The following is a 72,089-nucleotide window of genomic DNA, read 5'->3' as shown; positions in this document are numbered from 1 at the left end:
ATGCTACAGACATAGTGCTGTGATGTCACAACAATACTTAGTGCACCAATCAGTAATATCTACTTAGACCTGATAAAATGTCAAGTTGTATGTATAGCGAAAAAACATTCGCATCATAAGTGACGATTTTCGCAATCGCTAATATTTTATATCACTCTATCTGCATATAAAGAGATTGTTCTGACATGCATGTGAAATGTAACCAAATACACTGCTGTAATGTCAAATTACTTACAGTGAGGCCTCATGCACACGACCGTTGTGTGCATCCGTGGCCGTTGTGCCGTTTTCCATTTTTTCTTCACGGACCAATTGACTTTCAATGGGTCAGTGGAAAAATCGGAAAATGTTTCCTGTCCGTTCAAAAAATAGGACCTGTCCTATTTTTTTGACGGACAACAGTTCACGGACCCATTCAAGTCAATGGGTCCGTGAAAAAACACGGATGCACACAAGATTGGCATCCGCGTCCGTGGTCCGTGGCCGTAGGCTACTTTCACACACTGCATAAAAGCTTTTTCAGAGCTGAGTTTTCACTTCGTGAAAACTCAGATCCGACAGTATATTCTAACACAGAGGCGTTCCCATAGTGATGGGAACGCTTCTAGTTAGAATATACTTTGAACTGTGTACATGACTGCCCCCTGCTGCCTGGCAGCACCCGATCGCTTACAGGGGGCTGTGATCCGCACAATTAACCCCTCAGATGCTGCACCTGAGGGGTTAATTATGCGTATCATAGCCCCCTGTAAGAGATCATGTGCTGCCAGGCAGGAGGGGGCACACCCCCCTCCCTCCCCAGTTTTAAATTCATTGGTGGCCAGTGGGCCCCCCTCCCTCCCCTGTAGTTAACACATTGGTGGCCAGTGCGGCCGGCCCCCCCTCCCTCCCCTGTAGTTAACACATTGGTGGCCAGTGCGGCCGGCCCCCCCTCCCTCCCCTGTAGTACTGTAGATTCATTGGTGGCCAGTGGGCCCCCCCTCCCTCCCCCTCCTAATTAAAATCTCCCCTGAAAGGTCTGTGTGGCGCATTGCTTATATCACAGACCTGTCACTTAGGTAGGAGGAGCGCCCGGCCGGTCACAGACATCGCAGCTCGCAGGTAAGTATAATGCTTCTAAAAATTGCAAAGTAACCATGGCAACCAGGACTGCAGTAGCATCCTGGTTGCCATGGTTATCGATCGGAGCCCCAGCAATTAAACTGGGACTCCTATCGGTACTCTCCGCTGCCACCAATGATAGGGGGGGGGATTTTAATTAGGAGGGGGAGGGAGCTGGGGGCCACTGGCCACCAATGAATCTACAGTACTACAGGGGAGGGAGGGGGGGCCGGCCGCACTGGCCACCAATGTGTTAACTACAGGGGAGGGAGGGGGGGCCGGCCTCACTGGCCACCAATGTGTTAACTACAGGGGAGGGAGGAGGGGCCGGCCGCACTGGCCACCAATGTGTTAACTACAGGGGAGGGAGGGGGGCCGGCCGCACTGGCCACCAATGTGTTAACTAGAGGGGAGGGAGGGGGGGCCGGCCGCACTGGCCACCAATGTGTTAAATACAGGGGGGGGGTCTGCCCCCTGCTGCCTGGCAGCACCTGCCAGGCAGCAGGGGGCAGTAATGTACACAGTTATTTTAGTATATTCTAACCTGAAGCGTCCCCATCACCATGGGAACGCCTCTGTGTTAGAATATACTGTCGGATCTGAGTTTCACGATCTAACTCAAATCCGATGGTATATTCTAACATAGAGGCGTTCCCATGGTGATGGGGACGCTTCAAGTTAAAATATACCATCGGATTGGAGAAAACTCTGATCCGATGGTATAAAAGGGACTTCTGACTTTACATTGAAAGTCAATGGGGGACGGATCCGTTTGCAATTGCACCATATTGTGTCAACGTCAAACGGATCCGTCCCCATTGACTTGCATTGTAATTCAGGATGGATCCGTTTGGCTCCGCACGGCCAGGCGGACACCAAAACAACTTTTTTTTCATGTCCGTGGATCCTCCAAAAATCAAGGTAGACCCACGGATCACGGACCTACGGACCCCGTTTTTGCGGACCTTAAAAAAAAACGGTCGTGTGCATGAGGCCTGATCAGGAGTTCCTCCTCACTGTTGCGAAAATTGGTGCCAACCATGTTTTCCAATCTCCTCAAACTTCGGGTAGTTTGAATACTGGGACATGTCCCTTTTTCGCATGCGCAGTAAGCAAATTTTACATTACGATTTTCGCATTAAAAAAAAATTATGAGCAAAGATAGCGAATTCACGAATTTGTGAATATATGACAAATATTCGCCAAAATATTTGTGAAATATCGCAAATTCGAATATAGCCCCTGCCACTAGTCTCCACTTGCACAGCTGCCTGGGGGAAGGGCGTGAAGGGATGGGTTCTGATTAGGGATGAGCGAACCCGAACTGTATAGTTCGGGTTCGTACCGAATTTTGGGGTGTCCGTGACACGAACCCGAACATTTTCGTAAAAGTCTGGGTTCGGGTTCGGTGTTCGGCACTTTCTTGGCGCTTTTTGAAAGGCTGCAAAGCAGCCAATCAACAAGCGTCATACTACTTGCCCCAAGAGGCCATCACAGCCTTGCCTACTATTGGCATGGCTGTGATTGGCCAGTGCAGCATGTGACCCAGCCTCTATATAAGCTTGGGTCACGTAGCGCTGCACGTCACTCTGCTGATTCAAGCATAGGGAGAGGTTGCAGCTGCGACGTTAGGGCGAGATTAGGCAGATTAACTCCTCCAAAAGACTTCATTCTGTGATCGATCTGCAGCTGTGGATCATTGAAGTGCTATTATTGACTTGCTCACTTTTTTGAGGCTGCCCAGAGCGTTTTTAGATCACTTTTTTTCTGGGGTGATCGGCGGCCATTTTGTGACTTGTGGTGCGCCAGCACGAGCTATCACCAAGTGTATTTAACCATCGATAGTGTGGTTATTTTGTGCTATATCCTACATCAGCTGCAGGCTGAGCCTGTGTCACCGAAGTGCATTTAACCATCAACAGTCTGGTTATTTTTTGGCCATATACTACATCAGCTGCAGGCTGAGCCTGTTTCACCCAAGTGCATTTAACCATCAACAGTCTGATTATTTTTTGGCCATATACTACATCAGCTGCAGGCTGAGCCTGTGTCACCCAAGTGCATTTAACCATCAACAGTGTGGTTATTTTTTGGCCATATATTACATCAGGGGCAAGTTGAGCCTGTCACCCAGCGCCTAAAAAATAGACCTGACATTTCTATTCAACCAAATCTGCACAGTTTTAGCTGGTCAAGTTATTTGTAGTGACCGTCAAAGCAGACTTTTTGTTCTGGGTTGAAAAAGCATTCCCAAATTTGCCATTCTGAAAATAACTAGTTTGTGGTATTTCAGGCCTACTTGAAATCTATCCCAAAAAGAAAATCTTACATTGAAGTTATTGATAGTGTCATTCAGAAAAACCTAAGACACACGCTAGCGTGCTGATAGAAGTGTCATTCTGTGATTAAACCTATAACTGTCACACAGCGCAAAAAAAAACAGTTCTCACATCTCTATTCAACCAAATCTGCACAGTTTTAGCTGGTCAAGTTATTTGTAGTGACCGTCAAAGCAGACTTTTTGTTCTGGGTTGAAAAAGCATTCCCAAATTTGCCATTCTGAAAATAACTAGTTTGTGGTATTTCAGGCCTACTTGAAATCTATCCCAAAAAGAAAATCTTACATTGAAGTTATTGATAGTGTCATTCAGAAAAACCTAAGACACACGCTAGCGTGCTGATAGAAGTGTCATTCTGTGATTAAACCTATAACTGTCACACAGCGCAAAAAAAAAACAGGTCTCACATCTCTATTCAACCAAATCTGCACAGTTTTAGCTGGTCAAGTTATTTGTAGTGACCGTCAAAGCAGACTTTTTGTTCTGGGTTGAAAAAGCATTCCAAAATTTGCCATTCTGAAAATAACTAGTTTGTGGTATTTCAGGCCTACTTGAAATCTATCCCAAAAAGAAAATCTTACATTGAAGTTATTGATAGTGTCATTCAGAAAAACCTAAGACACACGCTAGCGTGCTGATAGAAGTGTCATTCTGTGATTAAACCTATAACTGTCACACAGCGCAAAAAAAAACAGGTCTCACATCTCTATTCAACCAAATCTGCACAGTTTTAGCTGGTCAAGTTATTTGTAGTGACCGTCAAAGCAGACTTTTTGTTCTGGGTTGAAAAAGCATTCCCAAATTTGCCATTCTGAAAATAACTAGTTTGTGGTATTTCAGGCCTACTTGAAATCTATCCCAAAAAGAAAATCTTACATTGAAGTTATTGATAGTGTCATTCAGAAAAACCTAAGACACACGCTAGCGTGCTGATAGAAGTGTCATTCTGTGATTAAACCTATAACTGTCACACAGCGCAAAAAAAAACAGGTCTCACATCTCTATTAAACCAAATCTGCACAGTTTTAGCTGGTCAAGTTATTTGTAGTGACCGTCAAAGCAGACTTTTTGTTCTGGGTTGAAAAAGCATTCCCAAATTTGCCATTCTGAAAATAACTAGTTTGTGGTATTTCAGGCCTACTTGAAATCTATCCCAAAAAGAAAATCTTACATTGAAGTTATTGATAGTGTCATTCAGAAAAACCTAAGACACGCGCTAGCGTGCTGATAGAAGTGTCATTCTGTGATTAAACCTATAACTGTCACACAGCGCAAAAAAAAACAGGTCTCACATCTCTATTCAACCAAATCTGCACAGTTTTAGCTGGTCAAGTTATTTGTAGTGACCGTCAAAGCAGACTTTTTGTTCTGGGTTGAAAAAGCATTCCCAAATTTGCCATTCTGAAAATAACTAGTTTGTGGTATTTCAGGCCTACTTGAAATCTATCCCAAAAAGAAAATCTTACATTGAAGTTATTGATAGTGTCATTCAGAAAAACCTAAGACACACGCTAGCGTGCTGATAGAAGTGTTATTCTGTGATTAAACCTATAACTGTCACACAGCGCAAAAAAAAACAGGTTTTACATCTCTATTCAACCAAATCTGCACAGTTTTAGCTGGTCAAGTTATTTGTAGTGACCGTCAAAGCAGACTTTTTGTTCTGGGTTGAAAAAGCATTCCCAAATTTGCCATTCTGAAAATAACTAGTTTGTGGTATTTCAGGCCTACTTGAAATCTATCCCAAAAAGAAAATCTTACATTGAAGTTATTGATAGTGTCATTCAGAAAAACCTAAGACACACGCTAGCGTGCTGATAGAAGTGTCATTCTGTGATTAAACCTATAACTGTCACACAGCGCAAAAAAAAACAGGTCTCACATCTCTATTCAACCAAATCTGCACAGTTTTAGCTGGTCAAGTTATTTGTAGTGACCGTCAAAGCAGACTTTTTGTTCTGGGTTGAAAAAGCATTCCCAAATTTGCCATTCTGAAAATAACTAGTTTGTGGTATTTCAGGCCTACTTGAAATCTATCCCAAAAAGAAAATCTTACATTGAAGTTATTGATAGTGTCATTCAGAAAAACCTAAGACACACGCTAGCGTGCTGATAGAAGTGTCATTCTGTGATTAAACCTATAACTGTCACACAGCGCAAAAAAAAACAGGTCTCACATCTCTATTCAACCAAATCTGCACAGTTTTAGCTGGTCAAGTTATTTGTAGTGACCGTCAAAGCAGACTTTTTGTTCTGGGTTGAAAAAGCATTCCCAAATTTGACATTCTGAAAATAACTAGTTTGTGGTATTTCAGGCCTACTTGAAATCTATCCCAAAAAGAAAATCTTACATTGAAGTTATTGATAGTGTCATTCAGAAAAACCTAAGACACACGCTAGCGTGCTGATAGAAGTGTCATTCTGTGATTAAACCTATAACTGTCACACAGCGCAAAAAAAAAACAGGTCTCACATCTCTATTCAACCAAATCTGCACAGTTTTAGCTGGTCAAGTTATTTGTAGTGACCGTCAAAGCAGACTTTTTGTTCTGGGTTGAAAAAGCATTCCCAAATTTGCCATTCTGAAAATAACTAGTTTGTGGTATTTCAGGCCTACTTGAAATCTATCCCAAAAAGAAAATCTTACATTGAAGTTATTGATAGTGTCATTCAGAAAAACCTAAGACACACGCTAGCGTGCTGATAGAAGTGTCATTCTGTGATTAAACCTATAACTGTCACACAGCGCAAAAAAAAAACAGGTCTCACATCTCTATTCAACCAAATCTGCACAGTTTTAGCTGGTCAAGTTATTTGTAGTGACCGTCAAAGCAGACTTTTTGTTCTGGGTTGAAAAAGCATTCCCAAATTTGCCATTCTCAAAATTGTGGTGAACGGGAACAACGAGGAAAACATCTAATAAGGGACGCGGACGCGGACGTGGACATGGTCGTGGTGGTGTTAGTGGACCCTCTGGTGCTGGGAGAGGACGTGGCCGTTCTGCCACAGCCACACGTCCTAGTGAACCAACTACCTCAAGTCCCAGTAGCCAGCAGAATTTACAGCGATATTTGGTGGGGCCCAATGCCGTTCTAAGGATGGTAAGGCCTGAGCAGGTACAGGCATTAGTCAATTGGGTGGCCGACAGTGGATCCAGCACGTTCACATTATCTCCCACCCAGTCTTCTGCAGAAAGCGCACAGATGGCGCATGCAAACCAAGCCCATCGGTCTGTCACATCACCCCCATGCATATCAGGGAAACTGTCTGAGCCTTAAGTTATGCAGCAGTCTCTTATGCTGTTTGAAGACTCTGCTGCCAGGGTTTCCCAAGGGCATCCACCTAGCCCTTCCCCAGGGGTGGAAGAGATAGAATGCACTAACGCACAACCACTTATTTTTCCTGATGATGAGGACATGGGAATACCACCTCAGCACGTCCCTGATGATGACGAAACACAGGTGCCAACTGCTGCGTCTTTCTGCAGTGTGCAGACTGAACAGGAGGTCAGTGATCAAGACTGGGTGGAAGACGATGCAGGGGACGATGAGGTCCTAGACCCCACATGGAATGAAGGTCGTGCCACTGACTTTCACAGTTCGGAGGAAGAGGCAGTGGTGAGACCGAGCCAACAGCGTAGCAAAAGAGGGAGCAGTGGCCAAAATCAGAACACCCGCCGCCAAGAGACTCCGCCTGCTACTGACCGCCGCCATCTGGGACCGAGCACCCCAAAGGCAGCTTCAAGGAGTTCCCTGGCATGGCACTTCTTCAAACAATGTGCTGACGACAAGACCCGAGTGGTTTGCACGCTGTGCCATCAGAGCCTGAAGCGAGGCATTAACGTTCTGAACCTTAGCACAACCTGCATGACCAGGCACCTGCATGCAAAGAATGAACTGCAGTGGAGTAAAAACCTTAAAAACAAGGAAGTCACTCAGGCTCCCCCTGCTACCTCTTCTGCTGCTGCCGCCTCGGCCTCTTCTGCTGCTGCTGCCGCCGCCTTGGCCTCTTCCTCTGCCTCTGGAGGAACGTTGGCACCTGCCGCCCAGCAAACATGGGATGTACCACCAACACCACCACCTGCGTCACCAAGCATCTCAACCATGTCACACGGCAGCGTTCAGCTCTCCATCTCACAAACATTTGAGAGAAAGCATAAATTCCCACCTAGCCACCCTCGATCCCTGGCCCTGAATGCCAGCATTTCTAAACTACTGGCCTATGAAATGCTGTCATTTAGGCTGGTGGACACACACAGCTTCAAACAGCTCATGTCACTTGCTGTCCCACAGTATGTTGTTCCCAGCCGCCACTACTTCTCCAAGAGAGCCGTGCCTTCCCTGCACAAACAAGTGTCCGATAAAATCAAGTGTGCACTGCGCAACGCCATCTGTGGCAAGGTCCACCTAATCACAGATACGTGGACCAGTAAGCACGGCCAGGGACGCTATATCTCCCTAACTGCACACTGGGTAAATGTAGTGGCGCTGGGCCCCAGGCGGAGAGCTGTTTGGCGCACGTCCTTCCGCCGCCAAGGATCGCAGGGCAACATTCTTTGCCTCCTGTCTCCTCCTCCTCCTACTCAGCTTCCTCCTCCTCTTCTTCCACCTGCTCATCCAGTCAGCCACACACCTTCACCACCAACTTCAGCACAGCACGGGGTAAACGTCAGCAGGCCATTCTGAAACTCATATGTTTGGGGGACAGGCTCCACACCGCACAGGAGTTGTGGCGGGGTATAGAACAACAGACCGACGAGTGGTTGCTGCCGGTGAGCCTCAAGCCCGGCCTGGTGGTGTGCGATAATGGGCGAAATCTCGTTGCAGCTCTGGGACTAGCCGGTTTGACGCACATCCCTTGCCTGGCGCATGTGCTGAATTTGGTGGTGCAGAAGTTCATTCGCAACTACCCCGACATGTCAGAGCTTCTGCATAAAGTGCGGGCCGTCTGTTCGCGCTTCCGGCGTTCACACCCTGCCGCTGCTCGCCTGTCTGCGCTACAGCGTAACTTCGGCCTTCCCGCTCACCGCCTCATATGCGACGTGCCCACCAGGTGGAACTCCACCTTGCATATGCTGGACAGACTGTGCGAGCAGCAGCAGGCCATAGTGGAGTTTCAGCTGCTGCAGCACGCACGGGTCAGTCGCACTGCGGATCAGACCCACTTCACCACCAATGACTGGGCCTCCATGCGAGACCTGTGTGCCCTGTTGCGCTGTTTCGAGTACTCCACCAACATGGCCAGTTGCGATGACGCCGTTATCAGCGTTACAATACCACTTCTATGTCTCCTTGAGAAAACACTTAGGGCGATGATGGAAGAGGAGGTGGCCCAGGAGGAAGAGGAGGAAGAGGGGTCATTTTTAGCACTTTCAGGCCAGTCTCTTCAAAGTGACTCAGAGGGAGGTTTTTTGCAACACCAGAGGCCAGGTACAAATGTGGCCAGACAGGGCCCACTACTGGAGGACGAGGAGGACGAGGATGAGGAGGAGGTGGAGGAGGATGAGGATGAAGCATGTTCACAGCGGGGTGGCACCCAAAGCAGCTCGGGCCCATCACTGGTGCGTGGCTGGGGGGGAAACACAGGACGATGACGATACGCCTCCCACAGAGGACAGCTTTTCCTTACCTCTGGGCAGCCTGGCACACATGAGCGACTACATGCTGCAGTGCCTGCGCAACGACAGCAGAGTTGCCCACATTTTAACGTGTGCGGAATACTGGGTTGCCACCCTGCTAGATCCCCGGTACAAAGACAATGTGCCCACCTTACTTCCTACACTGGAGCGTGATAGGAAGATGCGCGAGTACAAGCGCACGTTGGTAGACGCGCTACTGAGAGCATTCCCAAATGTCACAGGGGAATCAGTGGAAGCCAAAGGCGAAGGCAGAGGAGGAGCAAGAGGTCGCCAACGCAGCTGTGTCACGGCCAGCTCCTCTGAGGGCAGGGTTAGCATGGCAGAGATGTGGAAAAGTTTTGTCACCACGCCACAGCTAACTGCATCACCACCTGATACAGAACGTGGTAGCAGGAGGCAATATTTCACTAACATGGTGGAACAGTACCTGTGCACACCCCTCCACGTACTGACTGATGGTTCGGCTCCATTCAACTTCTGGGTGTCCACGTGGCCAGAGCTAGCCTTTTATGCCTTGGAGGTGCTGGCCTGCCCGGCGGCCAGCGTTTTGTCTGAACGTGTATTCAGCACGGCAGGGGGCGTCATTACAGACAAACGCAGCCGCCTGTCTACAGCCAATGTGGACAAGCTGACGTTCATAAAAATGAACCAGGCATGGATCCCACAGGACCTGTCCATCCCTTGTGCAGATTAGATATTAACTACCTCCCCTTAACAATATATTATTCTACTCCAGGGCACTTCCTCATTCAATACTATTTTTAATTTCATTTTACCATTATATTGCGGGGCAACCCAAAGTTGAATGAACCTCTCCTCTGTCTGGGTGCCGGGGCCTAAATGTGTGACAGTGGCCTGTTCCAGTGGTGGGTGACGTGAAGCCTGATTCTCTGCTATGACATGAATACAGATTCTGCGCTGACATAAGGCCAGATTCTCTGTTACGGGACCTCTCTCCTCTGCCTGGGTGCCTGGGCCTAAATGTGTGACAGTGGCCTGTTCCAGTGGTGGGTGACGTGAAGCCTGATTCTCTGCTATGACATGAAGACAGATTCTGCGCTGACATAAGGCCAGATTCTCTGTTACGGGACCTCTCTCCTCTGCCTGGGTGCCTGGGCCTAAATGTGTGACAGTGGCCTGTTCCAGTGGTGAGTGACGTGAAGCCTGATTCTCTGCTATGACATGAATACAGATTCTGCGCTGACATAAGGCCAGATTCTCTGTTACGGGACCTCTCTCCTCTGCCTGGGTGCCTGGGCCTAAATGTGTGACAGTGGCCTGTTCCAGTGGTGGGTGACGTGAAGCCTGATTCTCTGCTATGACATAAATACAGATTCTGCACTGACATAAGGCCAGATTCTCTGTTACGGGACCTCTCTCCTCTGCCTGGGTGCCTGGGCCTAAATGTGTGACAGTGGCCTGTTCCAGTGGTGGGTGACGTGAAGCCTGATTCTCTGCTATGACATGAAGACAGATTCTGCGCTGACATAAGGCCAGATTCTCTGTTACGGGACCGCTTTACTCTGTCTGGGTGCCGGGGCCTAAATGTGTGACAGTGGCCTGTTCCAGTGGTGGGTGACGTGAAGCCTGATTCTCTGCTATGACATGAATACAGATTCTGCGCTGACATAAGGCCAGATTCTCTGTTACGGGACCTCTCTCCTCTGCCTGGGTGCCTGGGCCTAAATGTGTGACAGTGGCCTGTTCCAGTGGTGGGTGACGTGAAGCCTGATTCTCTGCTATGACATGAATACAGATTCTGCGCTGACATAAGGCCAGATTCTCTGTTACGGGACCTCTCTCCTCTGCCTGGGTGCCAGGGCCTAAATGTGTGACAGTGGCCTGTTCCAGTGGTGGGTGACGTGAAGCCTGATTCTCTGCTATGACATAAAGACAGATTCTGCGCTGACATAAGGCCAGATTCTCTGTTACGGGACCGCTCTCCTCTGTCTGGGTGCCGGGGCCTAAATGTGTGACAGTGGCCTGTTCCAGTGGTGGGTGACGTGAAGCCTGATTCTCTGCTATGACATGAAGACAGATTCTGCGCTGACATAAGGCCAGATTTTCTGTTACGGGACCGCTCTCCTCTGTCTGGGTGCCGGGGCCTAAATGTGTGACAGTGGCCTGTTCCAGTGGTGGGTAACGTGAAGCCTGATTCTCTGCTATGACATGAATACAGATTCTGCGCTGACATAAGGCCAGATTCTCTGTTACGGGACCTCTCCCCTCTGCCTGGGTGCATGGGCCTAAATGTGTGACAGTGGCCTGTTCCAGTGGTGGGTGACGTGAAGCCTGATTCTCTGCTATGACATGAAGACAGATTCTGCGCTGACATAAGGCCAGATTCTCTGTTACGGGACCGCTCTCCTCTGTCTGGGTGCCGGGGCCTAAATGTGTGACAGTGGCCTGTTCCAGTGGTGGGTGACGTGAAGCCTGATTCTCTGCTATGACATGAAGACAGATTCTGTGCTGACATCAGGCCAGATTCTCTGTTACGGGACCTCTCTCCTCTGCCTGGGTGCCTGGGCCTAAATGTGTGACAGTGGCCTGTTCCAGTGGTGGGTGACGTGAAGCCTGATTCTCTGCTATGACATGAAGACAGATTCTGCGCTGACATAAGGCCAGATTCTCTGTTACGGGACCGCTCTCCTCTGTCTGGGTGCCGGGGCCTAAATGTGTAACAGTGGCGTGTTCCAGTGGTGGGTGACGTGAAGCCTGATTCTCTGCTATGACATGAAGACAGATTCTGCGCTGACATAAGGCCAGATTCTCTGTTACGGGACCTCTCTCCTCTGCCTGGGTACCTGGGCCTAAATGTGTGACAGTGGCCTGTTCCAGTGGTGGGTGACGTGAAGCCTGATTCTCTGCTATGACATGAAGACAGATTCTGCGCTGACATAAGGCCAGATTCTCTGTTACGGGACCGCTCTCCTCTGTCTGGGAGCCGGGGCCTAAATGTGTGACAGTGGCCTGTTCCAGTGGTGGGTGACGTGAAGCCTGATTCTCTGCTATGACATGAAGACAGGTTCTGCGCTGACATAAGGCCAGATTCTCTGTTACGGGACCGCTCTCCTCTGTCTGGGTGCCGGGGCCTAAATGTGTGACAGTGGCCTGTTCCAGTGGTGGGTGACGTGAAGCCTGATTCTCTGCTATGACATGAAGACAGATTCTGTGCTGACATCAGGCCAGATTCTCTGTTACGGGACCTCTCTCCTCTGCCTGGGTGCCGGGGCCTAAATGTGTGACAGTGGCCTGTTCCAGTGGTGGGTGACGTGAAGCCTGATTCTCTGCTATGACATGAAGACAGATTCTGCGCTGACATAAGGCCAGATTCTCTGTTACGGGACCGCTCTCCTCTGTCTGGGAGCCGGGGCCTAAATGTGTGACAGTGGCCTGTTCCAGTGGTGGGTGACGTGAAGCCTGATTCTCTGCTATGACATGAAGACAGGTTCTGCGCTGACATAAGGCCAGATTCTCTGTTACGGGACCGCTCTCCTCTGTCTGGGTGCCGGGGCCTAAATGTGTGACAGTGGCCTGTTCCAGTGGTGGGTGACGTGAAGCCTGATTCTCTGCTATGACATGAAGACAGATTCTGTGCTGACATCAGGCCAGATTCTCTGTTACTGGACCGCTCTCCTCTGTCTGGGTGCCGGGGCCTAAATGTGTGACAGTGGCATGTTCCAGTGGTGGGTGACGTGAAGCCTGATTCTCTGGTATGACTTGAATACAGATTCTGCGCTGACATAAGGCCAGATTCTCTTTTACGGGACCTCTCTCCTCTGCCTGGGTGCCTGGGCCTAAATGTGTGACAGTGGCCTGTTCCAGTGGTGGGTGACGTGAAGCCTGATTCTCTGCTATGACATGAAGACAGATTCTGCGCTGACATAAGGCCAGATTCTCTGTTACGGGACCGCTCTCCTCTGTCTGGGTGCCGGGGCCTAAATGTGTGACAGTGGCCTGTTCCAGTGGTGGGTGACGTGAAGCCTGATTCTCTGCTATGACATGAAGACAGATTCTGTGCTGACATCAGGCCAGATTCTCTGTTACGGGACCTCTCTCCTCTGCCTGGGTGCCTGGGTCTAAATGTGTGACAGTGGCCTGTTCCAGTGGTGGGTGACGTGAAGCCTTATTCTCTGCTATGACATGAAGACAGATTCTGCGCTGACATAATTCCAGATTCTCTGTAACGGGACCGCTCTCCTCTGTCTGGGTGCCGGGGCCTAAATGTGTGACAGTGGCCTGTTCCAGTGGTGGGTGACGTGAAGCCTGATTCTCTGCTCTGACATGAATACAGATTCTGCGCTGACATAAGGCCAGATTCTCTGTTACGGGACCTCTCTCCTCTGCCTGGGTGCCTGGGCCTAAATGTGTGACAGTGGCCTGTTCCAGTGGTGGGTGACGTGAAGCCTGATTCTCTGCTATGACATGAAGACAGATTCTGCGCTGACATAAGGCCAGATTCTCTGTTACGGGACCGCTCTCCTCTGTCTGGGAGCCGGGGCCTAAATGTGTGACAGTGGCCTGTTCCAGTGGTGGGTGACGTGAAGCCTGATTCTCTGCTATGACATGAAGACAGATTCTGTGCTGACATCAGGCCAGATTCTCTGTTACGGGACCTCTCTCCTCTGCCTGGGTGCCGGGGCCTAAATGTGTGACAGTGGCCTGTTCCAGTTGTGGGTGACGTGAAGCCTGATTATCTGCTATGACATGAAGACAGGTTTTGCGCTGACATAAGGCCAGATTCTCTGTTACGGGACCGCTCTCCTCTGTCTGGGTGCCGGGGCCTAAATGTGTGACAGTGGCCTGTTCCAGTGGTGGGTGACGTGAAGCCTGATTCTCTGCTATGACATGAAGACAGATTCTGTGCTGACATCAGGCCAGATTCTCTGTTACGGGACCTCTCTCCTCTGCCTGGGTGCCTGGGTCTAAATGTGTGGCAGTGGCCTGTTCCAGTGGTGGGTGACGTGAAGCCTTATTCTCTGCTATGACATGAAGACAGATTCTGCGCTGACATAAGGCCAGATTCTCTGTAACGGGACCGCTCTCCTCTGTCTGGGTGCCGGGGCCTAAATGTGTGACAGTGGCCTGTTCCAGTGGTGGGTGACGTGAAGCCTGATTCTCTGCTCTGACATGAATACAGATTCTGCGCTGACATAAGGCCAGATTCTCTGTTACGGAACCTCTCTCCTCTGCCTGGGTGCCTGGGCCTAAATGTGTGACAGTGGCCTGTTCCAGTGGTGGGTGACGTGAAGCCTGATTCTCTGCTATGACATGAAGACAGATTCTGCGCTGACATAAGGCCAGATTCTCTGTTACGGGACCGCTCTCCTCTGTCTGGGAGCCGGGGCCTAAATGTGTGACAGTGGCCTGTTCCAGTGGTGGGTGACGTGAAGCCTGATTCTCTGCTATGACATGAAGACAGATTCTGTGCTGACATCAGGCCAGATTCTCTGTTACGGGACCTCTCTCCTCTGCCTGGGTGCCGGGGCCTAAATGTGTGACAGTGGCCTGTTCCAGTTGTGGGTGACGTGAAGCCTGATTCTCTGCTATGACATGAAGACAGGTTCTGCGCTGACATAAGGCCAGATTCTCTGTTACGGGACCTCTCTCCTCTGCCTGGGTGCCTGGGCCTAAATGTGTGACAGTGGCCTGTTCCAGTGGTGGGTGACGTGAAGCCTGATTCTCTGCTATGACATAAATACAGATTCTGCACTGACATAAGGCCAGATTCTCTGTTACGGGACCTCTCTCCTCTGCCTGGGTGCCTGGGCCTAAATGTGTGACAGTGGCCTGTTCCAGTGGTGGGTGACGTGAAGCCTGATTCTCTGCTATGACATGAAGACAGATTCTGCGCTGACATAAGGCCAGATTCTCTGTTACGGGACCGCTTTACTCTGTCTGGGTGCCGGGGCCTAAATGTGTGACAGTGGCCTGTTCCAGTGGTGGGTGACGTGAAGCCTGATTCTCTGCTATGACATGAATACAGATTCTGCGCTGACATAAGGCCAGATTCTCTGTTACGGGACCTCTCTCCTCTGCCTGGGTGCCTGGGCCTAAATGTGTGACAGTGGCCTGTTCCAGTGGTGGGTGACGTGAAGCCTGATTCTCTGCTATGACATGAATACAGATTCTGCGCTGACATAAGGCCAGATTCTCTGTTACGGGACCTCTCTCCTCTGCCTGGGTGCCAGGGCCTAAATGTGTGACAGTGGCCTGTTCCAGTGGTGGGTGACGTGAAGCCTGATTCTCTGCTATGACATAAAGACAGATTCTGCGCTGACATAAGGCCAGATTCTCTGTTACGGGACCGCTCTCCTCTGTCTGGGTGCCGGGGCCTAAATGTGTGACAGTGGCCTGTTCCAGTGGTGGGTGACGTGAAGCCTGATTCTCTGCTATGACATGAAGACAGATTCTGCGCTGACATAAGGCCAGATTTTCTGTTACGGGACCGCTCTCCTCTGTCTGGGTGCCGGGGCCTAAATGTGTGACAGTGGCCTGTTCCAGTGGTGGGTAACGTGAAGCCTGATTCTCTGCTATGACATGAATACAGATTCTGCGCTGACATAAGGCCAGATTCTCTGTTACGGGACCTCTCCCCTCTGCCTGGGTGCATGGGCCTAAATGTGTGACAGTGGCCTGTTCCAGTGGTGGGTGACGTGAAGCCTGATTCTCTGCTATGACATGAAGACAGATTCTGCGCTGACATAAGGCCAGATTCTCTGTTACGGGACCGCTCTCCTCTGTCTGGGTGCCGGGGCCTAAATGTGTGACAGTGGCCTGTTCCAGTGGTGGGTGACGTGAAGCCTGATTCTCTGCTATGACATGAAGACAGATTCTGTGCTGACATCAGGCCAGATTCTCTGTTACGGGACCTCTCTCCTCTGCCTGGGTGCCTGGGCCTAAATGTGTGACAGTGGCCTGTTCCAGTGGTGGGTGACGTGAAGCCTGATTCTCTGCTATGACATGAAGACAGATTCTGCGCTGACATAAGGCCAGATTCTCTGTTACGGGACCGCTCTCCTCTGTCTGGGTGCCGGGGCCTAAATGTGTGACAGTGGCGTGTTCCAGTGGTGGGTGACGTGAAGCCTGATTCTCTGCTATGACATGAAGACAGATTCTGCGCTGACATAAGGCCAGATTCTCTGTTACGGGACCTCTCTCCTCTGCCTGGGTACCTGGGCCTAAATGTGTGACAGTGGCCTGTTCCAGTGGTGGGTGACGTGAAGCCTGATTCTCTGCTATGACATGAAGACAGATTCTGCGCTGACATAAGGCCAGATTCTCTGTTACGGGACCGCTCTCCTCTGTCTGGGAGCCGGGGCCTAAATGTGTGACAGTGGCCTGTTCCAGTGGTGGGTGACGTGAAGCCTGATTCTCTGCTATGACATGAAGACAGGTTCTGCGCTGACATAAGGCCAGATTCTCTGTTACGGGACCGCTCTCCTCTGTCTGGGTGCCGGGGCCTAAATGTGTAACAGTGGCCTGTTCCAGTGGTGGGTGACGTGAAGCCTGATTCTCTGCTATGACATGAAGACAGATTCTGTGCTGACATCAGGCCAGATTCTCTGTTACGGGACCTCTCTCCTCTGCCTGGGTGCCGGGGCCTAAATGTGTGACAGTGGCCTGTTCCAGTGGTGGGTGACGTGAAGCCTGATTCTCTGCTATGACATGAAGACAGATTCTGCGCTGACATAAGGCCAGATTCTCTGTTACGGGACCGCTCTCCTCTGTCTGGGAGCCGGGGCCTAAATGTGTGACAGTGGCCTGTTCCAGTGGTGGGTGACGTGAAGCCTGATTCTCTGCTATGACATGAAGACAGGTTCTGCGCTGACATAAGGCCAGATTCTCTGTTACGGGACCGCTCTCCTCTGTCTGGGTGCCGGGGCCTAAATGTGTGACAGTGGCCTGTTCCAGTGGTGGGTGACGTGAAGCCTGATTCTCTGCTATGACATGAAGACAGATTCTGTGCTGACATCAGGCCAGATTCTCTGTTACTGGACCGCTCTCCTCTGTCTGGGTGCCGGGGCCTAAATGTGTGACAGTGGCATGTTCCAGTGGTGGGTGACGTGAAGCCTGATTCTCTGGTATGACTTGAATACAGATTCTGCGCTGACATAAGGCCAGATTCTCTTTTACGGGACCTCTCTCCTCTGCCTGGGTGCCTGGGCCTAAATGTGTGACAGTTGCCTGTTCCAGTGGTGGGTGACGTGAAGCCTGATTCTCTGCTATGACATGAAGACAGATTCTGCGCTGACATAAGGCCAGATTCTCTGTTACGGGACCGCTCTCCTCTGTCTGGGTGCCGGGGCCTAAATGTGTGACAGTGGCCTGTTCCAGTGGTGGGTGACGTGAAGCCTGATTCTCTGCTATGACATGAAGACAGATTCTGTGCTGACATCAGGCCAGATTCTCTGTTACGGGACCTCTCTCCTCTGCCTGGGTGCCTGGGTCTAAATGTGTGACAGTGGCCTGTTCCAGTGGTGGGTGACGTGAAGCCTTATTCTCTGCTATGACATGAAGACAGATTCTGCGCTGACATAATTCCAGATTCTCTGTAACGGGACCGCTCTCCTCTGTCTGGGTGCCGGGGCCTAAATGTGTGACAGTGGCCTGTTCCAGTGGTGGGTGACGTGAAGCCTGATTCTCTGCTCTGACATGAATACAGATTCTGCGCTGACATAAGGCCAGATTCTCTGTTACGGGACCTCTCTCCTCTGCCTGGGTGCCTGGGCCTAAATGTGTGACAGTGGCCTGTTCCAGTGGTGGGTGACGTGAAGCCTGATTCTCTGCTATGACATGAATACAGATTCTGCGCTGACATAAGGCCAGATTCTCTGTTACGGGACCGCTCTCCTCTGTCTGGGAGCCGGGGCCTAAATGTGTGACAGTGGCCTGTTCCAGTGGTGGGTGACGTGAAGCCTGATTCTCTGCTATGACATGAAGACAGATTCTGTGCTGACATCAGGCCAGATTCTCTGTTACGGGACCTCTCTCCTCTGCCTGGGTGCCGGGGCCTAAATGTGTGACAGTGGCCTGTTCCAGTTGTGGGTGACGTGAAGCCTGATTATCTGCTATGACATGAAGACAGGTTTTGCGCTGACATAAGGCCAGATTCTCTGTTACGGGACCGCTCTCCTCTGTCTGGGTGCCGGGGCCTAAATGTGTGACAGTGGCCTGTTCCAGTGGTGGGTGACGTGAAGCCTGATTCTCTGCTATGACATGAAGACAGATTCTGTGCTGACATCAGGCCAGATTCTCTGTTACGGGACCTCTCTCCTCTGCCTGGGTGCCTGGGTCTAAATGTGTGGCAGTGGCCTGTTCCAGTGGTGGGTGACGTGAAGCCTTATTCTCTGCTATGACATGAAGACAGATTCTGCGCTGACATAAGGCCAGATTCTCTGTAACGGGACCGCTCTCCTCTGTCTGGGTGCCGGGGCCTAAATGTGTGACAGTGGCCTGTTCCAGTGGTGGGTGACGTGAAGCCTGATTCTCTGCTCTGACATGAATACAGATTCTGCGCTGACATAAGGCCAGATTCTCTGTTACGGAACCTCTCTCCTCTGCCTGGGTGCCTGGGCCTAAATGTGTGACAGTGGCCTGTTCCAGTGGTGGGTGACGTGAAGCCTGATTCTCTGCTATGACATGAAGACAGATTCTGCGCTGACATAAGGCCAGATTCTCTGTTACGGGACCGCTCTCCTCTGTCTGGGAGCCGGGGCCTAAATGTGTGACAGTGGCCTGTTCCAGTGGTGGGTGACGTGAAGCCTGATTCTCTGCTATGACATGAAGACAGATTCTGTGCTGACATCAGGCCAGATTCTCTGTTACGGGACCTCTCTCCTCTGCCTGGGTGCCGGGGCCTAAATGTGTGACAGTGGCCTGTTCCAGTTGTGGGTGACGTGAAGCCTGATTCTCTGCTATGACATGAAGACAGGTTCTGCGCTGACATAAGGCCAGATTCTCTGTTACGGGACCGCTCTCCTCTGTCTGGGTGCCGGGGCCTAAATGTGTGACAGTGGCCTGTTCCAGTGGTGGGTGAACTGAAGCCTGATTCTCTGCTATGACATGAAGACAGATTCTGTGCTGACATCAGGCCAGATTCTCTGTTACGGGACCTCTCTCCTCTGCCTGGGTGCCGGGGCCTAAATGTGTGACAGTGGCCTGTTCCAGTGGTGGGTGACGTGAAGCCTGATTCTCTGCTATGACATGAAGACAGATTCTGCGCTGACATAAGGCCAGATTCTCTGTTACGGGACCGCTCTCCTCTGTCTGGGTGCCGGGGCCTAAATGTGTGACAGTGGCGTGTTCCAGTGGTGGGTGACGTGAAGCCTGATTCTCTGCTATGACATGAAGACAGATTCTGCGCTGACATAAGGCCAGATTCTCTGTTACGGGACCTCTCTCCTCTGCCTGGGTACCTGGGCCTAAATGTGTGACAGTGGCCTGTTCCAGTGGTGGGTGACGTGAAGCCTGATTCTCTGCTATGACATGAAGACAGATTCTGCGCTGCCATAAGGCCAGATTCTCTGTTACGGGACCGCTCTCCTCTGTCTGGGTGCCGGGGCCTAAATGTGTGACAGTGGCCTGTTCCAGTGGTGGGTGACGTGAAGCCTGATTCTCTGCTATGACATGAAGACAGGTTCTGCGCTGACATAAGGCCAGATTCTCTGTTACGGGACCGCTCTCCTCTGTCTGGGTGCCGGGGCCTAAATGTGTGACAGTGGCCTGTTCCAGTGGTGGGTGACGTGAAGCCTGATTCTCTGCTATGACATGAAGACAGATTCTGTGCTGACATCAGGCCAGATTCTCTGTTACGGGACCTCTCTCCTCTGCCTGGGTGCCGGGGCCTAAATGTGTGACAGTGGCCTGTTCCAGTGGTGGGTGACGTGAAGCCTGATTCTCTGCTATGACATGAAGACAGATTCTGCGCTGACATAAGGCCAGATTCTTTGTTACGGGACCGCTCTCCTCTGTCTGGGTGCCGGGGCCTAAATGTGTGACAGTGGCATGTTCCAGTGGTGGGTGACGTGAAGCCTGATTCTCTGGTATGACTTGAATACAGATTCTGCGCTGACATAAGGCCAGATTCTCTTTTACGGGACCTCTCTCCTCTGCCTGGGTGCCTGGGCCTAAATGTGTGACAGTGGCCTGTTCCAGTGGTGGGTGACGTGAAGCCTGATTCTCTGCTATGACATGAAGACAGATTCTGCGCTGACATAAGGCCAGATTCTCTGTTACGGGACCGCTCTCCTCTGTCTGGGTGCCGGGGCCTAAATGTGTGACAGTGGCCTGTTCCAGTGGTGGGTGACGTGAAGCCTGATTCTCTGCTATGACATGAAGACAGATTCTGTGCTGACATCAGGCCAGATTCTCTGTTACGGGACCTCTCTCCTCTGCCTGGGTGCCTGGGTCTAAATGTGTGACAGTGGCCTGTTCCAGTGGTGGGTGACGTGAAGCCTTATTCTCTGCTATGACATGAAGACAGATTCTGCGCTGACATAATTCCAGATTCTCTGTAACGGGACCGCTCTCCTCTGTCTGGGTGCCGGGGCCTAAATGTGTGACAGTGGCCTGTTCCAGTGGTGGGTGACGTGAAGCCTGATTCTCTGCTCTGACATGAATACAGATTCTGCGCTGACATAAGGCCAGATTCTCTGTTACGGGACCTCTCTCCTCTGCCTGGGTGCCTGGGCCTAAATGTGTGACAGTGGCCTGTTCCAGTGGTGGGTGACGTGAAGCCTGATTCTCTGCTATGACATGAAGACAGATTCTGCGCTGACATAAGGCCAGATTCTCTGTTACGGGACCGCTCTCCTCTGTCTGGGAGCCGGGGCCTAAATGTGTGACAGTGGCCTGTTCCAGTGGTGGGTGACGTGAAGCCTGATTCTCTGCTATGACATGAAGACAGATTCTGTGCTGACATCAGGCCAGATTCTCTGTTACGGGACCTCTCTCCTCTGCCTGGGTGCCGGGGCCTAAATGTGTGACAGTGGCCTGTTCCAGTTGTGGGTGACGTGAAGCCTGATTATCTGCTATGACATGAAGACAGGTTTTGCGCTGACATAAGGCCAGATTCTCTGTTACGGGACCGCTCTCCTCTGTCTGGGTGCCGGGGCCTAAATGTGTGACAGTGGCCTGTTCCAGTGGTGGGTGACGTGAAGCCTGATTCTCTGCTATGACATGAAGACAGATTCTGTGCTGACATCAGGCCAGATTCTCTGTTACGGGACCTCTCTCCTCTGCCTGGGTGCCTGGGTCTAAATGTGTGGCAGTGGCCTGTTCCAGTGGTGGGTGACGTGAAGCCTTATTCTCTGCTATGACATGAAGACAGATTCTGCGCTGACATAAGGCCAGATTCTCTGTTACGGGACCGCTCTCCTCTGTCTGGGTGCCGGGGCCTAAATGTGTGACAGTGGCCTGTTCCAGTGGTGGGTGACGTGAAGCCTGATTCTCTGCTCTGACATGAATACAGATTCTGCGCTGACATAAGGCCAGATTCTCTGTTACGGAACCTCTCTCCTCTGCCTGGGTGCCTGGGCCTAAATGTGTGACAGTGGCCTGTTCCAGTGGTGGGTGACGTGAAGCCTGATTCTCTGCTATGACATGAAGACAGATTCTGCGCTGACATAAGGCCAGATTCTCTGTTACGGGACCGCTCTCCTCTGTCTGGGAGCCGGGGCCTAAATGTGTGACAGTGGCCTGTTCCAGTGGTGGGTGACGTGAAGCCTGATTCTCTGCTATGACATGAAGACAGATTCTGTGCTGACATCAGGCCAGATTCTCTGTTACGGGACCTCTCTCCTCTGCCTGGGTGCCGGGGCCTAAATGTGTGACAGTGGCCTGTTCCAGTTGTGGGTGACGTCAAGCCTGATTCTCTGCTATGACATGAAGACAGGTTCTGCGCTGACATAAGGCCAGATTCTCTGTTACGGGACCGCTCTCCTCTGTCTGGGTGCCGGGGCCTAAATGTGTGACAGTGGCCTGTTCCAGTGGTGGGTGAACTGAAGCCTGATTCTCTGCTATGACATGAAGACAGATTCTGTGCTGACATCAGGCCAGATTCTCTGTTACGGGACCTCTCTCCTCTGCCTGGGTGCCGGGGCCTAAATGTGTGACAGTGGCCTGTTCCAGTGGTGGGTGACGTGAAGCCTGATTCTCTGCTATGACATGAAGACAGATTCTGCGCTGACATAAGGCCAGATTCTCTGTAACGGGACCGCTCTCCTCTGTCTGGGTGCCGGGGCCTAAATGTGTGACAGTGGCCTGTTCCAGTGGTGGGTGACGTGAAGCCTGATTATCTGCTATGACATGAATACAGATTCTGCGCTGACATAAGGCCAGATTCTCTGTTACGGGACCTCTCTCCTCTGCCTGGGTGCCTGGGCCTAAATGTGTGACAGTGGCCTGTTCCAGTGGTTGGTGACATGAAGCCTGATTCTCTGCTATGACATGAAGACAGATTCTGTGCTGACATCAGGTCAGATTCTCTGTTACGGGACCTCTCTCCTCTGCCTGGGTGCCGGGGCCTAAATATGTGACAGTGGCCTGTTCCAGTGGTGGGTGACGTGAAGCCTGATTCTCTGCTATGACATGAAGACTGATTCTGCGCTGACATGAAGCCAGATTCTCTGCTATGGCATGAAGAGACTGATTCTCTGCTGACATGAAGCCAGATTCTTTGCTATGGCATGAAGAGACTGATTCTCTGCTGACGTGAAGCCAGATTCTCTGCTATGGGACCTATGTTCAATTGATATTGGTTCATTTTTATTTTTTTAATTTTTATTTTAATTCATTTCCCTATCCACATTTGTTTGCAGGGGATTTACCTACTTGTTGCTGCCTTTTGCAGCCCTCTAGCTCTTTCCTGGGCTGTTTTACAGCCTTTTTAGTGCCCAAAAGTTCGGGTCCCCATTGACTTCAATGGGGTTCGGGTTCGGGACGAAGTTCAGATCGGGTTCGGATCCTGAACCCGAACATTTCCGGGAAGTTCGGCCGAACTTCTCGAACCCGAACATCCAGGTGTTCGTTTAACTCTAGTTCTGATTACACATTATGCTCTGGCACTTGCATATTCTACATATTGGTGAGTTTTCCTGTCAGGCTGCTCAGCGATATCATAGGCAGGATCACATCATTAGCATCTATTTTACAGCAGTGCAATGTGTAGTGAGGTCCTAACCCCTCACCACTCTAGGCAGCTCAGGAAGTGAAGGCAAGCAGTACTGCTCATATTCTAGGACAAGTTACTGGCAGACATTTTAAATAATTCCTAGAGAACCCTTTAAAAAAGCAACACCGCTACAGGAGAAAGGGTAACTGAGATGTGGCCATTGGGAGTTGTGGGCAGACCTGTGTCAGTGGTCTGTGCAGAGACTGATGTTATGTCACTGTACAACCCAAAGTTATCCACTTCACTGCTGAAGTAAAGTTGTGTAAAATCTGTTGCCTGCCTGATTGCTGTGCTTGTGTGCATGAGTATGCATAAAGAGATAAACGAGAGTAGGGACAAACAGGGTGTTGATAATTGCTAATTATATTTACTAATTACCCATCTCTTCCTTGCTAGCTTCATACCCTACAATGCTTTCAAAAGTGCACAGTTATTTATTACTGGTATTATCCCCTGACACCTTTCTAGTGTAAGATAGCACATGTATCAAGAACAATTTACAAAGTTTTGAAATATTTGGTCCTCCCAGACTATTTTTGATGATTATTTGCCTGGCTCTTACATTTTTGTTGCTATAAACTCACTCACAAATGATTCTTTCTTTGCCAGGAAGTTTGTACCATAGAAATATGGTAGCTCATTCAGTGAGGCTGCTAACTGCAGTCCATTTCAGGTTGGCCTCAGCACCATTTTTGGGTGGTGTGAACCTTCAATAAGAACAATAATAAGTGGTCTCCACAGGTCCTACAATGTTAACAAACAAGGTGGATAATGTGTTTTAAAAATGAAAAAGGACCTCCTGGTGTGAGAAGTCTGATATTCTGATGTTGCAACTGAAGGAGCCATATTTTATTTTGCTGTGGAGATCCACATTCTCCATGTGAAAATCTATGTCACTATATATATACAGGGAGTGCAGAATTATTAGGCAAATGAGTATTTTGACCACATCATCCTCTTTATGCATGTTGTCTTACTCCAAGCTGTATAGGCTCGAAAGCCTACTACCAATTAAGCATATTAGGTCATGTGCATCTCTGTGATGAGAAGGGGTGTGGTCTAATGACATCAACACCCTATATTAGGTGTGCATAATTATTAGGCAACTTCCTTTCCTTTGGCAAAATGGGTCAAAAGAAGGACTTGACAGGCTCAGAAAAGTCAAAAATAGTGAAATATCTTGCAGAGGGATGCAGCACTCTTAAAATGGCAAAGCTTCTGAAGCGTGATCATCGAACAATCAAGCGTTTCATTCAAAATAGTCAACAGGGTCGCAAGAAGCGTGTGGAAAAACCAAGGCGCAAAATAACTGCCCATGAACTGAGAAAAGTCAAGCGTGCAGCTGCCAAGATGCCACTTGCCACCAGTTTGGCCATATTTCAGAGCTGCAACATCACTGGAGTGCCCAAAAGCACAAGGTGTGCAATACTCAGAGACATGGCCAAGGTAAGAAAGGCTGAAAGACGACCACCACTGAACAAGACACACAAGCTGAAACGTCAAGACTGGGCCAAGAAATATCTCAAGACTGATTTTTCTAAGGTTTTATGGACTAATGAAATGAGAGTGAGTCTTGATGGGCCAGATGGATGGGCCCGTGGCTGGATTGGTAAAGGGCAGAGAGCTCCAGTCCGACTCAGACGCCAGCAAGGTGGAGGTGGAGTACTGGTTTTGGCTGGTATCATCAAAGATGAGCTTGTGGGGCCTTTTCGGGTTGAGGATGGAGTCAAGCTCAACTCCCAGTCCTACTGCCAGTTTCTGGAAGACACCTTCTTCAAGCAGTGGTACAGGAAGAAGTCTGCATCCTTCAAGAAAAACATGATTTTCATGCAGGACAATGCTCCATCACACGCGTCCAAGTACTCCACAGCGTGGCTGGCAAGAAAGGGTATAAAAGAAGAAAATCTAATGACATGGCCTCCTTGTTCACCTGATCTGAACCCCATTGAGAACCTGTGGTCCATCATCAAATGTGAGATTTACAAGGAGGGAAAACAGTACACCTCTCTGAACAGTGTCTGGGAGGCTGTGGTTGCTGCTGCACGCAATGTTGATGGTGAACAGATCAAAACACTGACAGAATCCATGGATGGCAGGCTTTTGAGTGTCTTTGCAAAGAAAGGTGGCAATATTAGTCACTGATTTGTTTTTTTTTTGTTTTTGAATGTCAGAAATGTATATTTGTGAATGTTGAGATGTTATATTGGTTTCACTGGTAAAAATAAATAATTGAAATGGGTATATATTTGTTTTTTGTTAAGTTGCCTAATAATTATGCACAGTAATAGTCACCTGCACACACAGATATCCCCCTAAAATAGCTAAAACTAAAAACAAACTAAAAACTACTTCCCAAAATATTCAGCTTTGATATTAATGAGTTTTTTGGGTTCATTGAGAACATGGTTGTTGTTCAATAATAAAATTAATCCTCAAAAATACAACTTGCCTAATAATTCTGCACTCCCTGTATATATTTTTTTTTTTTTTGTGGTTGGGACGGACATGGACAGAGACAGAGTCATATTGAAATATTGAAATGGGTCAGAACCAGGAGGACAACAACATATCAAATGGAGAGACAGACAGTGGTCAAATAGCCAAGCCGAAATCAGAAAAAGACAGGAAACTCAGTACCAATATGTTAGACGGAGAGTGGTCAAAAGGACAAGCCGAGGTCAAAACACTAGTAATCCAAAATATACAACCAGGAACACAGCTAGTGAGTCAGAGACTATCACTGGCACTGGTATAAGGCCAGGAAGGAGTTTAAATAGATCACTGAGTCCCAAAATCAGAACCTGATAGGTTATAACTTGGTGCTTCATTAGTCAGAACACTAGCACACAGTAATAGAGCAGCTGAGCATATGTGTGATGATGTCACTACATGGGAAAGCGCAGTGATGTCATCTCGCACCTCGGAGGTCCTTTGGCAGGTCCTGTTCAGTGAAGATAGAAGAAGCTGCTGCAGTGTGATCAAGTGGATGAGGTGAGTTTTTTTTTTTTTAAATCCCTAAATGGCCATCTTGTTTTGCATTCTGTCTTAGGAATGCTATTATTTTCCGATATAACCATGTTATAATTGAAAATAATAAAATCACCCGAACACCAAACCCGAACCTAGTGAAAAAGGTCCGGTCCAGGTACCCAAACTCGCCAAGTTTGGTATGAACCCAAACTTGCTCATCCCTATTTGTGACAAAAAAAATTACATATATATATATATATATATATATATATATATATATATATATATGTGTATATATATATATATATATATATATATATATGCACATAGAGTCATAAACTTGCCTGTCTGTGCTCCAGTGGCAAGATCTCAAGATCTCCAGCTTCGGCGCGACTGCCAATATATATATATCCTGCAAATCCTAATGCACTTTTATTACTTTTGCGCTCTTCTAACTGCTTTAGAATTGGTAACATAAATGAAGCTAATACCTTCTGTAACTTTCCCAGAGCAATTAGCAAGAAATGTGTCTGACTCTTCTCTCTAATGTGTAATGATGATAAGGAACTTGTCACTTGATGCTAGCGGATATGGGGCCAAGGGAATTGGCTAAACAGACGTGGGAATAGTATGTCGACTAATACCTGATTTCACCTTTAATTTTGACTTGCACGTCTCCACTTTTGTAGTAAAACCATCAGCCTTAGATTTATTTAAGGACAAGTCTTTGTATTTAAACGTTCACAGTCCCCAGAGATCCATATTCAATTTAATTGCAAGAAACTTCTGCAAACTTACCACCAGTTTAACATAACACCACAAGGGGGCAGTATGTACTATGAAAGGCCAGTTAAGCCTATTTGCAAGCGGCCTTATATAAATCATTTAGTTGCATTTACAGATTAAATATGCGTGTTAAAGGGAGTTTAGTACCAGTAAATTCAGTGATAAACCAGGCGAAATGCCTGTAATTATACCTTTCACTAAGTGATTAGTTGCTTATACTTTTAATCCATAGGAAAATGAGTAGTTAAGTGCACTGAGCGGGGGCCAAGCCACTCGATGCACCCTGGCTCCTCCTCCTCCCTCTCCTTCTTCATTGACAGGGCCAAGTAAGATGGCTATGCAGGAAACTGGTCCTATCAAGAAGAAAAGAAAGGGCCTATGTGGCCAGATAGATTTAAGATAACTTGCACCACAAACTTGGTGTAGGATAAACTTGAAATCTTCACCAGTTCCTAGCTGTCATAGATTTCAGTTCATGGGCCTCCGTTGATGCGCCAAATGCATGCAAATTGATGCTAAACCTAATATTTAGAATTTTTTTTTTTTAAGAAGTAGAAATAAATTAAATATTTCTATTGGTTCCAGGAAAACGTTTTTATTGTATCCTTCATTTGTGAAGTACAATTTATCAAGTGCTGCATGGTAACAAACATTAAAGTGATAGGGGATGGGGAAGGTGGAGCGCTAGAATTGAGTCACCAGCCCCTCACTTCTCTATCACCTGAGTGATGGCCTGGCCTGACTGCATTGGGCACTGACATGCATAGCGGATTTTGCTGTATTTCTACAATGGAAATTATGCTTTGCTGTGGATTTCACCGTATGCCTTACAAAGGGTGAAATCCACAGTAGATATCAGCAGTATAAATTGACATGCTGCGGATCTGATTTTCACGCTATTGGTCAATGTACTCTGGATATCTTTGAGAATTTTTAATATCTCCTCTATAACATGCTGCAGATTTGCTGCACACAGATCAGTGGTGGGAATCCAAATCATGTATGCCACATGTAAACATGTACCTTGAGACTATAAATTGAGACTGTTTGCCATGCTAAGATTCCAGAGAGAAAGCTAAAGAAATTGGAATTAGGAAATTGGATACATGGAGCAACTGCAAACAATTCTGTTGAGAAAAGCATTTACACGTTTACAAAAAATGCATAGCAAATTCACATATAGGTTGTTAATATATAATTTAAAAAACACATTTTTATGGTGTCCCTTTAAATGATGTGGTAATGTTTACCATCCAGTGGTCTTTTTCTACACAGCTGTATTGCATTTCTCCTCTTCTTTCATCATTTTTTCTTTTATAGCCCCATCTCCCTCTTTTATCCACATTTTAGCCTTTTATTATAATATAGCATAGGGTCATATGATAGCATGACTATGCGTTTTCTAATGGAATGTGTTTCTATACATTCAAGTAAGAAAAGTTGGAATCTAAAAAGTCCCTATTTACATGTCCGTATGTACAGGGAGTGCAGAATTATTAGGCAAGTTGTATTTTTGAGGATTAATTTTATTATTGAACAACAACCATGTTCTCAATGAACCCAAAAAACTCATTAATATCAAAGCTGAATATTTTTGGAAGTAGTTTTTAGTTTGTTTTTAGTTTTAGCTATTTTAGGGGGATATCTGTGTGTGCAGGTGACTATTACTGTGCATAATTATTAGGCAACTTAACAAAAAACAAATATATACCCATTTCAATTATTTATTTTTACAAGTGAAACCAATATAACATCTCAACATTCACAAATATATATTTCTGACATTCAAAAACAAAACAAAAACAAATCAGTGACCAATATAGCCACCTTTCTTTGCAAGGACACTCAAAAGCCTGCCATCCATGGATTCTGTCAGTGTTTTGATCTGTTCACCATCAACATTGCGTGCAGCAGCAACCACAGCCTCCCAGACACTGTTCAGAGAGGTGTACTGTTTTCCCTCCTTGTAAATCTCACATTTGATGATGGACCACAGGTTCTCAATGGGGTTCAGATCAGGTGAACAAGGAGGCCATGTCATTAGATTTTCTTCTTTTATACCCTTTCTTGCCAGCCACGCTGTGGAGTACTTGGACGCGTGTGATGGAGCATTGTCCTGCATGAAAATCATGTTTTTCTTGAAGGATGCAGACTTCTTCCTGTACCACTGCTTGAAGAAGGTGTCTTCCAGAAACTGGCAGTAGGACTGGGAGTTGAGCTTGACTCCATCCTCAACCCGAAAAGGCCCCACAAGCTCATCTTTGATGATACCAGCCCAAACCAGTACTCCACCTCCACCTTGCTGGCATCTGAGTCGGACTGGAGCTCTCTGCCCTTTACCAATCCAGCCACGGGCCCATCCATCTGGCCCATCAAGACTCACTCTCATTTCATCAGTCCATAAAACCTTAGAAAAATCAGTCTTGAGATATTTCTTGGCCCAGTCTTGACGTTTCAGCTTGTGTGTCTTGTTCAGTGGTGGTCGTCTTTCAGCCTTTCTTACCTTGGCCATGTCTCTGAGTATTGCACACCTTGTGCTTTTGGGCACTCCAGTGATGTTGCAGCTCTGAAATATGGCCAAACTGGTGGCAAGTGGCATCTTGGCAGCTGCACGCTTGACTTTTCTCAGTTCATGGGCAGTTATTTTGCGCCTTGGTTTTTCCACACGCTTCTTGCGACCCTGTTGACTATTTTGAATGAAACGCCTGATTGTTCGATGATCACGCTTCAGAAGCTTTGCAATTTTAAGAGTGCTGCATCCCTCTGCAAGATATCTCACTATTTTTGACTTTTCTGAGCCTGTCAAGTCCTTCTTTTGACCCATTTTGCCAAAGGAAAGGAAGTTGCCTAATAATTATGCACACCTAATATAGGGTGTTGATGTCATTAGACCACACCCCTTCTCATTACAGAGATGCACATCACCTAATATGCTTAATTGGTAGTAGGCTTTCGAGCCTATACAGCTTGGAGTAAGACAACATGCATAAAGAGGATTATGTGGTCAAAATACTCATTTGCCTAATAATTCTGCACTCCCTGTATTTTGCAGTCTGCAAGACACAGATCCGCAAAAAATATTCATCCATTTTTTTTGTGGACCCATTGTAACAATGTCTATTCTTGAAGAAAAAAACACAGAATGTACTTTATTTGTGTTTGCAGAGTGCTGTTGCATTGTGGGTTTTTTTTCTTCGTGTTTTTAACCATGGTGACGTGCACATGTGCATTGGGATCTGCTGACTGACCCCTTTTTTCTTGCAGTTGTACTGAGCTGGAGGTGTGGCTGACTCCTGTTGGTCTTGCCTCTGTCTTCCCTATAGGCTGATTTTAGTTAGTGCAATTATAAAGCTGCAGCCTGCTCTTCTGTATTCATTGGAAGCCGTCTGGTACCAGGAGAGGTAAGGTTTAGAGTGGGCTCAGCATGCATGTTGGACCTGCATTCCCTGGATTTAATGGAGGCCATTATGGCACAAAAAATGGTAAAAGGCAGAGTGGACCCAGCATGCATGTGGAACCTGAATTTTATGGTGGCCAGTATGGCACTATAAAAGGTAGAATTTAGTGTTATAGATATCGCCTTGACGCTGGCGGACAGGCCCAAATAATTTTGTATAAAATGTATTTGCCAAGAATCTCAAATCTATTATAATAAGCATAGAATTAGCACCAGAATATTTTCTATAACTATGGCATTATTGTACGTTATTTGTAGAGATGAGAGAATCGAATACCACAAGGTGGAATTTGATCTGAATTTTAGGATAAATTCGATTCGCCTCAAAGCTGAATTTCCTCATGCTTATTATTATTTATTATCTAATCGATTTTATCTGAAAAATTCTTACTTACCTCCTCCATTTTCTCGCAATGTGTCGCCAGCCGCCATCTTGATTGAAGATCTCATCCGAAATTCTGGGCGTGGTGATGAATGACATTACCATGCGCCGCACAAGATTTTGTGCCAGATTTTCAAGCAGGTTGGCGGCGGCTGGCCCGTCACAAGCAAATATAGGCGGTAAGTTTAATAATAAAAAAAATGATGTTGATTTTACACTGTTTTTACACTCAGGTGCCTCGATCATGTATGAAAGCAGCATCTGAGGAGTACAATGATGGGGAGTCGCGCTATCGCAGCTCCCTGTCTTTGCACCTTCTACTTACAAAAAATGCGCTTTGTGACGAAGTAACACACAAAGCAAATTTTTTTGTAAAATTCGGTGAAGCAGCCAAATCAAACTTTCTAAAAATTTGCTCATCTCTAGTTATTTGTGTTTGCAGAGTACTGTTGCATTGTGTTTTTTTCTTCGTGTGTTTCTTCGACATGTTTTATCTTTTTTGTGGGACTGCAGAATAGACATATGGATGTGGGCAGAACACAGTGGCTTTTTTGTGGCCCCAATGAAATGAAAAGGTCTGCTTCCGATCCGCAAAAAATGAAAATTGGGTGTGGACCATCTGTCAATGTGCCACTCGGTGGCCTCCTCATACTGCTGCCACCTCAAGACTCTGTCATTGTGCCACTCGGTGGAATCCTCATACTGCTGCCACCTCTAGACTGTGTCATTGTGCCACTCGGTGGCCTTCTCATACTGCTGCCAACTCCAGACTCTGTCATTTTGCCACTCGGTGGCCTTCTTCTGATGCTGCCATCTCCAGACCCTGTCATTGTGCCACTCATACTGTTTCCACCCCCAGACCCTGTAATTGGGCCACTCTGTGGTCTCCTCATGCTGCTTACACCTCACCACTATGTCATAGGTCCACTCTGTGGACTTCTCATGCTGTTCTCACCCTCTCCTCTGTCATTTGTATGTCATATGGACTTACAGTATTATTTCACTACCACAGCAGACTCCCTATGCGTGTTACTGCAAGGCACACAGTGTTCTACACCACTATAAAGGATCTCTGCAGCTAGGAAATAGCAATTTTTTAACGTAATTCACCGCAAATTTTATCTGCATCGAACCTAATTTTTCCCAAAAATTTGGCAAACCAACTAATTGAAGTTTTAAAAAATTTGCTCATACAGTATGTATTGATAATGATTACCTCTCTGTGTATTCTATCTCAACTACTTGAAGGAACCAGAATCATACAGTAGCTGGGGTACACATCCACACTGTAGCTATGCGTATAACAGTATTTGTATGCATGATATCCTGAGTTTCTAATATTGTCACAGGTAATATTAATGTCTGACTGGGGTGCCTAGGGCCCACAAGTAAATTTAATTCTGGAAAAAATGCTAAAATAAAGCAATGGCTCACTCTTCCATGTCCCAGGATTGGTGCTCTAGTCCAATTGAATCACCCTTCCAATGGTAAATATTAAAAGTTTTGAGATGGACTGGCACTCTAGCATAGGTAATTCACATGGATACACTATGGATGTACTGTACCATATATTTATTAAGGTATTACAAAATCTAGTGTACATATATCTAAAACACACCTTAAAATATTTCTAAAATATACAAACTAAAAACATGTGCATAGGTAAGTATACCCAGATAGGTAGTAAAGGTCACAGAATCATTCCATATTGATCATGTGTGTGTGAAAACGCATATAGTCCAGTATATTTATAGACTTTGCTGTATTTCTTCAATTGCAGGAATAGTATGGTAGGTTCATATATATATATATATATATATATATATATATATATATATATATAAAGCCAGGAATACAGCCTATACTCTCGATTTGGTGTTGATATGTCCCTTGAATAGGTATTTGTAATGATATACTGTATGCCCGCTTAAATGGATTAATTACAGTCCCGTCGGTCAGCCCGTTGTGGCGTCCCACTTCAGTGGGCTTACCTGACACTATAAAGGGTATTGGTATATTTGATGTTAGCAAGTGGAGAGAAAAGGTCTCAGCAAGAGGTTTCAGCCTAATCATACGGCTGTGCTGGGTCTCGGCGTCTCACGCTGTGCTCAGTGTTGGCGGTTCACGTGATCCACTCTACATCTCGCGGGAACAAATTTGAATCGTATAATCGTAAGTGTCCGATTTCTTTAAGGTTTGCTGAAGCGCTTCAGACTTATTGAATTTTCGTATGTTCTTTCTATTTCCACATTCGTTCGGACATTAAATATATAGTCTATAATTACCACTACATTACATGACCATTACAAATTTCATTCTGGGGGCCCACTGTATAACTACTTGCAAATATTATCATTCACATTTTTTCCAATCCCCCAAAAAAAGAGTTTATATAGTAATAATATAGTAATAATATAATTAGAGATGAGCAAATTTCCGCTTATGAAATTCGTTCACACTTTGTTTATTGGTTAAAGGTGAATTGTGCTATAGATTTACGGACTATAGCTCAATTCTATGACGGAATGCATAGCAGAATGCCTTTAGAAGCATTCCGTTATTCATTCAGTCATAATAAAAGTCTATGGGCTGCAAAACGGATCCGTCCCGTTTCTGTTATGCAGGGGACTTCTTTAGAGGCATTCCGTTATGCATTCCGTCATAGAATTGTGTTATGGTCCGTGGTAACGGAATCCATAACGCAATTCACCTTTAACCAACAAACGAAGTTTGAACAAATTTCAAAATATGAAATTCTCTCATCTAAATATAATATAGTTATAATAATTTTTATGTACCCCAAAATGTTGCCATTGAAAATAAGCAAATAACAAACCCCACTTTAGCTACATTGATGGACAAATAAAAATGTTCTAGCCCTTGAAATGTGACAATGGAAAAAAAAGCGTTAAAGGCTAGAAGGGGTAAATTCTAGGTAAGTTTCAAGAGGACAAGCACAGAGTAAGGCTACTATCACACAGTCAGTGTGTGATTAGTTCTTGATCAGGGATTTTCACCAGTGAATGTGAGCCAAAACCAGAAAAAGTGCAAATGTTTCCATTATAGATTATACCTTATCTCTGTGTAGCCTCCATGACTGGTTTTGGGCTCACAATCACTGATGGAACTCACTTATCAAACACTGCCAAACACCTTTATAAAGCAGCTTAAAAGAAATATTTCACAAAAATTTGGCCCATTTTTCTAATTTCTTTTTATTTTCTGATTGAAGATTTATTCTCTTTTCTGAATATGATTATGGGGACGGCCATCTTGCCTGAGCTGTTCTTAACAGCATTTAGAAGCATTAACAAAATAGCTCTACGGCAGCCCCATAGGCCATAGACACAGTGGTCTGGAGGGGATCCTTTTGACTTACATGGGAGAGTTTTCTACGGTCATCGTACAGGGAAAGAAGAGATGAGCTTTGACAATTACCTATTGTGAATGGTGGATCCTGTCTTGTCTGTCATTCTAATCATTCCTGTAATGATATCACCTCTGTGTATAGATAAGCAGATAACTGCAGTAAAGTAATCTGTACAGACCAAGAAGTGGAAATTAAAAAAAACGTGATTTAAACAGTAGGTCATTTTCTGATGACACATCTCCTTTAAAACTCACTGATGATGGGAGTGGTAATGTGTGTGCAGAGGTTTGTCTGGGTGGCGCTTTAAAAAATCCATTTAATAGCTCCGTCCAGGTGCACAGAGACTATCAGAAGCTTGGATCTCACTACAGTATGTCTGAACTGGAGCTTTACCTGGACCTGTTCTCCCAGCCCTGCAGATCTGTTTATCTCTTTGCAAAAGCTAACAAAATCCCATTTAAGCACCATGAGATGAAGCTGTTTAAAGGTTAGCTTGGCAACTCCTGCCCTTTGCCTCAGGATTAAGAGAAGTATACATGTCTTATAGCTATAATAGGAACTGAGGAAAGTGCGGGATGCACATGGGCGGTATCTGTATTTTGCGGAACCCGCAAATTACATACGGTTGTTTGCATTCAGCCTAAAGGAAAGAATCATTGCGGCAATAGCGCTCTCAATATTATTGGCCATATATGGATTTCTGTCATCATCTAACATAGTGCTGGGATATACCGTATATATTTTTTTAAACTATTGGTTTCTCAGAATGGGTTTATATACAGAAATGTTCCTTGATACTAAATCTAAATATCAGATATGTAGCAAGGCTCAATTGACTTTTAGCAGTTTTTCCTGTGTTCTGGAGTATTTTATTACCAGAAAGAGCAGATATACCTGCTGTACCACTGAAATCTATAGATAATAAAACAACCTGCTATTTAATGGCTAAAGTTAATGCAGCTCTGGAACATATTCCCCTTACAAGCTGCAAAGTGATTCCAATTTCCACTCCTATATGTCATCACTACAACTGGTATTATTACAAATTAGTGTCCTTTCTGCATTGAAGATGCACATTTAAGTTGGATTCTTTGTGTTGAGCATTTTTGACCTACATGTAAGGCCTCATGCACACGACCGTATTTTTTTGCGGTCCGCCAAACGGGGTACCGTTTTTCCGTGATCCGTGATCGTTTTTTCGTCCGTGGGTCTTCCTTTATTTTTGGAGGATCCACGGACATGAAAAAAAAGTCGTTTTGGTGTCCGCCTGGCCGTGCGGAGCCAAACGGATCCGTCCTGAATTACAATGCAAGTCAATGGGGACGGATCCGTTTGACGTTGACACAATATGGTGCAATTTCAAACGGATCCGTCCCCCATTGACTTTCAATGTAAAGTCAGGAGTTAATATACCATCGGATCTGAGTTTTCTCCAATCCGATGGTATATTTTAACTTGAAGCGTCCCCATCACCATGGGAACGCCTCTATGTTAGAATATACCGTTGGATTTGAGTTACATCGTGAAACTCAAATCCGACAGTATATTCTAACACAGAGGCGTTCCCATGCTGATGGGGACGCTTCAGGTTAGAATATACTAAAAGAACTGTGTACATGACTGCCCCCTGCTGCCTGTTGCTGCCAGGCAGCAGGGGGCAGTTCCCCCCTGTAGTTAACTCATTGGTGGCCAGTGTGGCCGGCCCCCCCTCCCTCCCCTGTAGTTAACTCACTGGTGGCCAGTGCGGCCGGCCCCCCCCCTCCCCTGTAGTTAACTCATTGGTGGCCAGTGGCCCCCCCTCCCCTGTAGTTAACTCATTGGTGGCCAGTGGGCCCCCCCCTCCCCTGTAGTTAACTCATTGGTGGCCACTGGGCCCCCCTCCCCTGTAGTTAACTCATTGGTGGCCAGTGTGGCCGGCCCCCTTCCCTCCCCTGTAGTTAACTCGTTGGTGGCCAGTGGGCCCCCCCCTCCCTCCCCCTCCTAATTAAAATCTCCCCCCTATCATTGGTGGCAGCGGAGTGTACCGATCGGAGTCCCAGTTTAATCACTGGGGCTCCGATCGGTAACCATGGCAACCAGGACGCTACTGCAGTCCCGGTTGCCATGGTTACTTAGCAATTTGCAGAACCATTATACTTACCTGCGAGCTGCGATGGTCTGCGTCCAGTCGGGAGCTCCTCCTACTGGTAAGTGACAGGTCCGGCCGGGAGCTCCTCCTACTGGTAAGTGACATGGATTGCTAAGTAACCATGGCAACCGGGACTGCAGTAGCGTCCTGGTTGCCATGGTTACCGATCGGAGCCCCAGCGATTAAACTGGGACTCCGATCGGTACACTCCACTGCCACCAATGATAGGGGGGAGATTTTAATTAGGAGGGGGAGGGAGGGGAGAAGGCCCACTGGCCACCAACGAGTTAACTACAGGGGAGGGAGGGGGGCCGGCCGCACTGGCCACCAATGAGTTAACTACAGGGGAGGGGGGGCCCACTGGCCACCAATGAGTTAACTACAGGGGAGGGGGGGGCCCACTGGCCACCAATGAGTTAACTACAGGGGAGGGGGGGGGCGGCCGCACTGGACACCAATGAGTTAACTACAGGGGAGGGAGGGGGGGCCGGCCACACTGGCCACCAATGTGTTAACTACAGGGGGGGGGCTGCCCCCTGCTGCCTGGCAGCACCTTCCAGGCAGCAGGGGGCAGTCATGTACACAGTTCTGTTAGTATATTCTAACCTGAAGCGTCCCCATCACCATGGGAACGCCTCTGTGTTAGAATATACTGTCGGTTCTGAGTTTTCACGAAGTGAAAACTCAGCTATGAAAAAGCTTTTATGCAGACGGATCTTCGGATCCGTCTGTATAAAAACTAACCTACGGCCACGGATCACGGACACGGATGCCAATCTTGTGTGCATCCGTGTTCTTTCACGGACCCATTGACTTGAATGGGTCCGTGAACCGTTGGCCGTGAAAAAAATAGGACAGGTCATATTTTTTTCACGGCCAGGAAACACGGATCACGGATGCGGCTGCAAAACGGTGCATTTTCCGATTTTTCCACGGACCCATTGAAAGTCAATGGGTCCGCGAAAAAAACGGAAAACGGCACAACGGCCACGGGTGCACACAACGGTCGTGTGCATGAGGCCTAAATGAGATATTTTATGTGTATAGCTATAGTTGTATACTGTATAGTTCATTCATTAACAATTATTTTTAAGAAGGATAAAATGAACAATATGCACTATTTAACGTATTACAACAAGGAATGACACAGCATTCTGAGAAAAACATGACATCTGTGGGTTAATCTTTAGCTGGAGCCATTCACTTTGGACTGTTTACTATATCTCTGTTGTAGCAAGTGGAAAACACACCCAGGGCAGCACACAGTAGATTGCTGTATAAGCTGATAGTAGGAAAGTATTATAGTAAATGAGTTTACTCTTTACATTTGTTAGATGTGCCTTTTTTGTTCGTTTTCTCATGCTATGTTTATCCAACAGTATCTACAAAAGAGAATTCACAGTTAACTATAACCAACCGTGCTAATATTAGATAAATAGGAGCACATTTAATAAGACCAGCGTTTTAGACTCTGGTCTTAATAAGCCCTATATCTGGCGGTTATGAGGAGTCACAGGCCTCTACCTAACTTCGGCGCATCCAGCGCCAGTTTTAAATGCAAGACAGCTTCTGAGCAGGAGAACGGAAAGGCTGAACGCTGATGTGAACTCAGCCTTAGGGCTCATGCACACGAACGTATTTTCTTTCCGCTTCCGTTCCGTTTTTCTTGTGGACCATATGCGGAACCATTCACTTCAATGGGTCCGCAAAAACCATGGAAGGTACTCTGTGTGCATTCCGTTTCCGTATTTCAATATTTCCGTTTCTCAAAAAAGTAGTGCATGTCCTATTATTGTCCACAAATCACGGTCCGAGGCCCCATTCAAGTCAATGGGTCCGCAAAAAATACAGAACGCACACAGAACACATCCATATGTCATCCGTATTTCATCCATATTTTGCGGATCCATACTGTAGAAATGCTATGCCCAGCCCATATTGCTCATGTGTTTGGTGATTAATAAGTTACTGTTTCAGTTTCCGATCTGCAAAAAACGGATCGCATACGGAAACCATACGGATATGTTTTGTGGTACAATGGAACGGAAGAGGACTTAAATCAGAGAAAAAAAAACCTCAGATACGGAACAACGGATCAGTGAAAAACAGACCGCAAAACAACAACGGTCGTGTGCATGAGCCCTAAGACATAAAAAAAAACATACATATGTGGTATCATTGCAATCATACTGATCCAGAGAATGAAGCGCACAGGTCAGTTTTGCCACAAGGGGAACGCCGTAGGGACAAAACCAATTTTTTCAATTCCAACACATTTGGAATTTTTTTCCAGCTTCCCACTACATTGTATGCCATATTAAATGGTGCCATTAGAAATTACAGCAAAAAAAAAGCCCCCATATGGATATGCGAATGGAAAAAAAAAACTATTATAGCTCAAGGAAGATAGGGAAGAAAAATGAAAACAAAACTCTGGTATCTTAAGGGTTAATAAAGTTAAGTGTAAAAAAAAAAAAAAAAAAAACACAGCAGACACAGAAATCTGCTTCTACCCAGAGACTGACAGACATGAAAAGCTGCTGCGAGAGGTATTAGTGTATATACTGTATATGCTCTGACACCTGTTACACGGGTAGTTAACTGAAAACTGGGTCAAATGGTTGCTCACATGACTCATGCAATGTTTAGTCATATCTATCTCTCTATGGATACAAAAATGGACTGTACCTTATTTTTTCTTTAGGGACAGGCAAATGCATGGATATAAAAAGGTCTACAACCCAAATTTTAAATAGATATAAATTAGAAAATGGTTCCACACACTATTCTCATAAATAAATATAATCGTTCAAACCAGAATACCACTTTAAATATCACTGTATGTCACTCTGTCAACTCTGGGCCGGGAGTATGTCAGTCTGATGCTACTGAAGTGACAGGGAGTTGAAATGGTCATCACTCTGTCATTAAATATGGCAAGTATAGTAATGAAAATGAGCCCTAATAAGAGCTAATGGCAAGAGTTAAGGTACATTCACACGACAAAATGGATGTTAAAAACAGATAACTGTATGACCATTTTGCATCAGTGGTTGCATCAATGCTCTATCCGTCTACCCATTTATAATGTCTATTTTGCCTCTGTATTTAAAATCTGTTAAATTTTGTAAATTTTATTGCCTTTTTTTAACACCTTAAGGACACAGCCTTATTTTACCTTAAGGACCAGGCCATTTTTTGCAAATCTGACCAGTGTGACTTTAAGTGGTGATAACTTTAAAACGCTTTGACTTATCCAGGCCATTCTGAGATAGTTTTTTTCGTCACATATTGTACTTCATGAGACTGGTAAAATGAAGTAAAAAAAATTAATTTTTATTTATAAAAAAAATACCAAATTTACCCAAAATTTGTAAAAAATTGCTAATTTCCAAGTCTCAATTTCTCTACTTCTATAATACATAGTAATACCTACAAAAATAGTTATTACTTCACATTCCCCATATGTCTACTTCATGTTAGGATCATTTTGGGAATGATATTTTATATTTTGGGGATGTTACAAGGCTTAGAAGTTTGGAAGTCACTTTGTGAGTCTTATATAATAGAAACCACCCAAAAATGACCCCATTCTAGAAACTACACCCCTCAAGCTAATCAAAACTGATTTTACAAACGTCTTTAACCCTTTAGGTGTGTCACAAGACAAGAATTAATGGCAAATGGAGATAAAATTTCAGAATTTAGATTTTTGGGCAAATTTTCCATTTTAATCAATTTTTTCCAATAACAAAGCAAGGGCCAAACAAAACTCAATATTTATTGCCCCGATTCTGTAGTTTGCAGAAAGACCCCATATGTGGCCGTAAACTACCGTACGGGCACACAGTAGGGCGTAGATGGAAAGGTGCGCCATATGGTTTTTGGAAGGCAGATTTTGCTGGACTGGCTTATTTACACCATGTCACATTTGAAACCCCCCTGATGCACCCCTAGAGTAAAAACTCCATAAAAGTGACCCCATCTAAGAAATTACACCCCTCAAGGTATTCAAAACTGATTTTATGAACTTTGTTAACCCTTTAGGTGTTGCACAAGAGTTATTGGAGTTATTTTGCACTTTTTTTTCTTTTTTTTTTGGACCGTGTTAATATGGGGGGGTTAGGTCATGAGGTATTTTTATAGAGGAGATTATTACCGACGAGGCGATACCTAATTTGTATACTTTTTTTAATTATTTTAGTTTTTACAATTTATTTTGGTGTCTCAAGTCTGAGAGCCAGTTTTTTTATCCGATTGTCAGTGGCTAAATTGGGATATAAATTTAGTACTCCATGGAAGTGTGGTAATCCCTGAAGCAACCGTCAATGCAGAGGCCCGGATGCACACTCTGCACTTTTTTGGGGTTCGTCCCTTCTTTCCAGTATGGGGGACCACACCTGGAAAGTGTTGGCCAGGGATGATCCGGGCGCCCTTCAGTTCCCGAGGTACTCCGGCCTGCTCTTTCCCGGTCAGAAAAGATCAGGGCCTTGAGGACTGCCTCATAGAACTGAAGGAATGTCCCTGTGTTGCCAGCGCTCCGGGAAAGCACAGAAGAGTTGTACAAGGCAACTTGCACCAAGTAGACCGCAACTTTTTTGTACCATGCCCAGGTTTTGCGCATGGCATTATATGGCTTGAGGACTTGATCAGAGAAATCAACTCCTCCCATATACCGATTGTAGTCAACGATACAATCGGGCTTGAGGACCGTTGCTGCGGTACCTCGCACAGGGACAGGGGTGATGCCGTTACCATGAATTGTGGACAGTACAAGGACATCCCTCTTGTCCTTATATCTGACCGGCAACAGGTTTTCACTGGTAAGGGCACAGGTCTCACCCCTGGGGATAGGTACCTGGAGGGGGTGGGCAGCGAGGCCGCGTTGATTTTTCCGCACGGTCCCACAAGCGGACGTGGATCTCGCAGCGAGGGACTGGAAAAAGGGGATACTAGTATAAAAGTTATCCACGTACAGGTGATAACCTTTATCTAGCAGTGGGTGCATAAGGTCCCACACAAGTTTCCCGCTAACACCCAGAGTGGGGAGACATTCTAGGGGTTGAATACGGGAATCTTGCCTTTCGTACACCCGAAAATTGTAAGTGTAACCTGAGGTACTCTCACAAAGTTTGTACAGCTTTACTCCATACCTCGCCCGCTTTGAGGGAACATACTGGCAGAAAATGAGTATCCCCTTGAACGCATCGAGAGACTAATCAACCGCGACCTCCCTTCCAGGTACATAGGCCTGTAAAAATTTCGCCCAAAAGTGATCGATGACCAGCGAGTCAGGCGGTCATAGGCAGGATCCCCTTGGGGGGGACATGCTGCATTATCTGAATAATGCAGGCATTTCCGGATGGCCTCAAACCGGGTACGTGTCATGGCCGTACTGTAAAGTGGGGTCTGGAAGAGGACGTCCCCACTCCAGTAATGCCTGACACTAGGTTTCTTGACTAGGCCCATGTGCAGCACGAGGCCCCAAAATGTCCTCATCTCGGCTGCACTGACCGGGGTCCAGCCACCGGGCCTAGCCAAAAAGGAGCCCGGGTGTTGAGCAACAAACTGTTGGGTGTACAGGTTTGTTTGCTTCACCATTAGATTTACCAGTTGGTCACTGAAGAAAAGACTAAAAAAGTCATATTCAGTGAAGCCCACTGTGGAAATCTGGATTCCTGATTGGCCTACAAACTCAGGAATCACAGGCTCAAATCGCTCTGGGTACACCAGACAAGTTCACCGGCAGTGGGGTGGATTTAACTGGTGGGTCGGAAAACTAGTACGAGCCCCAGAGCGGCTCGTACTAGGGTGGGCCACAAGGTCCCTAGCATGGCGGTCCCCTTGCTCCGCCTGGCGGCGTCTCCGCCGCCTTGGGGGCTCATCATCATCGCTAGATGATGAGGAGGACGCAGATGACAACAGGAAAGTGGGGTCATCCTCGTCCTCACTAGGACTCTCGGACTCAGAGGCAAGCTGGGCGTATGTCTCCTCGGCCGAGAACATCCGGCGGGCCATAGGGGAGTGTGTGTCTGCGTGTGTGTGGGGGCACGGGTGTTTGCGTACTTATCCCTAAAACTAACAGAAAAAAAAAAGACTAACTAAAAAAAGGGGAAAAAGGAGGAGGAGAGGAGCGCTGGCAACATTTTAATCTCCCGCCCGCTCGCCCACCTACCAATCAGAGGCGATCCTGAGAGGTGATGTCACATCACCTCTCAGGATCGCAGGATGGTGATTGGTGGGGTAAAAACACACCACCGATCACCATCCTGTTCCGGGTTATCGGGTCCTCTGAGACCCAGATAACCCGGAAACGCAGCAAACCGCAGGTCTGAATTGACCTGCGGTTTGCTGTGATCGCCTACACGGGGGAGTCACAGGACCCCCCGGCGCATTGGCCCCAGGCCCGGGTTCGGAAATACACAGGGCGTACAGGTACGCCCTGTGTCCTTAAGTACCAGGACATCAGGGCATACCTGTACGCCCTGTGTCCTAAAGAGGTTAAATAAACAACCCTGCAGTGCAGCCAGTATCTATAATAACTCCCATAGTACCTTCAGTATATATAATGCCCCCATAGTGCCCTCAGTATATATTATGCACTCATAGTGCCGCCAAGACATACAGTGGATAATTCCCTCCACAGTTCTCCCAGGATAAATAATGCCCCTCAGTAGTTCCCTCTATTTTAAATAATGCCCCCCAACAGTGCTCTCTGTAGATATGTCTCCCAAAACCCCTCAGTATGTATAATGATCCCTTTTTGTGCCTATAGAAATATATATATATAATTCCATTACCACTTGTGCCACCATATATATGTTTCATGTCCACCCCATTACCACCACCGCCCATGTAGCACTGACTATATATGTCACCTGCCGAAATGGCTGACAAATGTTCCCTCTGGTCAGTTCCGTAGGATAAAGTGGAACTGCACAGAGGGACACACTTTTGAGATGGAAGCCACTGAGATGAAAAGACAATTTATTGAGAAAGAATATCCTGAAAACTTAGTGGAGGAGTCACTCAACCAAATTAGAAAATTGGATAGAAGAGAGTTCTTCAATAAGGAGGACAATAAAGATAAAAATGAGATAGATAAAAATGAGAAAGATAAAACCCAAAATAAAGAAGAAGCCATGAGGGTTGTTCTTCCATTTAATGAGAACTATAGGAAGATTCAGAAAATTATTAAAACCCATTGGCACCAAGTGTTGAATGACAAAATTGTGGGACATCTACTTCCGACTGTTCCGACGATTACCTTCACTAGGGCACCTAATCTAGGTATTAAGGTGGCCCCTACCGTAAAACCGTGGAAACAGAATAAGTTGAGTTTTTCACGAACTTGGCTGAGTCTGAAGGGTTTTTACAAATGTGGAAGGTGTATGGGTTGTAGAATGAATAAAAAACCCTGCCTGACGACTAATGTCCCGTCGACTCAGAACGGTTATAATTGGGAGATAGAAGATTGTCTTACATGTGACTCCAGTGGAGTTATCTACCTTCTCCAGTGCCCCTGTAACAGACAATACATAGGACGTACCAAGAGGCCATTCAAAAAAAGAGTGGCCGAACATATTGCCAACATCAGGAAGGGGTACGATAAACATTCCCTATCTAAACATTATAAAGAGATGCATAATCAGGATCCATCGAGTCTGGTGTTTACGGCACTGGAGAAGGTGGAGAAACACTGGAGAAGTGGGGATTTTATTAGACAAATGTCTAGGATAGAATCCAGACGCATTTATGAATTTGGATCTCTACAACCGAAAAGCCTTAATTCGGAGTTGGGAATTTTTGGATTTATGTAGGTTGGGTGTCTCGTGGCCGATGGCACGTCGCATGCTAGGCCGTCTATCGGCGCTGCGACGTGTCCTTGGCTCCTAGATACCCACCCTCCTTTTCTCTATCAAATCCTAAGAATTCTAGGATTCCTACAAATCTCCAACTTTCAAGATTCCTCACAGCTATTATTTATTGTTTTATATTGTTATATGGTATTTTAATCTTCAGCATTTGCTTAATAATTTTTTTATCACAAAATGTCATTTTATAAGTGTTAGCAATTCGATATTAAGCTTATATTTCACACAATGATATATCACACCAATTGGGACATCTGGGCCAAAAAACGCATGTGTCCCCAAAAAAACGCATGGAAACCGCAAGTAAGAAAAAGACATTAAGGCTGTATAGAATTACTCCCTGATTATGTGGGAGGATTCCCTGGCCAACTGGGAGTAGTATGAACAACAGGTGTCTTAGATTTGGGAAGTAATTAAGGAATGGATAAAAATGGAGGCCAAGCAGGCTGACACTCGACCACTGAGGAAGGGAGAGTGAATCTACCCGAAATGCGTATGGTGAAACAAGTGATGTACCTGCATTGAAAAGCCTCCGATAACACTGTATGGCCATACAGAAGAAAATCTCTACAGTAAAGGATCAACTATTTTTATAGTAGAAAGCTGCACCGAAGGAAATTGCGGAATAGAGTGGCAACTCCCGCGATCTTTGGAACTCCCGCGAAATTCAAACCAGCTTGCTGTATGGAGCGACTGAATAAGCTGGCAAACATTTAAAGCTCCATTGTAGCAACAGGGAGACAGCAGACACTAGACGGTAAGCCAAATATCGATTTAAAGTTTACTTCGATTCAAAGTTTACATCGACCTTAAAAGGAAATGCTATAAGAGACTTTTCATATTATCAGGATTCCTGTGGATACTTTATGAACATATCGTGCTCCCAGTGAATACATCTACAATATTTAAAGTGACACTCAGTTTCCCAAATTGGGATAGAGCTCTAGAGGAAATACCTCCTCCTTCCCAAGATCTGGACAATACTTGAAGTCTTTGGTGTGATATATACCATTGAATTTATCGACTATATTATCAAGTGGTATCGAATATTTTATTATCGAATATTTTAACACTGAATTTTTTACCATTCAATATATTGAATAATTTTATCGAATATATTTTCTACCGAATATAGTATCGATTATATCTACCATAGTATATGTGATTGTAATGTTTTTTATTATTGCTGCATTGTTTTTATACATTTTATTACTTTGTATTTTATGGGGATTCAATAATAAATATTTTCTGCATATGCCAATTTGGTTGCCAAGAGTCCCCGCTCATTTTCCTATTGTTATATATATATATATATATATATATATATATACACTCACCTAAAGAATTATTAGGAACACCTGTTCTATTTCTCATTAATGCAATTATCTAATCAACCAATCACATGGCAGTTGCTTCAATGCATTTAGGGGTGTGGTCCTGGTCAAGACAATCTCCTGAACTCCAAACTGAATGTCAGAATGGGAAAGAAAGGTGATTTAAGCAATTTTGAGCGTAGCATGGTTGTTGGTGCCAGACGGGCCGGTCTGAGTATTTCACAATCTGCTCAGTTACTGGGATTTTCAAGCACAACCATTTCTAGGGTTTACAAAGAATGGTGTGAAAAGGGAAAAACATCCAGTATGCGGCAGTCCTGTGGGCAAAAATGCCTTGTGGATGCTAGAGGTCAGAGGAGAATGGGCCGACTGATTCAAGCTGATAGAAGAGCAACGTTGACTGAAATAACCACTCGTTACAACCGAGGTATGCAGCAAAGCACTTGTGAAGCCGCAACACGCACAACCTTGAGGCGGGTGGGCTACAACAGCAGAAGACCCCACCGGGTACCACTCATCTCCACTACAAATAGGAAAAAGAGGCTACAATTTGCACGAGCTCACCAAAATTGGACTGTTGAAGACTGGAAAAATGTTGCCTGGTCTGATGAGTCTCGATTTCTGTTGAGACATTCAAATGGTAGAGTCCGAATTTGGCATAAACAGAATGAGAACATGTATCCATCCTCTGATGGCTACTTCCAGCAGGATAATGCACCATGTCACAAAGCTCGAATCATTTCAAATTGGTTTCTTGAACATGACAATGAGTTTACTGTACTTAAATGGCCCCCACAGTCACCAGATCTCAACCCAATAGAGCATCTTTGGGATGTGGTGGAACGGGAGCTTCGTGCCCAGGATGTGCATCCCTCAAATCTCCATCAACTGCAAGATGCTATCCTATCAATATGGGCCAACATTTCTAAAGAATGCTATCAGCACCTTGTTGAATCAATGCCACGTAGAATTAAGGCAGTTCTGAAGGCAAAAGGGGGTCCAACACCGTATTAGTATGGTGTTCCTAATAATTCTTTAGGTGAGTGTATATATATATATACTAGCTGAAGGACCTGGGTATATTTCATCTATTTAATTTAATGTTTGTGTGTGTCATTAAAAGATATTGACAGTATCCACCGCCTTAACAGTGACCTCCATAGCCCCCCACCCCTTAACACTGCCTCCCCCCACAGTGCCCCGTCTCCTTAAAATGGGACCTCCACAGCAGCTCATCCTCTTCACTTTGACCTTCATAGCAGCCTTCCCCTTTAACAGTGAGTTTCACAGCATACCACACCCTTGACAATGACCTCCACAGGGGCCCCCCCCCCTTAACAGTGGCCTTTACATCAATCTGCCCCTTAACACTGACCTCCATAGCGGACCATCCCTTAACTGTGACCTCCATAGCAGCCTGCCCCTAGTGTAGCCAAAGGTCCAGTTTTAGGCCGGACAGTCCGGATTTTAGACTCCCTGTCCTCCGTCTGGTGCAGGGCCTGGATGAACACAGGGATGTCCTTTTGAACAGCTCACTCTCAGACAGCAGCCTGTACCTAGAAGTTGATTTTTAACTTAATTTTTTAATCCCTGTCGGCTAAGGAGTGGGAGGGGGCATGGCCTAACCAAGTCGGGGGCATGTTCTTTTGAGCAGCTAACTCTAAGACAGCAGCACTGTGCTGTCTTGAGTGTGAGCTGCAGGGAGAAAGTCACCATCTCTCCCACCTCTGCAGCTGACAGAAGTTGATTTTTAACTTCATTTTTTCAATCCCTGTCGTCTGAGGAGTGGCCTAACTGGATCGGGGGCGCAGTTTAGCAGGACCTAGAAGTTCATTTTAAACCCCTTAGTGACCACTAATACACCTTTTTACTGACGTAAACTAAGTTTTTTTTTAGCTAAACAACTGTCTTTAATCAATCATTACATGTACCCAAAATGGTGCATTAAAAACTCCAACTTGTCCTGCAAAAAATAAGACCTTATATAAGTACATTGATGAAAAAACAAAAAAGTTATAACTCTTGGAATGCAATTTGTTAAAAATGTGTGTGGTTACTAAAGGGTTAACTTTTTTTTTTTTTAATCCCTGTCAGCTGAGTGGGGTGTGTGGCCTAACCATATTGGGGGCGTGTCCTTTTGAACAGCTCACTCTAAGACAGCAGCACTGTGCTGTCTGAGAGTGAGCTGCAGGGAGAAAGTCACCGTCCCTCCCACCTCTGCAGCTGACAGAAGTTGATTTTTAACTTCATTTTTTCAATCCCTGTCGACTGAGGAGTGGGAGGGCGCGTGGCCTAACCGGATCGGAGGCGTGGCTTAGTGAGACCTTGGGGCGGGGTTTTAAGTCCGTCTTTTCAGGGTGGCCTGAATAGCCACCCTACCTGCCCCCTGAACTGTGACTTCCACAGCACTCCGCTCCCTTAATAGTGTCATCCACAGGTATTAAGCCATGGCTTTACTTCAATAGCAATTATCCTGGTGACAGATTTTCTTTAAAGCTCACCTACAGCAGTGAATAAAAATGGCTGGGTTGTTATGGAAACCTGGAGTTAAACTGTGTATGTGGAGGCTAATGGCCTGCGAGCTTCTATTGGCTGATAAGGGTCATGTGACCAAGTTTCCATTGGCTAATGCATTTTTTGGGAATATCTCAGGAACGATACGTCCTAGAGAGCTGAGACTTGGTCTAAACCCTTCCCAGACACCTGATGTACCTGTGTGCCAAATTTCGTGATTGTAAATGCGACGGTGCAGATTGCTTTAGCGAACATACATACATACAGTACATACACACACACACACATACATACACTCAGCTTTATATATTAGATATACAGGGTGGGCCATTTATATGGATACACCTTAATAAAATGGGAATGGTTGGTGATATTAACTTCCTGTTTGTGGCACATTAGTATATGTGAGGGGGGAAACTTTTCAAGATGGGTGGTGACCATGGCGGCCATTTTGAAGTCGGCCATTTTGAATCCAACTTTTGTTTTTTTTATAGGAAGAGGGTCATTTGACACATCAAACTTATTGGGAATTTCACAAGAAAAACAATGGTGTGCTTGGTTTTAACGTAACTTTATTCTTTCATGAGTTATTTACAAGTTTTTGACCACTTACAAAATGCTTTCAATGTGCTGCCCATTGTGTTGGATTGTCAATGCAACCCTTTTCTCCCACTCTTCACACACTGATAGCAACACCGCAGGAGAAATGCTAGCACAGGCTTCCAGTATCCGTAGTTTCAGGTGCTGCACATCTCGTATCATCTGAAGGCAATCGTCTATGCTGTGAATAAAGTTACTTTAAAACCAAGCACACCATTGTTTTTCTTGTGAAATTCCCAATAAGTTTGATGTGTCACATGACCCTCTTCCTATTGAAAAAAAAAAAGTTGGATTCAAAATGGCCGACTTCAAAATGGCCGCCATGGTCACCACCCATCTTGAAAAGTTTCCCCCCTCCTCCTATCCTAAAGACGCCCCCCTCCGCATGTTGATTGACAGGGCCAGCGGACGGGATCTTTCTCTGCTGGCCCTGTTTGCATTCAAAATCTGGCGCCTGCGCCGTACCTGTCTTCAGTCGGCGCAGGTGCACTGAGAGGAGGACGCTCGCTCGGCGCTCCTTCCTCAATGCGCCTGCGCCTGGTGTAGATGTGATGTCATCGGCGCAGGCGCATTGAGGATGGAGCGACCGAGCGAGCGTCCGCCTCTCAGTGCGCCTGCGCTGACTGAATACCGTTACGGCGCAGGCGCGAGATCTTAATAGCAAACAGGGCCAGCAGAGAAAGATCCCGTCCGCTGGCCCTGTCAAGCAACATGCAAAGGGGGCGTCTTTAGGATAGGAGGATGCGGCTTTTAAAATATGCAAATTACCTTGCTACCAGCAAGTAGGGCGGCTACTTGCTGGTAGCAAGGTAATTTGCATATTTTAAAAGTACGTTTTTAACAGAATCTGCTGAACCAAAATGATTAATTACAGTATGTATGCATAAATCGCAGTATAGGGATTATAAGTAACAAAAAAAACTAAAAACTGTTTAGTGGGGTGACAGAAGCCCTTTAATTTGAGGGTATTTACATCCAAATCAGGTGAACGGTGTAGGAATTACAACAGTTTGCATATGTGCCTCCCACTTGTTAAGGAACCAAAAGTAATGGGACAATTGGCTTCTCAGCCGTTCCATGGCCAGGTGTGTGTTATTCCCTTATTATCCCAATTTCAATGAGCAGATAAAAGGTCCAGAGTTCATTTCAAGTGTGATATTTGCATTTGGAATCTGTTGCTGTCAACTCTCAAGATGAGATCCAAAGAGCTGTCACTATCAGTGTAGCAAGCCATCATTAGGCTCACATCAGTGAGATAGCAAAAACATTAGGTGTGGCCAAAACAACTGTTTGGAACATTCTTAAAAAGAAGGAACGCACTGGTGAGCTCGTGGATGACCGAAGAATTCTTTCCCTGGTGAAGAAAACACCCTTCACAACAGTTGGCCAGATCAAGAACACTCTCCAGGAGGTAGGTGTATGTGTGTCAAAGTCAACAATCAAGAGAAGACTTCACCAGAGTGAATACAGAGGGTTCACCACAAGATATAAACCATTGGTGAGCCTCAAAAACAGGAAGGCCAGATTAGAGTTTGCCAAACGACATCTAAAAAAGCCTTCACAGTTCTGGAACAACATCCTATGGACAGATGAGACCAAGATCAACTTGTACCAGAGTGATGGGAAGAGAAGAGTATGTAGAAGGAAAGGAACTGTTCATGATCCTAAGCATACCACATCATCAGTAAAGCATGATGGTGGTAGAGTCATGGCGTGGGCATGTATGGCTGCCAATGGAACTGGTTCTTTTGTATTTATTGATGATGTGACTGCTGACAAAAGTAGCAGGATGAATTCTGAAGTGTTTCGGGAAATATTATCTGCTCATATTCAGCCAAATGCTTCAGAACTCATTGGACGGTGCTTCACAGTGCAGATGGACAATGACCCAAAGCATACTGCAAAAGCAACCAAAGAGTTTTTTTAAGGGAAAGAAGTGGAATGTTATGCAATGGCCAAGTCAATCACCTGACCTGAATCCGATTGTGCATGCATTTCACTTGCTGAAGACAAAACTGAAGGGAAAATGCCCCAAGAACAAGCAGGAACTGAAGACAGTTGCAGTAGAGGCCTGGCAGATCATCACCAGGGATGAAACCCAGCGTCTGGTGATGTCTATGCGTTCCAGACTTCAGGCTGTAATTGACTGCAAAGGATTTGCAACCAAGTATTAGAAAGTGAAAAAGTTTGATTTATGATTATTATTCTGTCCCATTACTTTTGGTTCCTTAACAAGTGGGAGGCACATATGAAAACTGTTGTAATTCCTTCACTGTTCACCTGATTTGGATGTAAATACCCTCAAATTAAAGCTGACAGTCTGCAGGTAAAGCACATCTTGTTCATTTCATTTCAAATCTATTGTGGTGGTGTATAGAGCCAAAAATGTTAGAATTGTGTCCATGTCCCAATATTTATGGACCTGACTGTGTGTATATATATATATATATATATATATATATATATACATATATCTTTTATTTTATTTTTTACAGTCATCACAGGTTTTAGATTTAGTGGCCGTGTTATTTTCACCCACCTCATGTAGCCCTACCCTAAAGAAGTCTATGATTTCTATGATTTATAATTAGCATATGATCCCTATTCTATCTGTATCTATACAGTAGAGCAAGGTATGTACCTACTGCTGTCCCTGCTCTTCTTGTGTATCCACAGTAACTCAACACATTGGAGAATTTGAGTTCTCTGGGAACTAAGATGTAACTTACTTGAACATGATTATATCTTATTTTTACATATATCTTTGTAGGTGATCATCTCTCTGAAGAGTTTAAAAAAATAAATCCATTTCATAAAGTTCCAGTCCTCAAAGATGGAGACTTCACACTTGTTGAGAGGTGAAAATACACTCTTTCTATTCTACAATTTTGTTTCCAATAACTATATTTGTTCATTTTTCAGAAACTCCTTTGTAATTTATTCCCAGTACGGCCATTCTCCGTTACCTGGTACAAAAATGTAACACCCCTGACCACTGGTATCCATCCAACCTTCAGAAACGTGCACGCATTGATGAATATTTGGCTTGGCAGCACACCAACACACGTCCTCATGGCTGTAGAGTTTTCTGGATTAAGGTAAGTGGAACATGGAGAAACTTTGGCACTATTTATTGTTCCGTGGACTGCTTTCACGAAACAGGAGGTGTGAAACCACTGTGTCATACCTCCTCTAAGGGCGTTGTCTAAGTGAACACCTGGATCTTCACATTACCCCTGATGGTGGGGATAGACTTTCCCGAGGGGAACACCAGGTCGCTACCTCTTGAGGAGGATTGGCACATGAGGCAGCTGGTCCAGGTGGACCAGGAGATACCTGGGCAAGGTTCCAGAGGTACAGGCTGATTCGTAACCAGGAGCAACAGTGCAGGACCAAAGGATGAGGCGGAGGCGAAGTCAAACAGGCAACAGGTCAGGTGGCACAGGTACAGGTCAGGCAATCTGGGTCGGCAACAGGAGAGTCAAGGCGAGCAGGCAGGTATTAAACAGGTATTAGAGTCCAGGAATACAAGTATGAGTCAGGAACACAAGCAGCAGGGGCGTAGCTAAAGGGGAAGCAAGGGAAGCGGCTGCTTTGGAGCCCGAATTCAGAAGGGGTCCACCCAGATTTTATCATCAGGGCCCCCTCAACAGTATTATACAATACATTATTATACAATAAATCATATACAGTATATACATGTAGGAAACCGATAGAGCGGCTGCCGGGCTTCACCTAGGAGAATGATCTAGACTAGCCATAGGAGTTGGGGTTGCACAGGAGCAGAGGGGTTCAAAAAAAGTTGCTAGGGGGGCTGTTCAAAAATTTGCTGTGGGGCCCAGTCATTTCTAGTTACGCCACTGACCAGCAGATAATAAGAACCTAAACAGGACACAAGGATTTTGACACTAAGGCTTCTGGGAAGGGGGCTGAGCCACTTATATATGTGCGCTGGCCCTTAGGAAATGCTGCAGGAAACAAGCAGCAAGCATGCTGTAGCCAGGGCTGAAAGGAAACACTGGCAGCAGATCACCGCTGAACATGGTGCCCGGGACCTCGATGGTAAGCCGGGGATCAGTGGCGCACAGCAGCCGCTGTTAAAATTGACGATACTTTTTATCAGAGAGCACTCAACTGTTATCAGGCATCTAGTTATAGGTAATGCAGAGGTAGCAGTCACACACAGGCCCTGGTGTCCTATCATAATGGGTGGATGGGATCAGTGATGAGCGGCAGTGGCAATATTCGAATTTGGGTGAATATTCATCCTATGTTCGTGAATTCAAGATCTCCAGTCATTATTTTCTTGATTGTGAAAATCGGCAACCGTAAAATCTGTGATAAAAATTTGCGATACAAAAATTTGCGATCAACACTACTCCTAAATTCAAAGATATTGCAGCCTTCTCATTGGCCCACAAGCAAGAAGCAGTGTTGGATCATGGGTACTGATGAAAAAAATCTAGAATATTCACGATTACGAAGATATAGCACTATATTCTAGATATTCTCGAATTCTCGAAATGCCAATATTTACAATAAAAATTAGCGATTAGAATATTTGCGATCAACAGTAGGTGGGATGTATATAGAATGCTACTCGACAATAATCTGTAAAAAAGTATTCCTCGAAATATGGCTTGGTTTGGATACAATCAGGTATACACAATCACAGCAACACACATATAAAAAACATGGGCACATATACCTGGGAGCAAAAAAGTATATAGTACCTTATATAATTACATCCCTGTAAAAACTCTATATTGCTTTCAGAATGTGAGGAGCAAAAAACAAAACAAGGGTTAATAAGAAATGTTACAAACCTTTCTAGACATTATACATATATGGGATAAAATTCCATATTCTGTTTGACCCACTCTTGTCCTTCTGACATACAAAACTAATTAACTGTGAGCATATATCTGTCTAGAGGTAGCTTTTACTACCGACTATAAATTGTTACTCCTGCATATTTTAATATTGCCTGTGTTGTTGGTTCTATGTAAATGTCTGAGCACCTGGAGTTTTATTCTTAGGATGTGCAGTGTACAGTATCTTGCACTTATGCCATGACTTTTACAATGACAGTCATCAAGGACATTAGCCAAACATGGGATGTACCGCCCAAAGGTAGCAGCTGAAAGTAGCTGAAGGCAAGCACTGAGGACTCATGGGACAATATGGAGGTGTAATGGGAGCTGAGCAGAAGGGCAAACAGGGTAAAATGTAAATAATAATCACAGACATAGGAGAGGTGCAGAAGGAAACAATTTTACTAAAGTATAGCAATATGACAATATGGCCTCTAATGGGTTACATACAGTCTACTCCAAGGAATGGCACTGGTTGTGAACATTGCACAACTATGGTGCACAAATCACAAGTGGCAAGGTGGCACTAGAAATGGTCCATCTTCTTACCTTGTTTGATGACATATGCATTTTCTCTGATACAGGGGTATGTTCTTGACATGGTTTCTTAGCCCTGGCTCCACACATGGCCCTCTCATACAGATTGTGGGAAGTTGTTACCTCCATTCTACCCCTCAGGCTCTCAAACTGGTAAATGCCTTACCAGGGAGGCTCGTTTTTTTTTTTTTTTGCTGGGCAATCTGTAATTTCTTTTAACACAAACAACCTTTGATGACTTTTTTTATAGAATTTTTTTTAGGTGGAATGGCAAAGTGACCAAAAAACAACAATTTTAGCATTGGGTTTATTTGTTCGCCATGTCAGTTAAATAATGGAATAATTTAATAAATTGCGTTACAAAAGTGGAAAGACAATTTTTTTTTTGTTCTTTTTTATATACACTCACCTAAAGAATTATTAAGAGCACCTGTTCTATTTATCATTAATGCGATTATCTAGTCAACCAATCACATGGCAGTTGCTTCAATGCATGTAGGGTTGTGGTCCTGGTCAAGACAATCTCCTGAACTCCAAACTGAATGTCAGAATGGGAAAGAAAGGTGATTTAAGCAATTTTGAGCGTGGCATGGTTGTTGGTGCCAGACGGGCCGGTCTGAGTATTTCACAATCTGCTCAGTTACTGGGATTTTCACTCACAACCATTTCTAGGGTTTACAAAGAATGGTGTGAAAAGGGAAAAACATCCAGTATGCGGCAGTCCTGTGGGCAAAAATGCCTTGTGGATGCTAGAGGTCAGAGGAGAATGGGCCGACTGATTCAAGCTGATAGAAGAGCAACGTTGACTGAAATAACCACTCGTTACAACCGAGGTATGCAGCAAAGTATTTGTGAAGCCACAACACGCACAACCTTGAGGCGGATGGGCTACAACAGCAGAAGACCCCACCGGGTACCACTCATCTTCACTACAAATAGGAAAAAGAGGCTACAATTTGCACGAGCTCACCAAAATTGGACTGTTGAAGACTGGAAAAATGTTGCCTGGTCTGATGAGTCTCGATTTCTGTTGAGACATTCAAATGGTAGAGTCCAAATTTGGAGTAAACAGAATGAGAACATGTATCCATCATGCCTTGTTACCACTGTGCAGGCTGGTGGTGGTGGTGTAATGGTGTAGGGGATGTTTTCTGGGCACACTTTAGGCCCCTTAGTGCCAATTGGGCATCGTTTAAATGCCACCGGCTACCTGAGCATTGTTTCTGACCATGTCTATCCCTTCATGACCACCATGTACCCATCCTCTGATGGCTACTTAAAGCAGGATAATTCACCATGTCACAAAGCTCGAATCATTTCAAATTGGTTTCTTGAACATGACAATGAGTTCACTGTACTAAAATGGCCCCCACAGTCACCAGATCTCAACCCAATAGAGCATCTTTGGGATATGGTGGAACGGGAGCTTCGTGTCCTGGATGTGCATCCCTCAAATCTTCATCAACTGCAAGATGCTATCCTATCAATATGGGCCAACATTTCTAAAGAATGCTATCAGCACCTTGTGGAATCAATGCCACGTAGAATTAAGGCAGTTCTGAAGGCAAAAGGGGGTCCAACACCGTATTAGTATGGTGTTCCTAATAATTCTTTAGGTGAGTGTATATATATGAAATGGAGAAAGGGTGGGTTGCATTTGTAGTATATATTTTTTTAAATATTCATAACACTTTAGCTTTTTTTTTGTTTGTTTCCTTGGGGGATATGAAACTGCAATTGTTTGATCACTTGTACTACACACTGTAATACCTCTTTATTACAGTATATGGGTGTATGGTGATATCTACTGACAGTTATTACATCCTGCGAGAGGTCGGATGTAATAGAGGCCAGAACATAGTAATTCTGGCTGCCATAATCTCCCTCCCTCTATCTAACTGCTCAGATGCCCAGGTCGCTATTAACCATGACATCTCAGGTGTCAACAGTGAGAGCCAGGTGCTGGTTGTACAATACAGCTGGCATTGAGAATGCATGGCATAGACCCAGCTCCTGAGCTAGCACCATCTGTGAAATGTACTATTATAGCACTGAGTGTTAACTGATCAGTGTCTGCCACACTTTTTCTATGCAAATGGATATAATAAGGCTTCTTTCACATTTGCGTCACAGCCTTCCGGCAGGCTGTTTCGGCATAGAATGGCGGGAATTGGCCGGACAAAAGCCACTGCATGCAGCGTTTTTTTCTGGCTGAATACCGGCATATTTGCTGGATAGCGGCCGGATCTCCACTGGACCCTATGGCCGGCTGGCATTTCGGTGACATCCAGCAATGTGGTATTCAGTGAACTCTGGCAGACTGTTTTCTGCCGGAACAGACTGCAGGAATGCTGTGCCGCAAATGTGAAACTAGCCTAACAAAGTATACTGTTCTTTACACATGAAAGTCAATGGGCAGTGTATGTCACTGAATACATATGATGGAAGGAAAAACAGTATGAGACCAGAGCCTAAAATACATCTACAGTGCTAAAATATAAATTTTATTATTCTTATGATTAGAGATGAGCAAATTTCCGCTTATGAAATTTGTTCACGCTTCGTTTGTTGATTAAAGGTGAATTGCGTTATGGATTCCGTTACCACGGACCATAACTCAATTCTATGACAGAATGCATAACGGAATGCCTTTAGAGGTATTCTGTTATTCATTCCGTCATAATAGAAGTCTATGGGCTGCAAAACGGATCTGTCCCGTCTCCGTTATGCAGGAGAGGACTCCCCTGCATAACGGAAATGGGACGGATCCGTTTTCCAGCCCATAGACTTCTATTATGATGGAATTAATAACGGAATGCCTCTAAAGGCATTCGGTTATGCATTCCGTCATAGAATTGCGTTATGGTCCGTGTTAACTGAATCCATAACAAAATTTACCTTCAACCAAGAAAAAAGTGTGAACGAATTTCAAAATATGAAATTTGCTCAGCTCTACTTATGATGTAAAATTTTCTGGCATGAAGCAATTTTAACTGTTTGATTACAAGTAAATGTTAGGAATGTTTAAATTTCAAATACTCTTGCAACGTTCAATCCTGTCAAAGAATGGTACTTAATATTAATATTTTTAATATGGCCTACAAAACAATTTGCATATCTGGTAGTTATGATTCAGCACATTCACTGCTTAGCTAGACATTCTGCAAATACAGATACACATCTTCTATTTCTGGAGGATAAGACACTTAATTTGCATTTCCATATAATCAGGTTAAATTTTAATCCTTACTGCAATATAAAAACTACCTCTGCGTGTCATACAGCATAACCGTGTCAGTTCAATGTGGTTTGGTTGTTACCTGTGCTAGAATCATAAAAATGAAGGTAATTTATAAGGATCTCTGCAAGTTTTAACTTTTGCTTTTACAAAAAGGAAGAGGTTACTAAAACTGTAGTGGACTGTAGGGGACTGTAGCTGGAATATGATATTTTGCAATGCTAAAATATCCAGATATCTGGATTTTGTTCTTCACGTGAAGTACCCAGAGTGACACACAACATACAGATATTCCTTAAAGAAGACCTGTCACCTCTTCTTAAATCTTTGGTTTGGCAACTACTTACATTCCCCTTGTAATAACAATTTTGGTGCATCTATTCTTATGACTCTGTGCTGTACCATTCCGCGACTATTCCTTTGATTAGATCCAAAAGAATTGTCAGCAGTTTGCAACGAGGGTCCAGCTGGGTGTTACCAGTTGGTAGTGGGTCCCTACACCGTCTGACACTGGCAGCACTGATTGAATACTATCAGACTGTACAAGGTAGATCATAATGACAGTAACTAGAGCTCAAATGTATCTTAATAACCAAGTGGAAAGCAATGATTAGGCCTTTGTTTAATTACTCTTTGTGTCATTAAATATTTTTAGTGTAAAGTTTTTGTTGGTACATCTAAATTTAATTTTATACAGTGTATGACTCCAGCTATTATGGGTCATGAAGCAGCACCAGAAACACTTGACTACGTCCTTTCGGAGTTCAAAGACATCTTGACACAGCTTGAGGAGAAATTCTTGCACGGAAGACCATTTCTGGCCGGTGATGAAATATCACTGGCAGATCTGGTGGCTATTGTGGAAATCATGCAGGTGAGAACATGGTATCCCAGATAAACACTTATTATATTAATCAGCTATTCTTTAGGAGGTATTCTTTTTTTCCAGTCAGAAGAAGATCCACTAACACAACTTTCCTTAAATGTGCAGCTAGATTAGGCACCATATGTGAAGAAGAAAACTTGATTTTTAGAGCCCCAAACTGTCCAGTAGAGTAAAAAAAGAGCCCTTAAACTCATACAGTATATGTTCAAAAGCTTGAGGAATTTATTTGATATTCCAGAAACACGTCAGACTTGGAATAAGAAAACAAATTCATTTTATATTTTTTTTTGTGAATTGTCCTGCTCTTAATTTTGGTTGTCTTAGGTGACCCTTTTACATGAAGACAACTATTTAAAGCGTCTGGCAATTTACTGTTGACCAACGTGTATGTAAAATGAAGTTAGGCACTTACTAATGTAGTAAGTCTTTGTCAATATTCTGTGATGTTTGCTCAGTTTCATAACCCATGTCCCCTTCTTGGGCAGATCTTCTGTGCTGTCTGCATAGAGGTCCTGTCTATAAGATGGCCGCTGATGGAAGGTCATGTGACCAGACACATCAGTTTCCTTCATTCAAACACATTGTACTAAACTCCCACCAGTACAAGTGCAGATGGCAGGTGCAATGTATTTCAATGGAGAAGACTGAGTTATTTGCCTGGTGACCCTGGATTAGCAGCCAAATTATGGACAGAACCTCAGTGTGGACAGCAGAAAAGACTTGGCCAACAAAGTGTATATCTTGCGAAATATATAAAATATTACAGGTACAGAATAACAACAAAGGCTACAAATATTAATAAGTACCATATAGCCATTTTACATACACATTGATTAACATTAGCCAGAAACAGGCCAACCCCATAAAGTTTGCCCATGGGCTACTAATCAAACCATGGTTGGACTCGATTATCAGAATACAAAACTAGTAAAACAAACTTTTTACACAATAAATAATGGGCCTCAAAAAGTTCAGCCAAGACCTAATGCTTTGTACTGGCGGCAATATCTTATAGATTCATTCATAGATATTGTATTTTACATTATTGATTATATGTCCGGAGGGTAGATAAGAATGCCCCATTACATCTTTCTGGAAAAAGAAAAAAAATGCCTTCTCTGTTGTATTATGAAACCTTTTTTTTTTCCATTTAGACATACTGGATACCACTTTGTTATTGTTTCTAATTTCAAATCTGGACACAGGAAAAGGTTTATATATCTCCCAGAGAATGAAAACTGTCCCATAAGTTCCACCTTCTGGATTTGGCGCCCTATCAGTCAATGTCAAACTTTAAAACAAGCCTTGGAACATGACAGGCCAGAATCCTACTTGGTACTGATGACGGTCAAGCACCCTATTTGGTTTGGCTATTTTCCCTTTTCATGTTCCAAGGCTTCTTAAAAAGTCGCACATTGATTTATAGGGAGCCATTTCCAGAAGGTGGCAGTAGAAAGCCTAGTTTAAACACCGAACAATCCATCATTTTATTATATAATATTTAATGCATTTGGAAAGTCTTCAGACTCTTTCACTTTTTCATGTTTTGTTCCATTGTGGTCTTGTGCTAAAGTAAAAAAAAAAAATCTAAATTTTTCCCATCATTCTGCACTCAATACCCATAACAAAGTGAAAACAGAATGTTTGAAATCTTTGTTAATTTATTGAAAAAGGAAAAACTAAAATATTGCATTGACATTTCAGACCTTTACTCAGTACTTACAGTGGTTGAAGCACAATTGGCAGTAATTACAGTGTCCAATCTTCTTGAGTATGATGGATGATGCAAGATTTGCACTAGTGTTGAGTGAATCGAAGCCCAAAAAATTGCCTTCAATCTGAATTTCAGGAAAAATTGGAATCTATTTTTCCTCAAATGGCAGCAAAAAAAATAAAATACTCACCTCATCGATTTGCTTGCTGAGAGGCCGTCGCATCCATCTTGATTAAAGATACCGTGCAAAATATCGCTCAGATTGACGTCACATGTTCACCTCGAGTGAGATTTCATTTGGTATCTTCAATCTCTGAGCTCTACAGGCAGTTTTTTCCTCACAATGGCTTGTTTTTTGCTCTGATTTGCATTGTCAGCTGTGAGATCTAGACATGAGTGTGTCTTTCCAAATCAGGTCCAATCAACTTAATTTTTCACAGGTGGACTCCAGGCAAGATGTTGAAATATCTCAAGATGATCCAGAGAAATGGGAGGCCCTCAGAGCTAAATTTCAATTCTCATAGCAACTTATGCAGATTGATGAAGGAAAACTATTTTTATTTTATTTTAGTAGAAGGCCGCAACATAACAAAATGTGAACTTTCTGATTTTCTGAATGCATTGTATTTATAAACAGAAAGTAGATCATGACTTTTTGAAGTTTTATCAGAAAGCTTTTGTAGTGTGAGAAGAAACCAATATATCTGGAGGAATTCCACACTAGTACAGGTAGATTATATGAACTCCCTGCAACAGTTGCCTGAGTTAGATTCAAAATCATAACTACAGAATGTTGCAGTGCTACCCACTGATCAGCAATAATGACCTATTTCAGTTTAGTACTAAAATATTGCAAACATCTTTGATAATTTTGAGTTTCCTGTTCTCCATTCTGCAGGTAATTGCAAGTGGAGTACCCATTTTTGAAGAAAGACCAACGCTTGAAGCATGGAAACAGAGAGTTGAGGATGCTCTGGGGCCAGAGCTCTTCAGAGAGGCTCATGAGGACATCCTAAATGCCAGGGAACGACAGCTTAAGTTCTTGACTCCTGAAGTTAAGGAGCAATTCAAAGGCAGACTTCTCCTGTTTTCGAACTGTGGAATGTGGTTGTGCTAAAGCCTTCCTAAATGCAATCTATCTAATCAGAGAAGGCTTATATATACGCATTTAAGCAATTCTGCTTACAAAGTTTTTGTTGCAGTATCTGTAGTTCATGAAATTTGAAACTAATTTTACACCGTTTATCCCAGTTTTTGTATAGAAAGCAATATAAAATATTTACTCATGCAATTTGTTTGGTAAAAATAACCAGGGTCTTACTGGCTCACCAAAGTGCCAGAGGATCCTCTGAAGGGCCCAAGCTTTGACACAATAAGGGGTCTTTTATAAAACAGGGCCCCTTATAAAGCAGATCTACTAAGGTCAAGCAAAGCGCGGGCTTCCAGAATAATTTTCTCTAGTGGGCCTAAGGAAATTCAGTCTAATAATAAATATAATCCACTGCAATTTTAGATCTCAGTTGAAAAATAAAACTTCAGATTGTAGAAGACACAAGGGGAATATTTGTCTATTCTTATCAATGTGCACTGTTAAAAAGTACACTAAATGTAAAGTCAACATGTTTTATCCAGTTTTTCAAGACAGAGAGACGGAGACGAAGAGAGAAAGACTTTCCAGGCATTTAAAGCACTTTTAATTCAAGTAGAATTGATTCATACCCGAAACTAATTTCTTGGCTGATTCAAACGGACCAAAACAAATTTTGAGATTTGCTCATCTCTAATCTATACATTATACCTACATGAGCTTTTATGACATCCCATTCTAAATCTGTAGGCATCAATATGGATTTGGTTCCCCCCTTTGCAGCAAAAACAGCTTCCACTCTTCTGGTAAGGCTTTCTACAAAATTTTGGAGTGCGTCTGTGGGAATTTTTACCCATTCCCCTTAAGAGCTTTTATGATGTCAGACACTGATGTGGGACGAGAAGGCCTGACTTGCCATTTCTGTTCTAGTTTATTCCAAAGGTGTTTGGTGTGGTTCATTCAGGGCTCTGTGGGTGCCATTTAAGTTCTTTTGCAAACTTACCCTGCCATGCCTTCATGGGCCTTGGTTTTTGCACTGAGACACAATCATGCTGCAACAGAAAAGGTCCTTACCCACACTGTTCCCACAAAAGTGGAAGCATACAGTTGCCCAAAATGTCTTACTGAAGATTTTCCTTCCCTGAAGCTAAGTGGTCTAGGCCAACCCCTGAAATACCCCATGGCATTATGCCCCTTCACTAAATGTTACAGTTGGCACAATGCAGTTAGGCAGGTAACTTTCCATTGGCGTTTATCAAACTCAGACTTGCTCATCAGACTGCCATATAGAGAAGTGTGATTTGTCACTCCACAGAATGAGGTTCCACTGCTGTATCGTCCAGTGGTGACATGCTTTACAGCTGCTTGGTCATGAAAATCCATGCAATGAAGTTCCTGGTGCTGATGAAAATGCTGAAAAATGCTGGTCTAAATAAGGCAGACTGCATGACTAGGTACTTGACGTTATACCTGTAGCAATGGGACTGAATGAAACACATGAATTCAATGATTTAGAGATGTGTCTCTACACTTTTCTCCATATAGTGTATGTACAGTCATAGTGCTCTTCAATGATGTGAATAATGAGAAATTAAAAACAGGCCCATTCTCAACATTAACCCCTTAAGGGCATTAGCATTTTTCAACTTAAGGACCACTTTATTTGGTAATAACTTTGGAACACTTTTACTTATCCAAGCCATTCTCAGATTGTTTTCTCGTGACTCATGGTAGTGGTAAATGAGAGTCAATATAAATCACCTTTATTTATAAAAAAAAATATCCTAAATTTACAGAAAACTTGAAAAAATTCACAATTTTTTAAATTTTAATTTCTCTTTTTTTAAGGCAGATAGAGATACTTCACAAAATAAGTATTACTTAACATTCCCCATTCCCTTACGTTAAAAGGCTTAAAATTTTAGCAGTAATTCTTAAAATTTAATAATAAGAAAATTAACCATTTTTTCCTGTAATACACCAAAGGTTATCAGTCAAACAAAACTCAAAATCTATTACTCTGATTCTGCGATTTACACAAACATCCCACATGTGGTAGTAAACTGATATAAGGGCACACGGCAGGGCGCAGAAGAAAGGAAGAGCCGTATGATTTTTGGAAGGCAGTTTTTGCTGGACTGGCTTTTAGACACCATGTACCATTTGAAACCCCCTGATGCACCCCTAGAGTAGAAACAACCAAAAAGAGACCCCATTTTGGAAACTATGGGATAAGGTGACATTTTTATTGATACTATTTTGGGTTACTTATTATTTTTGATCGCTTTATATTACGCTTTTTGTTAGGCAAGGTTACCAAAAATGGCTGTTCTGGCACAGTTTAATTTTCTTCTTTTTTACAATGTTCTTATGACAAGTTAGATCATGTGATATTTTTATAGAGCAGGTTTTTACGGACCCTGTAATATCAAATATGTCTACTTTTTTTGTTTGTTTCAGTTTTACACAACAAAGCTTTTTTGAAACAAAATAATATTTTTGTGTCTCCATTTTCTAAAAGACATATTTTTTCTATTTTACTGCCGATCGACTTGTGCTGGGGCTCGTTTTTATGGAAAGAGTTGACATTTTCATTGGTACCAATTTTGGGTACATAATATTTTTTGATCATTCAATATTACACTTTATGGGGCAAGTAGACCAAAGAAATTGTTGTTTTGGCACAGATTATTTTTTTTTACAGCATTCACAATTTACAGCATCATGTGATATTTTTATAGAGAAGGTCATTACGGACGCAGCAATACCTAATATGTCTATTTTTATTTTTTTTGGTCTTACACAATAAAAGCATTTTAGAAAAAACAAACATGTTATCACATCTGAGATGGCAGGTAACAGAAGTGCGGCACAGAGGGGAGGGTAAAGGAGTACCATTCCACTAGGGAGAGGGAGGAGTGGTGACCCCTTGCTCACCTGGCACCTGGCTGCCATGACATCCCTAGAAGGCTGTTAACCCGTATGCCGATCACGTGCCTCGTCCCTGGCTTACCCTGAAATAAGCCCTAGGTAGTGCGTCGGGCGGTGGGAGCACTAGTCCTCACCACTGACACCTAGGGTAACAACAGGGAAAGGACAAACAACACAAACATCACAAACAATCCCCGAAGTGAGACAACAATAGGAGTGAACCGGAGATCCAACAGCTCCAATTCCAACGGCTCCACAGCAACAGTTGTCCACCTGAGGTCAGAATAGACTATCTGGAAGAAAGGTCTATATCTGGCAACAAGTGAAGCAGAAAGGGAGAATATATAGTAGCTGGGAGTGGCTAACAGAGAACAGCTAAAAGGAAAAGCTACTTATTGTTAAATGGGAAAAAAAGGATTGCAAACCTAAATAGGAAAACCTGGATCGGAATCTATCCTCGCCATTAGGTCATGGAGCGATCTCTTGAGAAATCGAGCGCATAGCCACCCACTGCGACCTTCTAACCCCAGGCACAACAGGGTCAGCAATAGGTCATGACACCCTTGTGACAGTACCCCCTTTCTACGAGGGGCCACCCGACACTCAGTACCAGGTTTCTCCGGGTGAGAAATGTGGAAAGAAGGAATTAACCTTCTGGTGTTTACTTCCAAAGCTGGCACCCACATTCTTTCTTCTGGACCATAACCCCTCCAATGTACCAGATATTGAAGGGAGCAACGGACGAAACGAGAATCAACAATTCTTGCCACCTCAAATTCCAAATTGCCATCGACAATGATTGGAGGGGGCGGTAAAGGTGATGGTTTCGGAGGTGCAATATACTTTTTGAGCAACGATTTATGAAAAACATTATGAATTTTCGAAGTTTGAGGTAGATCTAAGCGAAATGCCACGGGGGTTAATGACTGCGACTATTTTATAAAGACCGATAAACTTAGGACCCAATTTCTAAGAGTTGACCTTCAACTTAATATTCCTAGTCAACAACCACACATAGTCATTCACCCCTTGCAAAGTGTAATGGGGAAGGGGAAAACACCAGGTACACACAAAAGAAATAGACAACAGTCATCCACAATACCTAGCTTCATGTACCAGTTTGCAGGGCGGTGCAGGACAAAGCTCGCAAAGTCAGCCTAGTGCGAGCAGGTGGTTAGTTGGATTGCAGCAGATAATGCTTCCAGTCAGTTAAGCACCACCCTGTCTTCCACCAAGTTCAGTCTCAGTAGCGAGGAGTCTGGTCAACACAATCCTCACCCTGATCCTCCTTCCTGCCACCATGTACAGTCTAGCTAAACAAGTGATCTCACACTCGAATATTCCGAGGACCTCTTTTTATCACCATTGCTTGAAGAGGGACATGAGATCTTGTGCCCTGATTCCCATCCTCTTCAGAATCCACAGTCACAAGAACATGACGGTGGGGAACGGCAATTAGTGTTTAATGAGGTGGATGATGATAAGACACCTTTGCCCATGAGTCAACGGCAATTACTGTCTCAACAGGTTGATTAAGAGGATGAGACACAGTTGTCAATCACTGAGGTTGTGGTTAGGTCAACAAGTCAGGAGGGTGAGCAGAGTGAAGAAGTGGAAGAGGAGGTGGTGGACGATGAGGTCACTGACCAAACCAGGGAAGGTGGAAAGCTGAGCGAGGACAGCAGTACAGAGTGGGAGGGATCTGCAGCACCACAACAGGCTGGAAGAGGCAGCAGGGTGCCAAAAGGGACACACGTGCCCTGACCAACGCAGTTACTGGAAAGGTCCAATTAACCACGGATACATGGACAAGTGCATTCGGCCAGGGACACTACATTTCGCTGGCGGCACACTGGGTGAATGTTGTGGAGGCCAGGAGTGAGTTGTACCCTGGGATGGCACAGGTGCTACCGACGCCAAGGATTGCGGGCCCTACGTCGATCAGGGTTTCCGCCAACACCTACTTTACTGGCTCCAAACCTTACTTTTCCTCCTCCGCCTCCTCCTCCACTTCCATCTCCGAATTATCCGCGTGCAGCACCAGTCAGCCATCTGTCGGTAGCTGGAAGCAGTGTAGCACTGCAGTGGGGAAGCGACAACAAGCTGTGCTGAAGCTGATATGCTTAGGGGACAAACAGCACACTGCCGCAGAGCTGTGGCAGAGAATAAGAGACAAGAATGAGCTGTGGCTCTTACCACTCAACCTACAACCAGGCATGGTTGTGTCTGAAAATAGCCATAACTTGGTGGCGGCTTTGGAGTTCGGCAAGCTCAGACACATCCCATGCCTAGCCCACGTCTTAAACTTAGTGGTTCAGCAGTTTCTCAAAACCTACCCCAATTTGCCTGAGGTGCTGGTTAAGGTGTGCCGCGTGTGTGCACATTTCCGCAAGTCGACAGCGTCAGCCGGTCTGTCAACGCTGTAGTAGCGCTGTAAATTGCCAGTTCACTGGCTGTTGTGCAACGTGAGCACGTGCTGGAACTCGACATTCCACATGTTGGCCAGGCTTTGTGAGCAGCAGAGGGCAGTAGTGGAATACCAGCTGCTACATGGTTGTCGCCTTTCTAGTCAGATTCCCCTATTCACAAGCGAGGAGTGGGCATGGATGTCTGACCTCTGTGAGGTTTTAAGAAACTTTGAGGAATCAACACAGATGGTGAGCGGCAATAACGCTATTATCAGCGTCACCATCCCACTTCTGTGTCTACTCAAACGCTCGCTGCTCACAATTAAGGACGTCGCTTTGCATGTGGAAGAGGTGGAAATGGGGGAAGACATTACACAGGGTGATAGCCAGACCACCCTCAGTTCATCTTTTCAGCGCGAATTGGATGATGAAGAGGAGGAGGAGGAGCAGTAGACGGTTGTCTCCACTACAGAGGGTAGTACCCATGGAAGTTTAATTCCATCTGTTCAGCGTGAGTGGACAGAAGAGAAGGAAGAGGATGAGTAGATTGAGAGTGATCCTCCTGATGACGACAGCGAAGTCTTGTCTGTTTGTACTCTGGCACACATGGCTTACTTCATGTTAGGCTGCCTTTCCCGTGACCCGCACGTTATACGCATTTTAGACAACACGGATTACTGGTTGTTCACCCTTCTCGACACCCGCTACAAATAGAACTTCTCATCTCTCATTCCTCTGGTGGAGAGGACGAGCACAACGGTGCAATACCAGAAGATCCTTGTTGAAAAATTGCTCCAAAAATGTCCATCTGACAACGCTGGCGGCAGAGTCCATAGTTCCTTGGCCAACTGAGGAGGGGAGACAAGGGGAACACACAGCAGTTCCAACAGAGGCAGGGAAATACTCTCCAAAGCCTGGGACAGTTTCATGACACCCCGCCAGCACCCTCATCCTGATGCGCGGTCTACTGTCACAAGGATTGAATAATTTTGGAAGATGGTGAAGGAGTACATAGCAGACCTTGTCAGCGTCCTCAACAATCCCTCAGTGCCTTACAACTACTGGGTGTCCAAGCTGGACACATGGCACGAACTAGCGCTCTACGCCTTGGAGGTGCTGGCGTGCCCTGCCGCCAGCTTTTTTCTGAGTGGGTATTTAGTGCTGCTGGTGGCATTAGAACAGATAAGTGTATCCTCCTGTCAAATGAAAATGCAGACAGGTTAACTCCTATAAAGATGAACAAGGCCTGGATTGACCGTGACTTCTCAACTCCACCAGAGGAAAGCCGATGAACATAAAGGCACTTTAAATGTGTTGTTTATAATGTACTGAATACACTGTATTCCCATGCACCCCTTTCACCACAAATAAGGGTATATGGTTGAATCTTCCTTTTCTCATCCTCCTTCTCCTCTTCCATCATATCAACACATGCTTATTTGTCGCATATAATGCCCTCACATATATGCCCATGCATATAATGTTTTATAGGGTCAGCTCACCAGCAGGCCCTCACCTACAATGTTTTACAGGGTCAGCTCACCAGCAGGCCCTTGCATATCATTTTTAAGAGGGTCAGCTTATCAGCAGGCCCTCGCATATAATGTTTTACACGGTCAGATCACCAGCAGGCCCTCGCATATAATGTTTTACAGGGTCAGCTCACCAGCAGGTCCTCGTATATAATTTTTTAGAGACTCAGCTCACCAGCAGGCCCTCACATATAATGTTTTACTGGGTCAGCTCACCAGCAGGCCTTCACCTACAATCTTTTACAGGGTCTGCTCACCTAAAGGCCCTCGCATATAATTTTTTAGAGGGTCAGATCACATACAGGCCCTCATCTACAACCTTTTACAGGGTCAGCTCACCAGCAGGCCCGCACCTAAAATCTTTTACATGGTCAGCTCACCACAAGGTCCGCATCTAAAATCTTTTACAGGGTCAGCTCACCAGCAGGCCCTCGCATATTATTTTTTAGAGGGTCAGCTCACCAGCAGGCCATGGCATATAATTTTTTACAGGGTCAGCTCACCTGCAGGCCCGCACCTAAAATCTTTTACAGGGTCAGCTCAACTGCAGGCGCTCACCTAATTATACCTAATAGGTAAATTGCGAGCATGCAGCCTTGCTTGGATGTGGTAGCCGTAGCTGTTTCTTAGGCTCCCTTTCTGGAATCGAACCATTATTCTTCCGTTACCCGTGGTCACCATGGTTTGCGCTGAAAATAACATTGAAAGTCGATAGGGCAGACATCCAAATGGATTGTCGCCATCATGGGCGCGTGCGATCAGCCTCAGGTTATCTAGAGTCACCAAAGCGGCAGCAGGCCCTCGTCCATAATGTTTTAGATGGTCAGATCAGCAGGCACTTGCTCCAAATGTTTTTAATGATCAACAGCAGGCATTCACCTACAATCTTTTACAGCTCACCTGCAGGCCTTCACCTAATTATACCTAATAGGTCATTTGCGCACATGCTGCCTTGCTTGGATGTGGTAGCCATAGCTGTTTCTCAGGCTCCCTCACCGGGATCAAGGCATGATTCCCCCATTACCCATGGGCTGGTACTGCCTTTTTGGCAAAGAAATATAGCATGTGCTATTCTTTTCCTCTTTTGCGGACAAGAATAGGCATGTCTACAATGCGCTGCCTGTTCCGTTCTGAAAATTGCGGAAGGCACATGGGCGGCTTCCGTTTTTTGCGGATCCGCGGTTTGCAGACCGCAAAAAACTGAACGGTCATGTGCATGAGGCCTAAGTGTTGTTTTATGTCCGCTTACCAGTATTATTGCACCATTCTTGGCTCATTTAGCCTGAGGGACAATTGCTTAGAGGCTATTTTCCTCAACCTCCTGGCTTTGACTAGCATATGAGCAAGATTATTTGGTGTGAACTAAAAAATTGGGTTTTTATTCACCTATTCCTTTATTGATTATTGTTTAATACACATTTTTTGTTTTGTGTTCTTATCATCCCCTCTCTTTCTAATTATTAGTGGTTCAATGGGAGATTCAGTAGTTTAAACTTTACAAAATGACATATAGCGTAACAAAATTTACCCATGTGTCCTTATTTTTGTTAGAAAATCTGCCTAAGTATAGTCTTTCCTGCCTTACCTTTATCCAAAGGAAATCTCTCAAAGAATTAAATATGGATACAACGTGACAATAGCTGGCACATCTCCTTCCTCTTATCCTAGGGTTATCTGAATTTGTTCCAGATTTAATGTATTTGAATTATAAATTGCTCTGAATTATTTTTGAATGCTAAATTCTTCTCTTATAATTTAATCATTTCTTATGCATAACTCTAATACCTGAGCCTTTTTCTTTTCTCCAACTTCATGGAAATATTTTTTTTTTCATCCTTCCACCTGTCCAGCTGTATATCTACATCCTGCTGGCATATAGTAGAGATTAGAGATGAGCAAATCAAACTCAAATTAATTGACTTCAATATGAATTTCAGAAAAAAATTGATTTGCCACGAAGCCGAATTTCCCCTTGTTTCATAGTAACGAATCTATTTTTCCTGAAATGGCAGTAAAAAAAATACATACTCGCCTCATCCATATGCTCGTGGAGAGGCTGTCGCAGCCATCTTGATTAAAGATACCGCACAAAATCTCACGCACAGTGACGTGTCAAGTCACCATGTCACCGCGCTGGGTGGGCCAGTGTGATGGCGTCATCATGTCACTGTGCAAGATTTTGAGCGGTTTCTTCAAACAAGATGGCTGTGACAGCCTTTTCTCGAGCAAATGGATGAGTTGAGTATGAACTTTTTTACCTTGATTAACCCCTGAAAGGCCTCAATTTTAATGTCAGATACCACGATCAGAGATGAACATGGAATTTGAGGGGATCAGTGACGATCACTGTTCCCTGCCATTGCGCCAGCTACATACAATGGAATGTGATTTAGGTCATTCAACATAAATTAAATTTATTTGTGAAATTCAGCGAAGCAGCAAAATTGAGTTTTTGATAACTTTGCTCATTTCTAGTGGAGATACAGCCAATCATAGCAGATTTCTGCCCTCCAGAAAGGAGTGGTAAAAGCAAGCAGAGAACTTAAACACTGAGGAGTTGATCAGGAGTTGATTTTTCTTCTTCTTTTTTTTTTCTAGGCAATCTATTAAAAAATTACGCCCAGTCAACATTTTTAGGGACGAATGGAAAATCATAATAAAGACTGCATCATTAATTTTTAATTCATTACCAGCATTTATTGTAAGCTGTAAAATAATGATAATTACAATCACAAGATCAGTTAAAGAGGACCTCTAACATCTCCTGACAAGTCTGTTTTAGCTAGTACTTATATCCTTCATGTAATAACAATTCTGGAGCATCTATTCTTACGACTCTATGTTGTGCCATTTGTTTAGTATTTCTTCTAGAAGTTATGAATTAATTGCTACCAGTTTACAATGAAGGTCCATCTAGCTCTATGATGGCTAGCCTCTGGCACTCCAGCTGTGTTAAAACTATGACTCCCAAGATGCACACTTGCTTGACTGTTCTCAGAACTCCATCAGTGTGCCAGTGTCAGACTATGCAGGGACACACCGCCAACTGGTAACACCCAGATGGACTTCATTGCAAGCTGCTAGTAATTCAGTCATAACTTCTAGAAGGAATAATAAATAAATGGTACAACTTAGAGTCACAAGAATAGATCTACCAGAACTTGTATTACATAGAGAATGCCATGGTACCAACATTGTAAAAAAATAAATAAATTGGGATGTCGCAACTTTTTTTCAGGGGCACTGGAATAAGACTTATATTTTTACAGACTGTGCAGTACTTTATGAACGACTGGCAACCCCGGAATTGATACAGAAAGTAAAAAAAAAAAAGCCTGCTTAACATTTCATACCAAATGGATTAAGCTTAGGCTACATGCACTCGACCGTATGTGTTTTGCGGTCCGCAAATTGCGGATCCGCAGCAAAAAAAAAAAAAGAAAACGGATTACATCTGGTTTTTTTTGCGGATCCATTGTAACAATGCCTAAAACGGGCAAGAATAGGACATGTTCTATTTTTTTTGCGGGGCTATGGAACGGACATATTGAAATGAATAGGTCCACCATCCTATCCGCAAAAAAAAACGGAATGGACATGAAAACAAAATATGTTCGTGTGCATGTAGCCTTAACGTGTTAAAATCAGAATATCCCATAATGAAATAATAAGAACCCATACTGCCATTAATATTATAATATTCTAGACACATGGGCTGGTGGAAAGCAATACAGTTGCATGCTGTATGTTTTTGCATTTTGTTTTTAATGTTTAAAAATCTGTGATAATTTTTTACTATTTGTTGATTGTATTTACTTTTTATTTCTCTACATATTTTTATCTGTTTTTCACGCAAGTAGTTTAGCTATGTATTGTTATTTATGTTTTCATTTATCAGTTTAGTTTATACCATATCTTTCCATTTTAATGCTTTACGCTAACTGTGCATTCACAGTGCAGTTTTGGCCCATTCCATTTACAAGACTGTAATTGTTCAAATCTAGTTCAGTCTCCCAACTTGTAACATAAAAAGAATAAAAATCATTTCTGTCACACATTTGAGCAGGGTGTCACATTTAATCTCTAACAGACTACAATTTGTGTGATGTCGAGGTTCATTACACATTGCACAATATTTCTCAGGATTTAGTAATTTTAGTGGCCAGAGATTGGTAATGTGCCAGAGTCTCTGACCCTTTCTACCATATGTTCCACC

At 44.6% G+C, this 72,089-nt stretch overlaps 1 protein-coding gene across 1 annotated transcript; it reads left to right on the top strand.

Moving 5' to 3' along the window:
* Positions 1–34,552: 34,552 nt before the first annotated feature.
* On the top strand, positions 34,553–61,490 carry LOC120989084 (glutathione S-transferase theta-1-like). The gene is made up of 5 exons (XM_040416965.1): positions 34,553–34,703; positions 51,437–51,524; positions 51,614–51,764; positions 58,013–58,189; positions 60,814–61,490. The coding sequence occupies exons 1-5, from the start codon at positions 34,589–34,591 to the stop codon at positions 61,030–61,032; spliced, it is 750 nt and encodes a 249-aa protein (XP_040272899.1). The 5' UTR covers positions 34,553–34,588; the 3' UTR covers positions 61,033–61,490.
* Positions 61,491–72,089: the final 10,599 nt, after the last annotated feature.

This window comes from Bufo bufo, chromosome 2 (genome assembly GCF_905171765.1).
Source record: "Bufo bufo chromosome 2, aBufBuf1.1, whole genome shotgun sequence".
NCBI lineage: Eukaryota > Metazoa > Chordata > Amphibia > Anura > Bufonidae > Bufo > Bufo bufo.
The sequence above is the reverse complement of the archived record's forward strand: the minus strand, read 5'-3'. Positions and strand labels throughout refer to the sequence as shown.

Coding starts and splice junctions, on each gene's coding strand:
- LOC120989084 (XM_040416965.1), top strand. CDS start 34,589: ATGTCTGAACTGGAGCTTTACCTGGACCTGTTCTCCCAGCCCTGCAGA. Junction 34,704..51,436: donor TGAGATGAAGCTGTTTAAAG/GTTAGCTTGGCA, acceptor ATATCTTTGTAG/GTGATCATCTCTCTGAAGAG. Junction 58,190..60,813: donor CTATTGTGGAAATCATGCAG/GTGAGAACATGG, acceptor TCCATTCTGCAG/GTAATTGCAAGTGGAGTACC.